This window comes from Mercurialis annua, linkage group LG6 (assembly GCF_937616625.2).
Source record: "Mercurialis annua linkage group LG6, ddMerAnnu1.2, whole genome shotgun sequence".
Lineage (NCBI taxonomy): Eukaryota > Viridiplantae > Streptophyta > Magnoliopsida > Malpighiales > Euphorbiaceae > Mercurialis > Mercurialis annua.
Window position 1 is genome coordinate 44,393,986 of NC_065575.1, and position 53,468 is coordinate 44,447,453.

At 32.2% G+C, this 53,468-nt stretch overlaps 4 protein-coding genes across 4 annotated transcripts; 3 read left to right on the forward strand and 1 right to left on the reverse strand.

Moving 5' to 3' along the window:
* Positions 1–9,646: 9,646 nt before the first annotated feature.
* Positions 9,647–14,765, forward strand: LOC126686249 (ferric reduction oxidase 2-like). The gene is made up of 8 exons (XM_050380292.2): positions 9,647–9,877; positions 10,501–10,606; positions 11,338–11,532; positions 11,654–11,888; positions 12,268–12,595; positions 12,684–12,927; positions 13,445–14,157; positions 14,495–14,765. The coding sequence occupies exons 1-8, from the start codon at positions 9,718–9,720 to the stop codon at positions 14,632–14,634; spliced, it is 2,121 nt and encodes a 706-aa protein (XP_050236249.1). The 5' UTR covers positions 9,647–9,717; the 3' UTR covers positions 14,635–14,765.
* A 934-nt stretch (positions 14,766–15,699) lies between these two features.
* LOC126653957 (ferric reduction oxidase 2-like) lies at positions 15,700–21,562 on the forward strand. The gene is made up of 8 exons (XM_050347962.2): positions 15,700–15,995; positions 16,085–16,187; positions 16,447–16,644; positions 16,825–17,059; positions 19,662–19,992; positions 20,078–20,321; positions 20,488–21,182; positions 21,269–21,562. The coding sequence occupies exons 1-8, from the start codon at positions 15,791–15,793 to the stop codon at positions 21,415–21,417; spliced, it is 2,160 nt and encodes a 719-aa protein (XP_050203919.1). The 5' UTR covers positions 15,700–15,790; the 3' UTR covers positions 21,418–21,562.
* Positions 21,563–21,652: 90 nt separating this feature from the next.
* On the reverse strand, positions 21,653–31,941 carry LOC126653956 (uncharacterized). Its single transcript, XM_050347961.2, has 23 exons — positions 31,585–31,941; positions 31,383–31,490; positions 30,616–30,764; positions 30,335–30,416; positions 29,828–30,243; positions 29,081–29,513; positions 28,764–28,987; positions 28,004–28,199; positions 27,700–27,845; positions 27,449–27,623; positions 27,251–27,304; positions 26,451–26,630; positions 25,583–25,695; positions 25,045–25,227; positions 24,562–24,619; positions 24,140–24,199; positions 24,020–24,061; positions 23,799–23,926; positions 23,568–23,703; positions 23,416–23,493; positions 22,866–22,982; positions 22,169–22,231; positions 21,653–22,074 (listed from the first exon to the last, which is right to left on the reverse strand). Exons 1-23 carry the CDS (start codon positions 31,729–31,731, stop codon positions 21,988–21,990), a joined length of 3,375 nt encoding a protein of 1,124 aa, XP_050203918.1. The 5' UTR covers positions 31,732–31,941; the 3' UTR covers positions 21,653–21,987.
* Positions 31,942–39,531: 7,590 nt separating this feature from the next.
* On the forward strand, positions 39,532–40,293 carry LOC126686035 (brassinosteroid-responsive RING protein 1). Its single transcript, XM_050380045.2, has one exon. The coding sequence runs from the start codon at positions 39,632–39,634 to the stop codon at positions 40,163–40,165; it is 534 nt and encodes a 177-aa protein (XP_050236002.1). The 5' UTR covers positions 39,532–39,631; the 3' UTR covers positions 40,166–40,293.
* Positions 40,294–53,468: the final 13,175 nt, after the last annotated feature.

The window sequence follows — 53,468 nt, forward strand, 5'->3', positions numbered from 1 at the left end:
TCAATTATTTTTTTCTTTCATTTTTTCCCCTAAAGCTTCTACAAACTATGTACGTTGAAAGCCAAGAAGTGGTTGGTTGAATCTCTTCTCAACTTTTGAACATAGATATAATTAAAGATTTTTTTATCATTTTTTTAAACTTTAAATTTTTAAAATCTTATTCTAATATTAAATATTAATAAATTAATTTAATTGATTAGATATGATAAATAAAAAAGAGTAGTTAAAAAGATGATATTTTTACGATTTTTAAATAATTCAATTTTGACCCACAATTATTTTAAGATTCTGCAATTAAATCTAATATTTTAAAAAATTGTAAATAGGCATTCAGAATTTTCATTTGTTCTAATAATATTTAAAAGACCAAAATAACTTTTAAAATTACAAATTGATTATAAATTTTTTTAAAAATTCAATTATGTCTAAATTAAATAATGTCTGGAGATTGTTCATTCTAAATCAGGTAATTTTTTTTTCTAGTTATCATAGCTAGACATTGGTACATTACTGAATTTTAAAGGGGTTAATTACTTTAACCTCCATGATAATATATCCCTTTTTCGTAATTTAATTTGTTCATGCAATTATTCTTGAAGAAAATAATTAAGTACTTTATGTTTTGCAAATGAAACTCAATCTTTGGTTCCTTTCCTTACTACGGTGACGACTATAGATCAAGAACTTTCTGCTTTTCCGTTCCTTACTTTGGGACTTAACGTGAATCAGAAAATTTATGCTGACATATTCTAATGTTTATAAGTTATAACTAATTGAATCCAACCAAACTTTAATGTTTTTATGTTCACCATGTTAAAAGAATAGGTATCTATATTCAGTTCAAATTCGGTTTGAATTTTTATTAAATTTGAGATTCAAATTTTGAATATTAAATTTCGAATTTGGCTTATTTAAAATTTTATGTTATTTATGTTCCGCTCGCGCTCTGTTCGTATTCGTTTGTTTATATGCTAAACGAGTCAAGATCAACTTGGTTAATTTTAGTGCTACATGAATCGAAGTCGAGCTCGAGCTCAGTTAACATGATCGAAGGTTGTTAAGCATCTGCACACGTGGTCCCTTTTTATATAAAATTTTTCCGTTTTTTGATTGGCATAAAACGACGACTGTTTTGGAATTTTGTCCACAAAAGAACCGTTTAAATGCAAAGTAAATAGTTAAAGGGCTATTTAATATAAAATATTTATTTGGGACCAAGTAAAAAAAATTAAAAATAAAAATTAATAGTACTATTTAGCCTTAAACTTTTAGTGAGACCAAAATTGATGCTACTTTGATCCAACCAACTACCATCAAAAGCAGGGCAAAGTGGTTAGTCCATTAAGCAGGTTTGGTAATATGACATGTTTATTAATTTGAGAAAATTAGGAAAAATACTCTCTTTTTAAAAATAATATGATTTTCTACCTCAACAAGGAAAAGATAGAAAAAATACCTCACTATTTTAATATATTTACTTTTTTACTCTAACACCTATTTATATTATAATTATACCTATTCATTATTATTATTTTACTCTAACTATATTATTAGGGATTTGTAAGTGACAACTGTCATTTCTTTTCCTTTTTTCTCTCTTTCCTCTCCATTGGCTTTCTTCTTCTCTGTTCTTTTTTTCCGCCATTTTTTTCTTCATTTTCTTCTTCTTCTTCTTCTTCTTCTTCTTCTTTATTTTTATTTTTTCTTCATTTTTATTCTCTTCTTCTTCATTGTTAATTCATCGCTCCGTCGTTGTTCCGCCATCATCCCGCCGTCGCTCCGCCGTTTTTCATATTTGATTTTAGCGATTTTTCTCAACTCGTGATTAATACGATTTCTTTTAACTTTCAGATCTACATAAATTACTCTTGAATTTTTCCAATTCTAAATCTAAAAATCTGTATTAAAAACGATTTTCTGCACAAAAAAACGATTTTTGCAAAAAAAAACAGCTTCTGATTATCATATGAGTATCATTACTGCATTATCATGTAATTATCATAACACTGCAGAGAAAATTGATTTTTTACTAAAAGAACAGTGTCTGATTATCATATGAATAACACTGTATTAATATATCGTTATCATAACATTATATGATTATGATAAGGTTATGATAATAGAAATGTACGATAATGATAATAGTACAATAATGTTTTTATGATAATATAATGATAAGCTTATATAGTATGATAATATGATACTTACATGGAATTTTTTTTACAGAAATAGTGTCATATGATAATGTTTTATCATATGATAACGAGATGATAATATTTATGGTACATATATGATAATATCTATGATAATGTATGATAAAATAGTTTCTGATTATCATGTCGTTATCATAACATTGGAGTATGATAATTAGATGATAATGAATTATGGTAAGCTTATGATAACTGGATGATAACGTACGTGAAAATAGAATTACAAAAAGATTCATGACACCAGTATGATAACCAGATGATAATAAAATAATAAAGTTATGATAATAGTATGATAATATGATACCTATATGTAAACAAATCACATAAAAATTATGATAATGTAAAGATAATGTAAAGATAATAGTATGATAATATGATATCTGTATGAAAAAAATAATTACAAAAAAATTATGATAACGAGATGATAATGTGAAGATAACAGTATGATAATATTATACATGTATGAAAAAAACAATTACAAAAAAATTATGATTATAAGATGATAAGGTGACGATAATAGTATGATAACATGACCTTATTATACTTCATTGTAATACTATTTTCTTCACATTATCATCTCGTTATCATATTTTTTATGTAATTTTTTTCTTATAGGTATCATATTATCATACTGTTATCATAATTTTATTATTATGTCGTTGTCGTAATATTATCATTTAGGTACAATAATACATTATCATCCCGGTATCATATGATTATATTATGATTACGAGATGATAATACAGTGATAACAACATGATAATCAATTTTTTTTGTAGAAAATTTTTCTTTATGCAGTGTTATGATAACATTATGATAATACAGTGATACTCATATGATAATCTGAGATTTTTTTTTATAAAAAATCATTTTTATGCAGTGTTATGATAATCATATGATAATCAGATGCTGTTTTTTTGCAGAAAATCGTTTTTTGTGCAGAAAATCGTTTTTTTCATCATTATATTGTTTTTTCATGCAGATTTTTAGATCTAAAATTGAAAAAAAATCAAGAGTAATTTATTTATATCTGAATGTTAAAAAATCGCAATAATCGCCATGAATTAAAGAAAAGTTCGCTAAAATAAAAAAAATAAAAGAACAGTGGAGCGACGGTGGAGCGATGAAGAAAGGGCGGCGGAGTGATGAAGGAACGATAGAGAAGAAAGAAAAAAATGGAGAAGAAAAGAAGAAATAAAAAAGAAGAAAAAATTGACGAAGAACAGAAGAAGAAGAAGAAGAAGAAGAAGAAGAAGAAGAAGAAGAAGAAGAAGAAGAAGAAGAAGAAGAAGAAGAAGAAGAAGAGAGAGGAGAGAGAAAGAAGAAAGAAAGAAATATAAAAATATGACAGTTGTCATATGGTTAGAGTAAAAATATATACTTAGAGTGAAAAATCAATAAAAAGTAGGTATAATCATAATATAAACATGCTTTAGAGTAAAAAAATAAAAGTATTAGAATGATAAGGTATTTTCTCTATCTTTTCCTTATTGAGGTAGGAAATCAAATTACTTTAAAAAATAGAGTATTATCCTAATCTTCTCTATTAATTTTAGTGAAAATAGTAGATAAATATTTACATTATTTTCAAAAGGTGATCGAATTGAATTTAATTATTTTAAGAGTTACAGAATGGAAAAAAAATCTCTGGTTTAAATTTTTCATTTGTAATTGTATTTGTATATCAATTTCTTATGATAATAAAATTGTCTTTCTTTTCTTTATAAAAATTGCCAGTTAAATTAGAACATTAAAGTTGAATTTAGTAACTTATGAATTTCGAATGGTGGATTATGTAATGTTGATGAAAAAGGCAATTAGGAGCTAAAAATTATTTTGCCAATTTAAATGTTGGTTTTGCTGAGGTTAGTGCGTGATTCATGCCCATGAAAATTGTTGTTAAAAAGGCAGTTGAATTGCTGCTTTTTGTAATAGTGATGTTATCGACCGACCAACTTGTTCATCATCAGAAATTTTAAGAATAACATGTGTAGCAGTATACTGCTTGCCTGCTTGGTATATTCAGTAAGATTTTAATCTATTTAAATCTCACATAATTTGGATCAAATTAATTTCATTATGGAATTATTGTCTAAATGACATAAGTTGGGGCAAAATTTTCTTAAAACCGCAGGTTCATTTTCTTTCAAAAATGTTTATCCTCCTTAATGATAAAAGAAACTTGGATTAAATTTCAAAAAACTATTTTTGACATTTTTTGATAATTAAACTCATTTTCTTTTAGTTCGTCAAAGTTTCATAAAATTAGATCTCGAACAGTCACATTTATAAAATAATACTCCCTCCGTCCCACTTTAGAAGTCCCATTTGACTTTACACACAGATTAAGAAAACATTAATTATTCTTGTCTTTTCATGTTTTTTCATGTTTTGCCCCTATTAATGATAGTAGAATTTTCCATAAAACTCTTTTAAGATAACTAAAATAAGGGTAAAATGGGGTATTCAATGGAAAAGTATTCTAAAAATAGTAATGAGACTTTTTAAATGGGACATCTCAAAATAGAATATGAGACTTCTTAAACGGGACGGAGGGAGTAGTAATAATAAAAACACTAGACCTAGTGACTTAACTGACATGAAATAAACATTTTACAAACGTATCTTACATGTTTCCCAAATCTCCTTACAGAAATTAAATATAAATTACAAAATTATTTTGCTACAAAATGCAATTTTCAATAAAAATATCTACACCCGTTTGATTTTTAAAATCTAAAGCTGCAATAATTTTATATAATTCAACCACCATCTTACAAATTAGGAATGACAATAAGACGGGATGGGGACGGAAAAGCCATCTCCATTCTCATCCCCGTATCTATGGGAAACTCCCATCCCAATCCCCATTTAATTAATGGAATAAAATTATCTCTGTCTCTATTCTCATGGGGACTTCCATTTCCTGTAAAATTTAATATAAATTAATAAATAATTTTATTATTTTTATAAAATATCTGAAAATTTTTTAATTATAAAAAATACTATTACTTTTTATGACATAATATATTTATAACTAATATATATACTAATAAAAAAATTATAGTAAATTAATTAAAATTACAAATAACATATTAAAAATTATAATATAACTTAAATATAAACTAGGTCCCCATGGGAACGAGGATGGGGATCCCTACGGGCGGGGATTATACTCCCCGTTCCTGTCCATTCCTGTGGATGGAAAATGATTTTCTCATTCTCAGTATTCATGGGGTTGATGGAAATTTCCCGCCCAAATAGTAGCGGGTCCCGATGGAGAACGGAAAATTCTCTCTCTGTTGTCATCCTTATTACAAACTCTTTATAAAAATAAATAAATAAATTGTTCATAAAAATCATACAAAATTTTCATAAAGAAAGACAGATTATAAAATAAATATTTTACAAAATAAAACTGTTATACCCTTGAACAATTCCACTGTATTATTAAGAGATTTTGATTTATTTTCACTTTTTGATTTGTAATTTATTAATGTAATTCGTTGATAAGTTTTAACCAGTGAAAAAAGATTTAACTATGTTTATATCTTATAACATTAAAGTTACATAAAAAAGGATGGTTACCATGCATGAACAATAAAAATAAATCATTAACGGCGGTACTCCAAAAAAAAAAACAAAAATAAAAGCTACGGATAGATATAGTTCTTTATTGGAGGACCTCCTATCACAAGATCTCTAAATTTTAAAAACGTTCACTAACCCTCTAAGTTTAATGTCGGCGCTCATTAAACCCCCTAAGCCCAAAAATGCCTAAAATACCTCTTAAAAATCTATAGTTAAAAAAAAAAATTCAACCAAATCTAAAACCACTCACCCAACCTCCTAACCGGCACCTACCCACCTGCCTCCGTACACTCACCAGCAACCGCCGCTGCCTAATTCGGCATTCACCGCCGCCACCGTCAAAGCAGCAGCAGCTCCTCCTCTTTTGAGGAGGAGTTGCTCCTTCTTCTTCGTTGAAGATCAGATCTAGAGGCGATTTTCAGTGGCGGAAGGTGGGTGGGTGATTTTGAATTTGATTGAATTTGTTTTTTTTTTATTTATAGATTTTTAAGGGATATTTTAGACATTTTTAGACTTAGAGGGTTTAGTGAGTGCCGACATTAAATTTAAGAAATTTAGTGAGCGTTTTTAAAACTTAAATTTTTTTATGATAGAAAGTCCTAAAGTGAGATGTCATGGTTGATTATTGATACACAAAATCGCAAGTGTACGATATCGATAAATCAAGTAATATAATGATAAGTAAAAGTCGAACCCACAAGGAATTGTATTTAGTACCAAAATAGTTAACTAATTATTATTTGAACTAATGAATTTGATTGATTTGATTTTTAATTAATTAAACTAAAACTGAAAGTAAAATAAGGAAATACGATGATAAAAAGTAAACCTAGAATATTGTTTTCATATGGGAAATCCTTCAAATCTTTATTCTAATCTCTATCAATCCTAACTTTAATTATTCTTTGCAATGGCGGATAGATCTAACCTCGTTAACCCCCTATTTCGTAGACGATGTTAACCTATCGTTTATAACCCGATTACCCCGAATCGTCCTTACTGTCACGGCTTAGAGGACAATAGAAAATAACCCGACAATCATAAACAAAGCATTAAGAAAAGTTATCCACACATGCCACGCAACGCAAACATAGTGGACGGACTCATGTTTTATAACTACGTTCTTATTATCTTTTCCAACCAACTTGCTTTAATGACGTTTACTCACAAATTGATTTTTAATCATGTAATTGGTGATCAAGTAATTACAAGCATTAATCCCAATAATAAGAATTGCAAGAATAAAGAAAGATAGAATATTAAATTTCAGATTTGAATTAAACCCATACTACTCACAATATCCTAGATTTAAAAGATTTAGCTAGACATAATTGAAGAAATTAATAACTCAAAAGTAATGAACATAATTAAATAATATGAAAGAAAATACTTGAATTAAAAACCTGGAATTATTCGGAACACAAGTCTTCGAATCAAAGTTTCGAAGAATTAAATCTTGAAAATAAACTAAGGACTAAAAGAAAATTAACCTAAGACAAATTGTTTGTAAAATAGAAAATAATGAAAAACTAGATAGAATACATGATCTTGAGATGTCTTTATATAGTGGAAGAGTCCTTGATGTGTTGCAAGAGTTGTAGTTGAAATCGGATCCAAATCCGCGTTGAAAAAGGATTTTCACGTTTTTAGGTTCGTAGGTAATCCGGGCCAGTTCCTCAATAGTGCCTGGTTCCTAGGAACTCGGCACTTTTGAGGAATTGGCCACAAAGGATTCGCAGAAAGTAATCCGGGCCAGTTCCTCAATAGTGCCTGGTTCCTAGGAACTAGACACTTTTGAGGAACTAGGCACTTTTTCCAGCTTTTTTCCAATTTGCTCCAAATTGCTACGTTTCACTCCATACGCATAAATCTACAAAATAAACACATTTCCAAGCATAATATCCTAAAAAATATGCAATAATACTATATCAAATACTTGGAAAAACCCTATATAAAATATGCGTATCAATTATTAGCCTTATTAAGAGAAAAGATGAAGAGAAAAAGTTTTATTGAGAGTTTATATTGCATGAGCATCGACAATTAAGCTCATAGTTTGTTCAATTTGGGTCATTTCAACCTCTTGCTCTTGATTTGATAAACACACACGCAGCTGAATCAATACTATAGTTGAGGGATTGAAATGATCCAAATGTACAAATTATGGGTTTAACTGCCAAAAGTATGAAAACCTATGTTTTTTGTAATTTTGATTAAAGTTGAAGAATCAAATATTCTTCTTTAAATGCTCGTTGAAGTATTTAAGAGAAGTGGCTACGTATATCAATCCATTTAGCTCGAATAAATAGTTATAAACTATAGTTGAGTCTCAATCTGGTAATAAATTTAAGATAGCTTAGCATATTAAAATAAAAATAAAAGAGAATTTATAGAGAATAATGGAATGAGATTATATCATCACATGGAGGGAGCATAAGAAATTGCATGAATCTTGCGATCATTAGAGTAAACGCATTGATATGAGGTTAGAATATTCTCAAACCAAGTGCACATCAGCTGAAAGTTAGGAATTATTCACTACAGAATTCTTCTTAATTTTTTTAAAAAAAATCATTAGAAATTCTTTAATTAATTCAAAGTCAAATTCCCCTCGTCCCACTTGATCTAATGCCACACAATAAATTTACGCATGCAATTAAAAAAACTCCATAATCCCAGTTTCTTCTCTATATCATATCAGAAGGTACTATTAATAAAAAAAAAACATGTCATAACATATATGGGTTCATGCACTTTTACACTATTAACGATTGAGTTTTTATACTAAAAAAATTATTCATATTGGATCCTTATTACACTATCAATTGCAAACACATCGAGTCTTTCTGTCCATTTCTATCAATTTTTGTTAGAAATGAACTCAATGTGTTTACATGAACCGCGATGGATAAAAAAATTTAATTTGAATAAAACATAGGAATTCAATACATACGGTTTTTAGTACAAAAAGTCAATCGTTAAAAATGTGATGTGCATGCGTTGAGCCAAAAAAAACAGTTAATTTATTAATAGATAACCTAAATTTTTCATTTTTCTTCATGCTACGAGATCTTGGATAATTAGTTTGTGAGTCACTAATTATTTGAGTTATTTTATTTGATAATGAAATTTTAATTAATTTAATTTTTAAGACTACATTTTTATTTTATATGTAAGAATTTTTTTTAATTCAAATAAAACTATATGCACATATGGCAATTAATGTTTGATTATTTATGCCAAATTATACATTATAGTTATATAAATACATAACCAACCAAGAATCAACTTGGTTTTTACTTGTTTAATGGCCAATAAATTTTTTTTTATTGAAATTAAAGTAATAAGCTATCCACTTTTAAAAAAAATTGTCCCAAAACTTTTGTTCATTTTTAAAAAATAATAATTTTTAAACTCAATCTTTCTACACTACCCCTATTTAAAATCCACAAATGAACTAGTATATATTGATATATAAGAATAAATTAAAAGTGGACTCTACATTAAATTAATAAGGATATGATAAAAAAAGTAAAAACAAATTATAAAATTCATAATAATATTTGTACTTTTTTAAATTTATGTGATAATAAAAATAAAGTGGACAACTCTATTAGAACTGATGTAATATTTAACAACTAAAATGAAATAAATTAAAATGATTTAAAAGTTTAATGACTCCCCCATAATCGATTATCCAAGAGATTTTCTTACCATGTATAGGAAATGACAAATGGGAGTACCACGTGGCGGTGGGACATGAAGCATGCTTCTTTTCTTTCTCAAATTCTATAACGGACCAATATTAATTTTTTAAACATCTTTAAATACAAGTTATAACTTGATATATACACATTAATTATATGCATATACAGATTCTCTCAGAGCTTTTAATTTGTGTGTATCAGTGAGAAAAATGGAATCAGTGATGAGGACAGGGATAAAGATGGCAGTGGTGACTGTGTTATTGGGTTCTGCAGTTTTGTGGGTTATACAGCCTACTGATAGATACAGATACATTTGGTTAACTAGTATTCAAATGCATGTTAACTCTACCTTCTTTGGAGGACAACAAGGTAATTTCCTCTCTTTTCTTACTAATATTTAATCAATCAAATCTTCATTTCACCCCTCCAATTTCACAAAAGATTCAAAGCATGCATCCAATTTGGTGATTTTGGACAAATAAACCCAGGTTTTGGCAATTTCTATCTAGCAATATCCAGCATACATTCAAGTCAAGATATTGATTTTTAGAAAATTCAGAGTAGCAGTTTTTGGATATTAAACGAACCTCCCTAAATAAAATGACTCCATTTTGCCAAATTGTGAGTTTATTTGTTTAAAATCATCTTTTACACTTCTAATCTTCAACCTTTATTTACTTCATGTCTTTTATATTTTTCTGTCAACAAAAGATCAGAAGAACAAGAAGTTTTCGAACTGTTAATGTGAGACTGATTTAGTAGTGCTGAAACATATTTTTGGAACATGCTGCAATAAATGAAGCTACATATATAATTTAATAATATGCTTTAATTAGTTAACATGTCAGTTTACTTTTATAAAAAAAAAGTAATAAGATAATTTTATTTATAATAAAATTTAAAGATAGTATGATACAAAAATATTTAAATTGAATTTTAGATATAATTTTTTAAAAAACATCACTGATGAGCTTTGTGCATGAACCTTTCAGGTGCAATTCTTTTAGTGTACTTCTTTCCGGTTCTCTTTGTTGCTGTCTTGGGCTGCGTCTATGTCCACCTTGGCAAGACTTCCAATCAAAACAATTTTGAAAAAAGGTAAAATTTAATCCGAATATATTTAACAATTTAAAAAAAATTAACCAGAACTATAAATTTTATTCAAGTTGATGAATATTTTTGTCGAACAATACGTCATTCGGCTAATTTTTAGACCACACGATTTGACTTATTTTTAGACTAAACGACAATGTCGTTTGACTCAATTTTTTGAAAATAATTATTCGATCATTTGGAAAATAATTATTTAGTAATCATCGGTTTTAGACATTTCAGAACTAGAGTGGGACAGCCGCTCACCCCGGTTATGCCTCTCGATTTAACTAATTACATACTCCCTCCGTCCTAATAGAGTTGTCCACTTTGAGAAATTTTTTTGTCCCAAAATACTTGTCCACTTTCAAAAAGTAACTAACTTTTACACTTAATTTTTCTATATTACCCCTATTTAAAATCCACTAATGAGTAAATTGAAAGTAAATTGCAAGTGGGCCCTATATTAAATAGGGGTATGACAAGAAAAGTAAGTAAAAATTCACAAAACCCACAAACAATAATTGCTTTTCTTAAACTGTGTGATAAAGGCAAAGTGGACAACTCTATTGGGACGGAGGGAGTATTTAAAATTAAAAATCAGAAATTTTCAACCGGATCCGTTCCATATTAAATTTTTTTGACCTTTTTTACATATTTTATTTTATTATTTTAAATCCGGTCCCACTAAATCTAAAAACCGGCTTCCCCACTGTCTAACAACTTTGTATGTACAGCAATGGCAAAAAGCATGTTTTAGCCACATTGAAGAAACCAATGATCGTAAAAGGCCCTCTAGGAATTGTTTCAGGCACAGAAGTGTTTTTCTTGCTGATGTTCGTTGCACTATTAAGTTGGTCTTTGTATACTTATTTGCACAAGCACTTTGTTACCATCACTCCTCAGTCAGCTGCAATGACTGGCCAAACAGTGTAAGAATATATTCTCAAATTATAAATTAATTATCATCAATTTAAAAATTAAGTACCTATTATAAATACATCAAAAATGTACGCAACTAATGATTATAAATTAATATATATGGTTTTGCAGATGGCAAGACAAATTTGGGATATCAGTCATTGTTCTAGCTTTGATGGGGAATATATGTTTGACGTTTCTGTTTTTTCCGGTGGCTCGCGGCTCATCGGTTCTGCCATTATTTGGGTTGACCTCTGAAGGTAGTATTAAGTATCATATATGGCTTGGTCACTTGGTTATGATATTCTTCACTACTCATGGAGTTGGTTATATCATCTATTGGGCTGTTATGCATCAGAGTTCTGAGGTAATTATACTGTATATACTTTAATGTTATCAACTCTATCCACAGATAAAATAATTATTAACAATCTTCATGTAAATTTTTATCTTTAAAACATACTTTATTTTTCAACTTTTTTCGTTTATGACCAAACTTTTAACATAGTCAATTTTAATCTAATTTTTAATTTTCAATTTCAATTGTAACTATTTATTTAAATTAAAGTAGAAAAAAAGTTTAAACATGTACTTCATATTTGAATTTCTTGATGATAAAATGGCAGATTGCAATAATATGAAGCAATATTAATTACTCGGACATTGATCCCAATACAATTTTGATCAATAGCTTCGGACATCTTGCGGTACCTAAAAAATTTAACAATTTTGATAAATGAATGCAGATGTTGAAATGGGCGAAAGCTGATTACTCAAATGTGGCCGGAGAAATATCATTACTGGCCGGACTATGCCTATGGATTGCAACAATCCCTCGCATTAGAAGAAAGATGTTTGAGCTCTTTTTTTACGCTCATCATCTCTACATCGTCTTCATTTTTTTCTTTTTACTCCATGTCCCCATTAATTTCACTTGTATTATGCTTCCCGGTTTTTATCTCTTCTTGATTGATCGCTACCTAAGGTTCCTTCAATCAAGAACCAATGTTCGCTTAGTTTCCGCTCGCATTTTGCCCTGCGAGACTTCCGAACTCAACTTCTCGAAAAACCCTAGTAAGCTTCCAATAAATTTCATATCTTGTTTATAGTAAGTGATGATTGTTTTAAAAAAAATTGATTTGGTGAAATTATGGTGCTGTAGGTTTGAGTTATAGTCCGACGAGCATTATGTTTGTGAATGTCCCGAGCATTTCGAAGCTGCAATGGCATCCTTTCACAATTACTTCAAGCAGTAACTTAGAACCTGAGAAATTGAGTGTTATGATTAGAGGTGAAGGAACTTGGTCCAAGAAACTACACCAATTGCTTTCATCACCTTCCTCAATCGACCGTCTTCAAGTTTCCGTTGAAGGACCTTATGGACCTGCTTCAACTCACTTTCTAAGGTTATTCACTTTCACCATACAAATAAAATTAGAGTTAAATATTATCGTTACATTTTGATAAGTCAACTATTATTAGTACAACAACAGAAGATTATCCAACCATTTTTTGCCTATCGTGGAAGATATAAAATAGTGTGATTAATTACAGTATTTGATTTAATATTTTTTATTTAACTATCGGTTGAGTAATCACATTATTTTTCGACATCCACACGGGTAAAAATTGGACTAAATGATACAGTAATTTCATATTGTTGTAAATATGATATGAGGTTACTAAAATATAACAAATTGAACATCAATAATCGTTATGGAAAAAAATTTACAGTTCTGTAACCGCAGGTGTTTTTAATCAACAAAATTATATATGCGCGTTATTAGCAAGTATATTTCCAAAATTGTGTCCCTAGTTTCAATTTGGTGCACAAACTTCAATTTGTATTAAAATGCTTCTATGTATGCATATTCTGAAAGTGGATTTCTGGACTAATTGACATTAAACTTTGAATTTATTCAGGCACGACACTCTTGTGATGGTGAGCGGAGGCAGCGGCATTACGCCTTTTGTTTCGATAACTCGAGATATCATCCACGCAAGCACACTGCAGAATTGCAAGACTCCAAAAATACACCTAATTTGCTCATTTAAGAACTCTTCAGATCTCACTATGCTAGACCTTTTACTTCCAATGTCAGGCATACCATCCTCATTTCCCAATCTGCAGCTTAAAATCGACGCTTACGTAACCAGAGAAAAAGAACCGGCCGCTATCGATAACTCGAAACTGATTCGAGCTGTATGGTTCAAACCCCACCAAACAGACGCACCCATTTCAGCTATATTAGGCCCCAATAGTTGGCTCTGGCTTGCTGCTATAATCTCATCATCTTTCATAATTTTCCTCATCATAATTGGCCTCATTACTCGCTACTACATTTATCCAATTGATCACAACACAAACAAAATTTTCTCGTACTCTTTTAGATCTTTTTTGAATATAATAGTAATTTGTGTATCTATAGTAGTAACGGCTAGTGCAGCTGTTTTATGGAATAAGAAACAAAATGCAAGAGGTGCAATTCAGGTTCAGAACATTGAAGGGCCAACACCAACTGGATCACCAGTACCATGGTCCTATAATGGTGGTGACAGAGAAATGGAAAGCCTCCCTCATCAATCTATTTTAGACAATACTGTTGTGCATTATGGTGAAAGACCTGATCTCAAGAGTAAGCAACTATATTCCTTCCAATTATACCTTCCAATTGGACCGGATTTGAACGGTTTCTTTTTGTCTAAAGTTCGGGTTGATAAAAAATCAACACGAGTCGTATAAATAAAATATGCAGACCAGACTTGGATATATAGTAAATATGAAGTTCTAGCCGGACTCTAATCGAACTTGAACTTGCATTAAAAATAGTAAAGCCGGACTCGAATCGAACTTGAACTTGCATTAAAAATAGTAAAGCCCGACTGGGCTCACCCCAAGTCCGTTCAAGTCTGGTCCATGAATATGTCTAGTTTTTATATTATGTAATTTATATGTTTTTGTTTTGGGTGCAGGAATGCTATTTGAGTGTAAGGGAGCAAGTGTGGGAGTACTTGTTTGTGGACCAAAAAAGATGAGGCATGAAGCTGCAGCAATATGTTCGGCAGGATTAGCAGATAATTTGCACTTTGAGTCCATCAGTTTTAGTTGGTGATGATTAAGTCTTCTGTTTTTTATGTTTTGGGTGTTGACCTTGTAAGAAAAGAGACTATTTTGAGTTGGTTTTGCATCTAAGTGTTATTATGTTTTTCACTAAAAAGTTATTACACTATTAGATTTCTGGTATTTCTGTTCTTAAAGATATATATGTTTTAACTTTAAACTTTGAAGCTAAAAGAAAAAAATTAATACAAAATCATCAAATTAAATTCCTCATTAATCAAGCTTCTATGTTTCCCCTTTTATTATTGGTTATTTGTTGTTATAGTTCAAACGATGAACAACATTCTGCTTACAATTTTTTCCATAAACACTTTTTTTTTTCAATTATCAAAAAAAACTTCATCTTTTACAAAAATAACAATTAAAATATGTTGGAGTGTGGCTCATATTGTCAAAACTATTTGTGTGATTTTTCATTTTTTTTTTGTTTATGATCTGCTGGGTTGATAAAGTACCATTTTTTAAATATGATAAAATATGACATATTTTTTAAATGCCAATCTTAGCTCCAAAATTATTCTCCCACACCTGATGGATAATATTCAATACACTGACCAATGAAATATAGCTCAAATAGTATAAGTACAAGGCAATAAATGCTAGGTCATGGATTCAATCCCGTCCACATACGCTCTTTCTCCCCAATTATTAAAAAAAATATTGAAATAAAAATGATTTTTCAAATTATATCGGTAAATCATTAAACACAATCATAAGTTATTGATGTATAAATGGGCGGGGTATTGAGTTCAAAACATTATTATATTATATGAAAAAATGATGTTTGAATTAATGGCACAATATTTAATTTCTTTAAATAAAAACTCTTTTATTAACTTTACTTAGATTATAAAAAAACATTTTTTTAAAACAACCCAAACTATGGATATTATAATTAAAAAAAATATGTAAAAAAAAAACTAAATTAATAAGAGAACAAAATTTGAATTCTCTCCATTATTAAATCTTAAAAAAAGAAAATTCAAATGTGGGCCATTATACTGACAAAAAATGACTTACAACTTACAAGTGTAGAAAAAAAATGGAGTAAGAACAAAAAACAGACCTACATTTCTTGACTAATATATACATATATCTGCTTTATTCCACTGCATTTCAAACCGCTGAATCTCTTCGTAAACCCAGATATGGATCCAGAAGCGGTGGATATAACACCGCCACCACCGCATAAACAAGCTGCTGAAACTCTCCGAGCAGCTATATGGATGCTATCGGTAGTAATATTACTTGGTTATTTCAGTCTGCTGATTATAATGCCTACTAATTTATACTGGCGCCACTGGTATGACAAAATTAACGACAACGTTAATTCTACTTATCTTGGAAAACAAGGTTTGAATTTGTTTTGTTATGTTTCTTTTTTGGTACAGTTTTTGAGGATTTTCTTTAAGCTTATATATTATGAACAATTTGTATTTCAGGTCAGCCATTTTTGCTCTACTTTTTTCCGCTTCTTTTTGTTGCTGTATTGGGTTGTGTTTATCTCTATCTGGGGAAGATTTTAAATGCTAATACATGGCAAAGGTAAATTAATCAATAATCCATTTCTGGGTATTTATTATCTTCTTACGAGGTAGCACGAACATTTCGTTCAATCAACGTGTCCTGTTATGAAAACGTGTCAAATACTTGACGTTTTAGACGTGAAATTTTATATTTACATAAAACGTCTTGAAATGATACCATTTCGCATATCCGAGTTCAAGTGTTCCGTCTGTGTCTGTGTCGTACTACCTAGTGCTTTTATTTTGTTGTGCTGATGTCTAATTACCATTATGAACAGCAAAAATGGCAGAAAATATCAGTTGGCGGCGGTGAAGAAGCCTATGGTAGTAAAAGGTCCACTAGGGATAGTTTCGGGAATTGAATTGGCTTTCTTGTTAATGTTCATTGCACTGCTGATTTGGACTTTATCAACTTATATGCATGATAGCTTCTCTACTATTACTCCAGAGTTTGCTGCAACTAAACATGAGAAAATGTAAGAATTTCAATTTATTATGATACTGTTGTTACACTTAAACTTACTTTATCGAGTTCTACATTTCGGCATTTCATTTTAGTCACGACAATGTTTTTAAAACTCCGAAACTCTATATTTATAACGTATTTTTGTAAAACCGTCATGTTTTTCGGTTTTAAGAAATTGATGAATTTGCAGATGGGAGGCTAAATTGGAGAGCACATCGTTTCTGTTGAGCTTGGCTGGGAATTTATGTTTGACATTTCTGTTTTTTCCGGTGGTTCGAGGGTCATCGGTGCTGCCATTGTTTGGGTTGACGGCGGAGGGCAGCATTAAGTACCATATATGGATAGGTCATTTGATGATGGTGTTTTTTACTGCTCATGGAGTTGGTTATATCATCTACTGGGCTATAACTAACCAGATTTCAGAGGTAATTAATTAGCACAATCTTAATCATTGAGTTAATTGGTAGTTTAAAGTAATCCAAGGATGTCAAAATGGATTGGCGGGTTGTATTTATTAGGGGTGGGCATGGACCGGTTAACCGGTCCACGAGGGTAATATGTAAATCGGTTTATAGTAGTTCGGTTTTTAAAATTAAAAACTTAAACCTAAAATTTTAAACGGTTAACCATTAAATCAGTTAACCATTTAAAACGGTTCGGTGTTTCGGTTTTGCGGTTTTTAGCCATGTAACCGTTAAAAAAATTAGATATAAAAAAAGATAAAATTTATAGATAAAATTATAAATATAGTCTAATAATTAAAATTTAATTTTCATTCTATTTAATTATTAAAATATAAATTTTATTTATTCCTATTTCAATTAGGTATATAAATATTTTATTAAGAAAAATAAAGTTCTTTCATTATATATATATATATATATATATATATATATATATATATATATATATATATATATATATACTCCTAAAATAAAAATATATTGATAGATAAAATATTTTTTGAATATTTTTTTTGTTTTAAATTTTTATATGTGTAGATTATAAAATATATTTTATTTGAATGATTAAAAACATAAATATATATATATATATATATATATATATATATATATATATATATATATATATATATATAATTTATAAAAATATATATTCTTTATAAATTGGTTAACCGGTTAACCGCGGTTTTTAAAAGTTCAAAAACCTAAACCTAAACCATTAACCGAAAAAATTAAAAATTAAAACCTAAACCTAAACTCTTGGACCGGTTAACCATATATTTCGGTTCGGTGTTACGGTTTCGGTTCGGTTTTACGGTTTGGCCGGTTTTTTTGCCCACCCCTAGTATTTATATCCATTCTTTTGATATAATTAGGGTCAACACAAATTTAAATAGGTAATTTTTTTTTAACGGAATTAAATAGGTAATGGTACATCCTTATTAGGACAAACATATATCATAATTAATACGACAACCAATTTAACCTATAGAGATATTTAAAACATTATAAAATTTCAAATTTATCAATTTCTATCATATTATAAAGTTATAATATAATTCCTTTACTTTTATATTAATATAATTAAATCTTATTTATTTAATAGCTTTATTTTTGTTTTACATCTGTGTTGCTAAATAAATAGCGACGCAGAAATCTTGTTTGTCGCTATTTTAGTGACGGACAAATCTCTCGCTAAAATACCATGTTTTGGCGATGATTTGGCGACCGTTTGCCCGGTTTTTAGGTTCGTTCCGTCACTAAATTTGCCTCCAAATATTTGGAGGGAACATTCCCGCCACATTAGCGACGGATTAGTCGCTAAAATCCATCGTTAATTTAAGACATAAATTTAGCGCCTTAAATTGCGCCGGCTTCCCCGCAATTTTCTTGGTGCTCCGTCGCTAATTGAGGATTTAGCGACAGATAAACCGTCCGTCGCTAAAATCTGTCGAAAACAATATCTTCTAATAGATATAATCCATTTATTTTGTGTTGTAAAGGTACATTTTTGACATAAACATGCTAAAGTTTAATATGAATTTATCAATTTTACGTGTTTGGCGAATTCACAAATCTACTGCTACATTATCACACAACTCAAAAGTAGAATCTTGATATGAACCACAATAATGCAAGAAAGAAGAAAACAAAGAGCAGAAAAGGAAGTTTGGACTACTCATGCATATAAGATAGAAAGCAGAAAAGACACAAGTTAGCCCCCATTGTCAACATTCATCAACCTTTAATAATTGATTCGCCTTTTTCTTTGTGGAGAATTGATCCCCCAAGGTCAATTTTCAAGATGAATTTGTTTGTATGTAACCAAATGTTTAGGGCTAGTTTGAATGGAAAAAATCTAGACTAGGTTGAGGATTATTTTTATATAAATAAATTAAAGTTTATATTTAAAGGGTTATTTATAAATAGAAGCCTAATTAGGCCTAAATAAAAATTGCAGTCTTTAAGATGAATTGCAATTTAACACAACTTTATAAAAATACATGATTAATTTTATTTTATATTCTACCATCTTTAAATTTTGGTGAATATATGCTGATATGGCAACCAGACTTGAAGGCTGTATAGGGAGCAATCTGGCAGCCACATCAGCTTATTTTCTACTGCTCCTTTCGTTTCAAATTGATATACCCTATTTGAAGTAATATTTTATTACAAATTAACTCATTTTATCTAGAGAAACAAAAAAAAATTAATTGTATTTGCTATAAAATACTTATCAATTTGGAGTGTGTTATATAGCTTATTATCTATTTTATGTGCATGGGTATGTAACTACTAAAATTAGCATCTTGATATAAAAGATTCTAATAGAAATTGTAGTTTATGTAAAATCAGTTAGGATTGCTTTATATTCAAATACCTAATTTAAATTAGTACATATTTTGACAACTGACATTGCCACGTAGATACGGGAATGTCAATTTTTTTTTTTTGAGAAAAAAAATTGACATTGCCATATCTACATGGCCGTTTTCTGAAAGCCAGTTTAGTCTCTTAGGCCCAAATTGTTACAATAACACAAAGCTCAAACCCAATGCAGGTGCTGAAATGGGAAAAAACACACGTATCAAATGTGGCCGGAGAGATATCATTAGTAGCTGGGCTGGGCCTTTGGGCCACAACCTTCCCTCGCATAAGGCAAAAAATGTTTGAGCTCTTCTTTTACACTCATCATCTCTATATACTCTTCATACTTTTCTTCATACTACATATTTCTGTTGGCTACTCCTGTATTATGATGCTCCCTGGATTTTACCTCTTCTTCATCGATCGGTACTTACGATTCCTGCAATCAAGAACCGGTGTTCGCATAGTTTCGGCCCGTATTTTGCCATGTGATACTTTGGAAATCAACTTCTCTAAAAGCCCTGGTAATAAGTTTTCTTGCAATGCAATCAACTCGTGATTTTTGATACATATGCTTTTTTATATTTATTTTTTCCTTTTCTACAACAGGTTTAAGTTATAATCCGACGAGCATTCTGTTCTTGAATGTGCCTAGTGTTTCTAAATTTCAGTGGCATCCTTTCACTATAAATTCAAATAGTAACTTGGAACCTGAAACATTGAGTGTTGTCATTAAAAGTGAAGGAAGTTGGTCCAAGAAACTATACCAAATGCTTTCTTCATCTTCTCCGATAGACCGTCTCGAAGTTTCAGTTGAAGGACCTTATGGACCTGCTTCAACTCATTTTCTCAGGTTTGCATTAAACCATTGAAACATCTCCAAGAAAAATATTCATGAGGGAAATTGTCTACTATTTGTTCCCTGTAGGTTTGTCCATGTGTACGTATCGGGGACTTGTGCATATTTAGTTATTTTTTTGATATATTCGGACTAACCGTGAAGTTTATGTAACATTTAGGCATGATACACTCGTGATGGTGAGTGGAGGCAGCGGCATTACGCCTTTCATATCTATAATACGAGAACTTATCTATGTGAGCAGAGAATACAAGTGCATGATTCCAAAAGTAATCCTAATTTGCTCATTCAAGAACTCTTCAGACCTCACCATGATAGACCTTCTCCTTCCAATATCTGGAACCCCATCCGAATTTTCCAATCTGCAGCTTAAGGTCGAGGCTTACGTTACTAGAGAGAAAGAGCCTGCACTTGATAATTCGAAGCTCATTCAAACTATATGGTTCAAGCCCCACCCAACAGATTTGCCAGTTTCTGCTATTTTAGGCCCTAACAGCTGGCTATGGCTTGCCGCAATTATATCATCTTCTGTCATCATTTTCCTCATCATAATTGGCCTAATCAACAGATATTACATTTATCCTATCGATCACAACACCGGGAAGGTTTTCTCACACTCTCTAAAGTCTGTTCTTGATATATTAGCGATAAGCATATGCATAGCTGCAACAGCAAGTGCAGCTGTTTTTTGGAACAAGAAACAGAATGAAAGGGAAGCAAAGAAGATTAAGATCGTTGAAGGGTCACCGGAGTCTCGGTTATATAATAATGGTGACAGGGAATTGGAAAGTCTACCTCACCAGTCTCTTGTCCAGAATACTAATGTGCAGTATGGTAAAAGACCTGATCTAAAGAGTAAGTTTCTCTAATTCCCTAAATCTGGGACGGACTTTTGTTGGTTTTCATACGAGGAGATTAATCTTTCTTATTCTGGGTTGCAGAATTGCTATTTGAATACAAAGGATCAAGCGGGTCAAGCGTGGGGGTTCTTGTTTGCGGACCAAAGAAGATGAGACATGATGTAGCAACTATATGTTCATCGGGATTGGCCGATAATTTGCACTTCGAATTCATCAGCTTCAGCTGGTGATACATCATCTTCGTTATAAGGTTTACAGTTGGCTCAACCACAACTGTCACATATTGTACTTCTACAAGCACTTTCAAGCAGGCATTAGATTTCTGTACATGTAAATTGTTACACAAAAAGAATACAAAAATAGCATTGCCTTAAATTCACCTCATTGAAGATCGATAACTAGGAATTCAAGATGATCAATAAAGAAATGCCAAAGTGGATCACATGAACCTAAAAAGTAATATAATTTAAGACAAAAAGGCTTTTATTTATGATCATACAACAAAGAAAAATGATATACACAGGTGAAAACTATAGAAATGAGAATAGCAACAATATAAAGAAAAAAATCAAAGGTGAAAAATAGTGCTCTATCTACAAGAATGATTTTTCTATATAACACCCCTACAGTTTTATGGGCTGTTCATTTTACACAATTAAGCAGCACACTCACCTTCAGGAACAAAAACTTGCTTGAACATGCTGCCTGCAAATTAGATCTCTCTCTCAGAGAAAATTACGTCGATTGGTCTCATTCTGTTGCAAAATTGTTCGGAGATTGCAAAACTTGCCGTAATGCCCTCATTTTTCCTCTAACTCAGAGACAGATGCTAGCCTATCTTCCAACGATTCAACTAGATCTTGATATTCAACAAACACAGGGTGTGACTGAACCACACATCAAGAGGTAGGCAGAGTGAGGCGTGAATTAAACCGATGCCACAATTATTATAATCAACTAGAACATTCACAGAAGCATTACCTGAAGGGTGATGCTATATGCCTTCCATAGCCGCGTGTCATGCCGAAAAAGATCAAACAGAACCTGCATGAAGCATTACAAGGAAAAATGACTTAAAAAGTATTCCATCCAAAGGCAGCATAACGCCCAACTCTATGATTTGAGATCTATGATTCATCTTCCTCATCTCTCCAATAAAATTCAATGTTTACTACAGCCTCTTATGGAGGAGGATAAGTCATAAAAGTTTCAATTCGAACAATTTAAGATGACAATCATCTACTGAAGGCCTAAGGAATGCCGTAAATAGTGTTCTTTCCTACCGATTACTCCTTTTTGTCCCACTCTAATTGACACACATTTTCTTTTTGAGAATATAACTTTCATTTTTAGACTATTTTTTACTTTAATTCCCCTTATTTACCCTCTTAAATTAATATCTTTTATTAGAAAGATTTATAGGGAGATATGATGTATTAATGTAAGTTGAGGATATAAATATAAAAGTATACATTATTTATTGTATTTTCATAAACAATGCGCAAAGAGAATTTAGTCAACTGGATTGGGACAGACAGAGTATACAGCAGCAAGAACACAGCTTAAATTTAAAACAAATGCAAGATAAGCTGAACAGCACTAAGCATGCCAAAAACGTTAAACAGAAAAATTAGGAATTTGGCATATCCCATAGTTTGAGACTCCATCCAATCATTACCTCAGATCGTCTTAAAAGAGTGGCTAGCACAACTATCCACTCCTTGAACTTTACAGAACACATATGGGCCAGCAGAAACTCTGCATCCAAACGGCTCTGCAATGTACCCATTTGAAGCTGGAAACACAAAATAAAGGTTCTATCAAGATGAAAAAATATGCTGACGTAAATGAAATATAACACTGACCAGAACTTGATAACGGTAGAATTTATATCCCAAGAACACATGGAATAAATGATGACATGGGTATTTGATGCAAAATTTATATACATGCTTCAAAACAAAATAAAACTATTGCAACAGTGAGAAAATTTTGATTCGGAATATTCTATTAAAATCCTGCAGAATTACTAAAGGTGGACTAGCAAATACCAACACATAGGCGCTCACAGTTTTCACATTGGTCTTGCAACAAACAATAACAGTTCATGTTTAGTGAAAATGTAACTTTGATGGTTATTTGTAAATCAGACACAATAAGCTGAAGACTTGCATCTTGAAACTAATAAAAAGTATGTTCAGCGCTAAAGAATACCATGGTGTTCATACCTTTTGCCCAATCAGTTCCAGCCCTGATGCAAAGTTTTCTAAGCGAGCTGAAGCGTATCTCTCTCGTTGAAGATATTCCTGAAATTAAAATATAATTTTAAACTACATACAAGAGACTATACCATCCTGCATACATGCAAAAAGTTTCTTACCACCAAATCAAACTGAGTGCCTTTTACAAATGCAACAAGCTTGGAGAGTTCTTTCCCTGACATCAGATAGCTAGCATGGCTTTCTAGAATGTTTTTCACAGAAGCAACATGGGCGTTTTGCTCTTTGAATGAGGTGCTGTTTCAAAGTAAACAGTACCTAGTTGGTATCATTCCTGGTGTTAAAGATATTAAGAAAATAAACCGAAAAAACTATGAGAAGTGCATTTAAACCTCTTATCCAATGATGTCTTCCTAGAACTAGAACGGAAAAGAAAGTAACCCAAGAATCTTGGAGACAATATATCAGAATCAGTGGATGTTTGCTCATATTCTTTACCAGATCTCAACAAGAATCGCACCTAAGAACCACAGCAGTGAAAAGGCAAACCATATATAATATTGTAGAATTAGATAAGATTCATGAAAGAAGCACAATCAGGTTCTAGTCATACCAGTTCTCCAGCAAGTTCGTACAAGGACTCGTCAAGTGTTGCCTGCATATGTGGTGGTCATTTATGGTCAAAGTTTACTCATATTCAAACCACAAAGATGAGACATTAGCAATTGTGTACCTGTAGTAAACGTAAAGCACAGTATTGACTGACAGCAGGTCCTTCAAGTTTAGCAATGACCTGTAATAATCATAAAAGGATCAAGTTATTCCAGTGACGTTTTATCCTCTATATGTTTCACTAACAAAATTATGTCTAGAGGAACAAGAAGAATTCAAATCTTGCACATCAGAGTATGTTTTTTTTAAATAAGGTTACAACCTTAGCCCACGGAAGTGCATCGCGTATCTTAACTGCTCAAGAGACAACCTTAAAAACATAACTATTCAAAAGAAAGAATAAAACATTGAAAATTGACTGAACTGCCTAAAATAGACAAAAAGGTGTAAAAATAAAAAACAACATTAGAGCAATCCGGGAAACAAGAAAGAACAACAGTCTCGTATTCAAAAGCTTTTAAACGAGAAACTCATAATCCTTACAAGTATATAGCAAGCCGCAGTGCGATACCATCTCCGCTGAAAACATTCCTCAAACAACCTAGACCCAACAGCAAGGAAAAAATGATCAGAAACAAGAAACACTTTTTTCGAAGTAGCATGATTGAAAAAATTAAGTGAGGAAATAAATGAATTACAATCCTTGCTATAGGAAATGCAACCAACACCAACAATGTTGTTAGCCTTCAAGTAATGAATCAGGAAAAAATATAAACATATCTCTATCAAAAACCGTAATTGCATTGACCAGCCAGTGCTACCTAGAGTAAACTATCATGAACCAAGAAACAGATAATTTCAGGCACTATCTTCCTTTGAATGTCGCTTGAAATATACCATATTTAACACCTTTTTATTCTTGTTAACTAGTTCATCATCTAAACATATTTAAAATTAACCTTGGCAAATAAGGCAAAACTTAGAGGTTCCCATTTTCTTTTCTTTTTTAAAGGTGCAAAATCTTACTCTGTTGATCTTCCAGCAGCAGTAAATAAATCTGCCCAGTGCCGTCCATCAGTTTTTCTTGCTACACTCACAACTACATCAAGATACTCTGGGAAATTTCTAATAAAATCACAGGTCTTCTCCAAAAAAGAGTAATTTCCAACATGTTTCAGAACTGAATTTTGGTTCTTGTTTGCACTCTGCCTGCAAATGATATTCAACAAAATTAGAGTGAATGAAGAGATTAAACTTCTTTTTAATTCGAGGGCTTCAATATCTGAAGTAAACAATTTTCAATTACTAATCCCAGGACAAGAGTCAAAGAAGCATCGGATTTTATCCATAAGCATATAGCCCAATGCTGCTTTCAGCTAGGGTCACTTAGATCAAAAGATACATATATACAAAAAAGACACTTCACTGTAGAAACAACTTCAAAGTGCTTTTCCAGTATTTTTTTTTTCTTAACATTTAGCCCTAAGGAGCAATTCAGATCACATATGTATCAATCATCGTGTTTGATATTATGTTGCAACTTTTCTTTGTTGGTGGTATGTACCTGGAAATCTCTGCATCAAATACAGTGAAGAGAAGCCACTCCAGACAATGAGAAAAATGAGGCTTTTGTGCCGATAATTGTGCCAACCTTAAAGCCTCCTCACTTTTGTCCCTCTGGTAGATACAGATAATCAAAATCAGTATAAGCACATGGGCCTTAAAGCTATAAAAAAGCATAATCATACACAGCCAAACAAATGAGAACTAATTGCTCAGTGACTAAACACCAGAACCAGTAAATAGGCAAGCACCTCTTGAAGATAATGGCAAAATGAAGTACAGGCACAGTTGAATTTGTTTCATTCGACGCTTACTAAGGGAAGATGATGGCTTTTTACAGTTCATGTCATATCTTGGAGGTTATAATTTATCTTCAGTTCAGATTATAAGCTTGAAGTTTAAAAGTTTTAGAGTTGCAATAGCCTCTCTTCATAGAGCCAGTTAGTTTTTACTCCCGTAATTTCTCTTGTTGACCAAAAAAAGTAACAACTGATATCCAAGAGAGTAATAAGGAGAAACAGGAGCTTTGATTTCGCTTCAAGCTTCCTGCTTAAGGCAATAAAAAAAAAAGGCTGCTCTCTGGGAAAGGTTTCCAGAATTCCTTTTGACTGATTTAGCATCCTTAATGTTAATCCCAAAGCCATTTAATTCAAGTCAGGGAATTGATCAGATTTTATTCAAGTAAATCACTAAAGCACTAAACTGAATAATCATCGAGTTCCTTCCCCAACATCACGAATTCACAGACATTTTGCAATTCACATAAATGGACCAATAGCTCAACCCCAAGAACCATTCACTACTAGCTCATAAGAATAACACTACTTAAGTTTAAATAGCCATAATGAAAGACATGCACAAAACAATACCTGAAGAAGGTGCCTAAGTAGGCAATGCAATATAGTTTGAGCTTGAGGAGATGGCTCAAAACATGGAAACTCGGTGCACGCTGAAAATGACATTCTCTGAGATACACCAACAACAACGCCAGCATTTGGAAGAAGCCCAAGAGGATATATTTCACGATCAAACTCGAGCTCTGGGTCCAGCTAAAATATCAATCTCAAGTTAGTAGGCAGAATCCAGAAACAATGAGTCAAATAAATTGTCAAAAAACTTCAATCCCAAAGATTTCCTATCAAAACATTCAAAACTGCCATTGCACAAAATGCAGCTAAATCAAGTACATGTAATGTATGTCCAGCATTTGGGCTAATATGCTTTTCTGAAATAGAAAAAATTTCAACGCTGCATAAAGGCATTTCAGACTGTTGTTTACCTAATTTAGAGTCTCTATCTCCAAAATATGTCAAAAACATACCTTGAAAATCTACTTTATTTGCTTTAATCAATACGTTACCAAGGTTTTTTTTCCCAACTATAATGCCAAAAAGCATCATAGACTTGCAGGAGAATTGATAGGATAAATGGTAACAATTTTTCATTACATGAACACAGGTTACAGCCACTTTGTTGATGCAAACCAGTCATACCAGAACAGGGAGCTCACAAAACTCATAAAACAGACGAACACTCTTATGACTTGAACTTAGATATCTAAACATACAATAGACAACTGACATTTTTCTGATTAACATACAGAAGATAAGTGTACACAGACAGTTTAGTATCATCAGCTAGACACCCAAAATTAATAATAAACAAATACCTGCAAAAAATCCTCCTGCTTAAAAGAATCAACACCAGGAGATGGATACCAAACCTGTAAAGAAACGCTTCCAACAAGAACAGTTATCAGACGAGTACACATAACAGGAACTATAGTTGACAGCTTTTAAGAATTAGTAAATCAACCACTAACTGAAACGTCAAAGAAACTACACTACCCAGATTAAATCTTGGTTACCTGCATCCCTCGGTGCCCATAATCCAACCAAGAAACATCCTCAATTAAATTTGTCTTCTCCTGTGATTGACCGCAAGTGACCCAGAATAATTCAACAGAGTCAGTGAGCTCTCTTTCACGTCCATCGTCCAAATCCAATAGTGAAAGCTCCCCATTGGTTCTTAGTATCAAACATCTACCAAAATGGGCAAGCACTCAGAGGCATAATGATTGATGCAAAAGATCCTACAAGTCATTGCAAAGATACATACCTAGCAGGCTCTCTAACTGATAAATCCAAAGATGGTGAAATGTGATTCTTAAAGGCATCCTCTCTTAGAATCTGATCAGGGATAAATCGCATTGCAGCAGGATGGCTCTTTGCAGTCATGATTGAGAGTTCTCGTACTGTAGAAAGCTGTTTGTCATTTTATCACTTAAAATGTATGAAGAATAAAGCTTCATTCAAGCACTCAAACTAAGAGTGAAACTCAAACTTGAGGAGCAAAAAGAAAAAATATTTACAAATAATTCCATTCAATGTTTTGCTTAATGAACCGGATTACATTCATTTACCTGCAGATTTGGAGTTTGGTGAGGTGTCAAGTCACCATTTAATTTTACATGGAATATGTGAACATCAAATGGGCGATACGTGACAAGTATGTGATCTTCATAGACATCCATCACCATTGGCTTGGCAAGTAATGGCTTCCGGCAAAGCAAGGAACTCTGATCGAGATGATATCTTGGATAGAAGAGCAATTCATACCTGCATTCAACAGCAAAATTCCAAGTTGAACACAAGAAGATGCAAACAATATAACTGGTGCATATGAAAGCTTGCTTGGCTTTATTCCAACTATCTCGCAGTTGTTTCTGCATCAAGCATAATCACAGGTCTACAAGATGGCCCCAGAGACAGTTCAGAACATCAAGTATTATTTTAAGCCAGCTCCAATCTCATTCAAAAGAATCAGAACATCAAATTACTAATTTTAAAGGACAGATCAGAAAGAGCATCTCATGAATGTATTAGTATAATTCTATAAATCCTAATGCCATACATTTCTCAATATCATCAATATCAAATTTGGCGCTGGAATGGAAGATATATATCTGAAACATAAGTACCATATTCCAACCATGAAACATAATTGTTCAGTTGTTAAATTGCAACAAAAGTATAATATCCAGAACACGTTTGCAACCATTGGAACCATATATAGCTCAGCAGATTTGTATTATTTGTCACCTAGATTACAGATTCAAAACATGCTCAAATAATCGGGGATGACCAATTAAAATATGTAAATGGAGGCTGATGACAACTCACGTGTTTGAAGAATCAATATAGTTGCAGACAACGACAATCTTGCCCAACCATAACAAACCTTTGCAATGAATTTTTTGTTCCTGGGTAATATCTCCAAACACTCGCCATTTTTTCAGCCGCATATCATATAGGATTAAGCCATGAAGACCAGCAGCTGCTAAGTACATTCCATCCTTGCTAGCTGCCACATGTTGAACAGGCCAGTTTTGAGAGATATAAGAAACCTGGACAAAAGAAGAGATAATATAAGGCTCGCAAAACTGCAAAAACAAAATTAGGTGAGGAAAGTATATTTAAATTAACCTTTGAATACATACTGGAAGATTCAGATGTAAAATTTTGAGTTCATCAGTGTCTTCAGACTGTACAACAAGCAATCGATCTTCACCGTAAATCACCTGGCGCACGTAAGTCATTCCAGACACTCCTCTGCTAAGACAACATTTCCCAAATGAAAATGCAAGAATTCTCTCCAAAGATCCTTCTTCAATAGCAAAAAGCTTATATCCATATTCATCCCACTGCATCAGTGAGGTTCCACCCACCAATGGCTCATAATTACAATCTTGGTTTGGCTTAATTACAGGTGAAGACACTGAACTCAGACCAATTTGCCGGATTGTTGACATCAAGCGACAGCCAGAAACGGACCAAACTGTTAGTCCTCTCAACTTCCACCCAACAGCAAAAGCAGAATTATCAGGTGCCCATGCAATACAACTAACTGAGCCAGTGGAATCCACTGAATACCTGCAAATCAAATAAACGAAGACGCCAGACCTCTCAAAATTTATGAATGAATTCTGAATACAAAAGTGTATTGTAGACTGACATTGCAAATTACAATCAGGTAAACAGAAGGAACCCAGCCGATTATTCCAGAACCTTAGATGGTGCAATGCCTTAAGCACTTTAGAAAACCTTTTCATTTCTAATGGATGGAAGTAGCTGTTCTCAAGTTCTATGAAAGGAGAAAACCTTGGCAATGGTCTGAAGACTAAAACTGAGAGCCATTTAATTATCCCACAATTGAAGTAACCTATTTAATAATCTGCAAAACTTACCCCCAGTCTTTCAATGACACTGTACGAATGAGTGACGCAGATTCTGCTAGGTCATATAACTCAACAACCCCTCCTTTAGTACCAACAGCAAGGATTTGTTGATCTGATGCAACTGAAGTACATACAGCATCACCACAACCCAACTTCTTTTCGGCTTTGATAGATTCAGGTTGCTTTAACCCTTTCTTGCTTACAGAGCATGATACCAGCTGTCCATCAGAGTATAAAACAAATAGCAGCCTCAAGGAAAAACAATACTCTAATTGTGTAATAGCAGACCTCCTGCCTATGTTATGATTAGATACAAAATCTCCTGCGCTCTGCCCAGAAGATGGACCGTTAACTAAAGAGTGCGGTAACACACCCATTTCACTGCTCTCATGTGGATAGTGATCAGGCTCAAAAGATCCACAAAACTACATAGAAAAATCAAAAAAAAAATCAGATAGGAAATTTAAATGGGAAAAAAAGAATTAGAAGCAGAAAGGGTGAATTTTTTTTTATTACCTCCCCCTTCCATGAGATGCTATATAAGGATCCAGTGGAAAGACCAAGTAGCATATATTTGTTATCACTCACAATATTGCTCCTAGAAAGAAAGACATTGTGATACTATCAAGAGCTCAGACAAAAACTAAAAGATAATAAAATCAATCTATCATGTAAAGAAAAGGTAAAAAAAACAACCAATTGAGTTGCCAATAAATTAACACAAATATGTAAACATCACAAATTTCAATAGATGCATAGAAGTCAGTGAGAGCTCAGTAAGCAACAAAGTAACTCACACTGTCAAGCCTTTTTTTGCAAAAGGCACCTGCTCACTAAGAAGAAGAGATATATTTGCAAAAAATAAACTGGATGGTTGCTTCCCTCCTATTTGTGTTCTCTTTTCAGAGAATTGGACCTTGAAAATGTGAAGAAAGAAGGATGATGTCTGCAAACATGAAGACAAATACAACAATTTCATTACATTGAGCTATACTATCAGAGAACAAAAATTAAAATAAATAAATTCAGAATCAAGAAACTAAATGTGAAAGACAACGGCATCGCCACCAATTACTTTCCATGTTTTTCTCTAGAAAGTAGTTATACCTGAAAATCTAAACTAAATGCTAAAGAGTAGAGACAAAATTTTAAGGATGCAAAAAGTTGTGGCAACTGGCAAGTCTTAGCTTCAGGCGGTCATGTGTAAACGTTAAGCTCACAGCCATTTACAATTGATCTTAACAATGCTGAAGCATGCATATTATAAGCAATGATAAGTTATAACAGTCAAAGTAACTGACTGATGATTCTATTCTAACACAGCACAAGTATCGGAATTCGTAATTTAGAGATGGAAAAACAAAATCAAATAGAAAACGACGACTTACAATTATCGGAATTGGCTAAACATTAACTCACTGTCATTTACAATTGATCTCAACAATGCTGAACCATACACATTATAACCAATTGATAGATTACAACAGTCAAAGTAACCGACTCGACAATTCTATTCTAACACAACACAATTAAAAACAAAATCAAACACAAAACAACAACTTACAAGAATAGCAATCAGTTTAGCATCAGGACTCCACACAGCTTGCAAATTCTCTCCTTCGCGTTCAACAGACGCCGCATCTCTCTTATACTTGCCTAACCTCACTTTATGCTGCATTAAACCGCAATTCAAAAATCCGAACCCTAAATTCAAATAATAAACGGTAATGTGATCCAAAAAAATCAGTAAATGAATGAGAATTAACCTGAGAGCAGCTCCAGAGCTCGAAGTGAGAAGGAGAAACAACGAGCAAGAGATGATTATTGACTCTGAGATATATAATTTGCTGAGACGAAGCACAGAGACCTGGTTCTAAGGGAATCACCTGCGGCCATCCGTATGCCATATACATCTTCGGAAATTAAATAATAAATTTGGTTTTAGAGTTAATGTATTGGTTTTAGAGATCTGGAAATGAAGAGATTAGGGTTAGGGTTTGAGATCGTTAGCATTTATGGATGCATAGAGAGTGAGTGATGGAACCAGAAAGATACCAGTCCGCCATTTCTCAGGTTCTGGCGTAGTATAGATCTCGGTTTTTTTTTTTTGTTGATGTAAAACAACGACGTTGTAACAATGAACAAAGGGTCAACGCGCCCCCTAAACTTGTAACACGGAGTCATCTAATCCAATTTATACTTGTTTGAGCAACTAACCCCAAAACTCTTCATTTTTGGGTCAAATAACCCATAATTATATTTTTAAAACGCGTAAAATACAAATCGAAGAGTTTCGGGGTTATTTGAAGATGAGTTAATACGCAGCGTTCTGGCGGACTGGTATCTTTCTCAGGTTCTGGCGTAGTATAGATACTTCCCTAATTGTTGCGATATAATTATTCTAAATTTATTTTTTGAAATAAAAATAAAAATTATGGGGTTATTTGACCCAAAAATGAAGAGTTTCGGGGCTAGTTGCTCAAACAAGTATAAATTGGGTTAGATGACCTTGTGTTACAAGTTCAGGGGGCGCGTTGACCCTTTGTTCTTGTAACAATAGCGTGAAGATGAGTTAATACGCAGCGTTTTCGGAATTTATTTAATTTGGCCAGCATGACTCGCGTGGACTTTGATTATTTTTGGAAAAAGGTTTACAGATATCCTTAGTAGTTATCCTGAGTTTCACATATGACCCTCGTAATTTTTTTCTCTCCAAAATAACCTAGACGTATTTAAAAAAATTAATTTTGAGCCTTCCCTTAACATTGAAAAATTATCTAACGCGCGGCTGATGCGTTACGATATTTTACAACATACCTCTTACATGTATAAATATGTGTCATGTTTTAAATATTCGTTGATTTTTTAAATAAAAATAAAAATTGTCGAAGTTGGAAAATGATATGATATTGTCGGTTATACGAAAAAAATTATCTTTTAACAGAAGAATAACACCCGTTTGTAAAAAATGAGCTAGCGTTTAGGTCTTTGAATTTATAGGTGATAAAGTAAATATTAATAGTTGCATTAGTGTATTCGCGTCGATCCATTTTATTGACGTGAACGTGACGAACACGAATACAACTTATTTAATTAATAGCGGATTTTTTTTAACTTTAACACGCTACAACTAACATGTTAAAATAAACGAATAACGATTAATCCTTACAACCTACTATTAGTAGTATTATTAACTGTAAATTTTACTAAAAACTGCTCCCTGGTACCTTGATGCTGCCGATGCAGCATTCCAGTGACAATACTCAGAGTTACGCAAGATTTTGATTTTGAGCAATAACATGAAATTGATGGGCCCGACTCTAAAGTTTGAATTGATGAACTAATTGTCATCTCAATATGTAGAGCCCCAAAGAACAGAAATATACATGGGCCAGTAAAAAGAGGAGAAGGGATAGGCCAATAGCTTAGAAACATGTATCAGGAGCCTCTATGTGCATATCTATCGAATTTTTATAAAATAATTATAATTGATTTGACAAAAAAAAATTAAAAAAGCAATTAAAATAAAATAAAATTGTATTGTATTATTAAATCAGATAGTACTAATTTTATAATTAAAATTTAGAAAATACTATAAACTCAAATAGATTAGTTTGTGTACACTATATTCAAACTGTTTTGACGAAATTTATCGGATGAGACGAAAATATTTTAATACAAAAAATAAACTTTTTTTAGTTCAATAATTTGATCAGCTCCTGATCTTTATTCCTTCGCAGTATGGCTCAATATGGTACATATAATTGAACGGTTATATAGAAAATCCAAATGAAGAGTCAAAGAAAAAGAAGCCCACATTTGATTGAAGATAAGATTATGATTGAAGCCTTCAATGGGTTTCACCAGACACAGATCGGACATCTTGGCTTATGCTTTTTGGGTCCCTTCACATGTTGCCTATTTCACCATTACTACATTTATTGTCAACCTTTTCTCAATGACATATCCTTTGAAGCTGAACATTCAGTCGGTTCGGATTAAAAACTAAACTAAAAATCAACAAATCAAATTAACTAATCGGCTCAAATGTTCGCAACCAAACTAATCAAATATAAACACTATTTGAAACCGAATCGATCGGAAGAACATTTATTCAAAACCAAATTGAATTGAGTATGTATGTAATTCGATTGATTCGGTTAAAATCCATGAAATACAAGAAAAAGTTAACTCTTACTGAATTAAATTCTCAGTTTATTTGATTGATTTGGTTAACTTTGATAATCTAAAAATTAAACTGAACCGATAACAAAAATTAAATTTGTTATTAAAATCAAACCAACCAAACTCAGCTTTATAATTAAACCGACCCGACCGAAAATGACCATTCAGTCAGTTAATTTGGTCGGTCCGGATTTTTTCATCATCCCTAGATATTTCCCATTTTCTTTCACTTCTATAGTACAGTTATGTCAGTAGGTACTGTTGGTTGGTAACCTAATTTCTTCTAATTTTAAAAAATTAAAACTAAAATTAACTCTTAATGTATTTAATGCTTTATGTTTGATCATTATGATCTATTCATATACCGACTTGAAGTATTAACTATACATGTAACATATTGAATTTTAAAAAAGGCAAAAATAAGAGGCTTTTTATGTGATTGGTCCATACATAAAACTCTTAAACTTTAAATGGTGTATCAAAAATTAAAATGGCTTTTAAGAGCAATTTAATTTATTTATTTTCCTGATTATGATGATTCACAGTGACTGATTGAAAGTTGAAACAGACCCATGCTATAATATAGGCAAAAGGGTCTGATGAACTCTCAAACTTTTATCCAATGACACCTAAGTCCCTAAATTTGAACTTAGTGCATTCTGTCCTTTAAGGTACCAAATAATGAATATAAATCCTTTAATTTTAAAGAAGGCTATTTAAACCCTTCAATGGACCCACTAGGGCCTAAATATTATTTTTTTTATTTAAAGACTTACTTGCATCCCTTTAATAATAGTAAGGGTTGGATCACACAAAAGTTAAGATTAGGGACTTAACTATTGCTTGGATAAACAATTGAAATTATGTCTAATAGGGGTGGGCATGGACCGGTTAACCGGTCCATGAGGGCAATTTATAAACCGGTCCATTGTAATACGGTTTTTAAAATTAAAAACCTAAACCTAAAATTTTAAACGGTTAACCGGTAAATCGGTTAACCATAAAAAACGGTTCGGTTTTTTGGTTTTACGGTTTTTAACCATATAACCATTAGAAAAATTAAAGACAAAAAAGATAAAATTTTAATTCTATTTGATTTTTTAGCAAGCAAAAAAAACTATAAAAATTCAAATTATATTAAAAATATAAATCTAAACTATCTTATGAATAGTTAAGTCAATGCAAATATTTAAAACTATTATTATTTATAAATAATTTATGAGTAATATTAAAGTTAGGTTTGTATTTTTTGAATTGTTTGTGGTGTTGTTCACGTCCACTTTCTACTATTTATATACTTAAATATTCCTATTTCTGTTAAGTAAATATTTTAATAAGGAAAACAAATTTCTTTTAAAATATTTTCATATATAAATTCTCCTAAAATATATAAATATTCCTAAATAAAATATATGTCAATATATTTTTATAATTAGATTTTATTGTGTATATTATAAAATCCATATTATTTCACATATCATAAAATATATCTTATTAATTATTAAAAATATATGAATATATATATAAACCGGTTAACCGATTAACCACGGTTTTTAGAAATCCAAAATCTAAACCTAAACCATTAACCATGAAAACTAAAAATCAAAACCTAAACCTAAACCGTTGGACCGGTTAACCACATTTTCCGGTTCGGATTTCCGGTTTCGGTTCGGTTAATCGGTTTGACCGGTTTTTTGGCCCACCCCTAATGTCTAATACCTTTTGCCTAAATTTAGGGAGTTAAATATTTAAAGAGTGATGAATTTGAATATATTTACATGTTATACTGAATATATTATTTTTCAACAAAAGTTCATTTTCCATTTTTTCTGGTACAACATATTAAATAATTTCAAATTGCATAATTATAAATAAAAAAACTAGAACAAGTATTTTGCCTCGTTTAATCGTTTTATCCTTTTATATGGTGATGAAATCGCATAATTTTTAAAATAATTTGTAATTGACAGAATAAAATGAATTAAAATGCTTATTTCAAAGTGTATTTATTCAAAATTACGCGGTTAACTTTATTTTATATTTTATGCAAATTTAAGGAGGTGAAATAGACATTTGTCTATTATTTTTAGGGGTAGAAAAGGAGTGTAAAATTAGGGCAGTAATGGAATTTGATAATGAATGCATTAGGGGCCAGGAGTGTCTGAACATGGGCAGGCATGAATATGAAAATTTGGCGATGAAAACAAAGTGATGAGAAGTGTTAAAATTTGATTAGTTAAACCAAAAAAAAATTTGCAAAAATTGAGCACCAACTTAATATATATTGAAGCAGTGGAAGATTGGCGCCTAATCGAGGCATGATGATGTGCTGGTTGGCCAGGATTCTCACCACCGACGCTATTTGTCCTGTCCCTTATCTTTCTCCATCTCATCAATTCTTGTAGATTTTTAAGTGCCCATACCCCACTCTATACCATTCATTAATTTATTTGGAATAAATGAACTATAATGATGTAGATTACATTGATTTGAAAGATATAAAATTTATAACAAAATAAAATAATGTAACTATGGTGCAATGATATTTTTCACATCATTTATAGTATGAAAAATAATATCAAATTATTTTAATATGCAAAAAATATTAAATTATAAATATTTTTTTACCTCAAAAGAATGGATTGTGGTGCATCTCCAACCGTATTTTGGTGTAATATAGTTGGAGATGCATCAGAAAATATTATCATTATAGTGTTACACGGTTGGAATATATCAACATATATTTTTATGGTGAAAACTATCCCTAGGCTAACATTTGCACCCAAAAATAATGTAACTATATTTTCCACACCACACAGATGAGAAAATGGCTTTATACATAGTTTGACTCTTGAACTTGTATCCTTTTACCCATCTAACCCCCAAACTTAATGTCTCACTTATCGAACCCTTGAACTTGTTAAATAACCCGATTTGACCCCCGAACTTGATAAATACGTAAACATTGAACCCCTCCGTACACAATTTCTTCTAGAATGTTTCAAGTGACAGGTGGACACGAAGGGTTTAATATTTACATATTTATCAAGTTCAGAGGTCAAATCGGATTATTTAACAAGTTCAGAGGTCCGATAGGTGAGACGTTAAAGTTAGAGGTTAGATGGGTAAAAGGGTACAAGTTCAAGGGCCGAACTATGTATTAAGCCATGAGAAAATAGTGTTAAAATGTTTCACTTTTATTTTTCTATTTTATTACAAATTTTACTATTAAAAATTTGTTATATTTTATGTCAATATAGTTTAATAATTATGTTTAATTTAATCCAAATTTAAATATATAATATTAAATAAATATAAATTGGCATTAATTTAAATATAAACTTCAAAAGATCCAATAACAACATAAAAACCAATAATCTTCGAAAGTGTAAATAATGATACATGTAATTTAATATTTTAATTTTATTTTTTGAATGAAAAATAATTTACTTTTTTTAATATAATTATCGATTGTAATTGATTGTTTTAATTTTGATATATAATAATTTTATATTTTTAAAAAAATTATTTTAATATCTTAAAATGTTTTTTTATTAATTTTAAAAATACATGAATATGTTTATATATTTATATTATTCATTATGAAAATTTATTATTTATTTTATTATAAATAAATATGTAAATATATCATGTATGTATTGAATAATTATAAATATAATGTATATAAAATATTTAAATAATATAATATTAATATTTGGTAGAAATATGTTAATGAGTATTCGTTTAGTGTTAAAAATGGTATAGATTATTGGAATAAAACAATTATAGCAGATGAATTTTAATATAAAATTATAATTTTTTTAATATAAATAGTTGGAGATAGCAAAAAAAATGATATATATCAAAATCAAACTTCTAGGCAAGCTCTTATAAATTATGACAGCTTTAGTTATAATATAGAGAAATTAAAGAAATTAATTATAATTTATATAAGGTTAAGAAAAAAAGATAAAATCATTTTCTGTGGGAGCAAATAATGATTAAACGCCGCATGGACAGATCTAATTTATAGTGTAACCAACCTTTCCATATTCGAATTAATTAAATAATATCTTAGCAAAAGGGGTAGCTGGTTTTGCTTGTTCTACCTATAAATGATTTCAACAACATTTCCTTCATCACATTCAACAGGTTTCACGATCAACAACATTATATTTTTAACATCAACTAAGAAAACATAGCCAACGCCTATCTTAGATGATTAAAACATCTTTAAATATATTGAGAAGTTGTAGGTTCGAATTATGTCTTTATAATTAATAATTAACAATTGAGACTCTGAAAAATCAGTTAACATCTTTGACAAATTAAAAAAAAACTAAGAAAACATATGGATAAAATTAAAATACATTTAATTTGTATATTTGTATGGATTATGATTCCCTCAATTTGAATCTGAGGAATCATTGTTGACGAATTTATATCATTTTACTACAAAATGAATAAACAAAAGAATCAATTCATCCTTTCAACTTGCATGCAAGATCAAAATGGTCCAAACTCATAAAATAAAATCGAAAAAGCCCACGACTTGGCCAAATGGACTAAAACATCCAAACAAAGTGAGATATCATCCCATCTAATATGCAAAACCGTATAAATTCACCCCTCCATTTCGATTGTCGTCTCCGCTCGAATTCAACTTTCCGACTGCCACACACCTACCGAAAACCGTTGTCGTCGCCGACTCCGATAACCACCAAAAACCCGCTCCGTCAAGAAGGAGCGGTGCTCCTCCTCGTAACGTAATTCGTCATTTAAAATTTTTTGTTCACATTACGAGATTTTCATTAATTATACCAATACTAAATAAATACTAGAGCAAATTACTCTAAGACTCCTCACACTTGTCATAATTAACAGTTTGGTGAGCAAATTACTCTGAAGCCCCTCACGCTTGTCATAATTCATAGTTTGATACCCCTTATTTGAAAATCAAACGATTTGGTACCTCAGCTTTGATTTTGTAAATTATAAGACTCTTCTGTTAATATAGATATCAAATCGTTAACGGAATGAAATATGAGGTACCAAATCGTTTGAAAGTAAATATCAAATTATTAACGAAACAAACAGAACGCCTTTATAGTTTAAAAAGTCAAAACTGAGTTATCAAATCGTTTGATTTTTAAATAAGATATATCAAACTGTGAATTATAATAAACGTGAGGAGTTTTAAAGTAATTTGCACTGATATGAATAAGAAAAAATGGAAACAATTTCCTATCTCCTTCCTCAAAATCAGCACGTGCCACGTGCCTTTTCATATCCCCAATTCCTCTTCTAACTACCGCCAGTAAAAGAAATAGGCTACGCGGCATTCAACCTACTCACTCTACGGAATTACCCCATCCCCCCTCATCTCACAGACCAATCAAACCCCTCATAACCACTCTGTTCCCACCAAAAGACCCCACTTTTCTCACCCTCTATCTCACAGCCGGTAACTCTAGCAGTTTCACTTCACTCACCAGTCACTACTAATTCAGCCCAAAGCTGAAGCAAGCAACAGAAACTTCCCCAAAAATCTCTATAAAAACCTTAAAGCCGCCATTCTCTCTCTACAATTTTCATCAACTCACTACCACTTTCTCTCTCTAGAAAAAAATGGGTTTCCCAGTCGGGTACACCGAAGTCTTCTTACCCAAATTGTTCGTTCACACACTTTCCTTTCTAGGGTTTATCAGGAATTTAATTCTCTCCCTTTTTACCTTTCTGGGCCTCTCAGATTTTCTAGATACGGACGTTTCTTGGCCCGATAACCACACCCGAATCCACACTCGCCCGCCCGTTTCCGCTACCCTAATCCGCGAAATCTTACCCGTTATCAAGTTCGAGGATTTACCCGCCTGCTCCGACGACGGAGAATTGCCGGAGAGCTGTGCTGTATGTTTGTACGATTTTGAAGGTGGAGCTGAGATCAGGTGGTTGAAGAATTGTAAGCACATTTTTCATAGAGCGTGTTTGGACCGTTGGATGGATCAGGATAGGAACACGTGTCCGCTTTGTAGGACGTCTTTTATTCCTGATGAAATGCAGGAGGAGTTTAATCAACGGTTATTGGCTGTTGCAGAAGCTGCCAGTGACCCTGATGATGGTGAGTTTTTTTACAGCGAGTACAGTTCAGTGCCTGTTTTGTAAAGTTATATGACAGGCCGTCGGTGCTGTTTTTTTGTAATGGACAAAAATGTAAATATACAATTTAGTTTTGGTAATTTTATAAGCCAAATAAAAGAAGAGAAAAAATAATAAGAAAATGTTTATGGTAATATGTTTTTCACATTTATATGAATTGCCAATTTTCATTTAGATTATAGAAGTAATTTTGTTGCATCTATAAATCTATATTGATGATTGATCCTCAAAATACAATTCTTTTAGCATTTAATTTGAATCTGATTGAAAATTCGAATAATTAGTTATGATGTAGATGTTGAAATTCATAATTATTGTTACGGAAATTGGTCAACAATGAACATTCAACCGACAATAAATTGCGTAATTTAGTCAAGAAGGATGTTGAAATGAAAAAGATTAAACTTTTTGGGGCCTATGGTCAACATTATTCTATTTTTAGAAGAATTAACTAGATTTACTACATTGGTTTAGGTATTAATTACTGTTCTCTACATAAAATTTTGCACAAATTACTATTTCAGGAACATTTTAATTTTTTTAGCTAATAACTCATCTGCAAGAGGCTTTAATATATAAAATATAAATAGTAAAGGTAAAATAGTATTCAAACCTAAATTCAAAATGATTCTCTCAAAGAATTAACAAGTGTAAACAATAATTGTCCCACCTAAACTAAAAAAATTAAAATAATTTGTAGACGTGTTAAATTAAAATAAAGCATACGCGTTGCTATGAAATGAATTGACTACATTGCATGTGCGGTATGAGTCAAGGAAAGTGTTGGTGGTGTGTTTCTGATTAGAAAATCATGGACATGATTATCTGTACTAAAAATAATCTACTCTATTAATTAAGTGGGTGAGTCATTTGCCATCCTAGGATTATCTTCTTAAGCTTATCTGTAATGATAGTTTAATATTTCTGCTATTTAGTGTAAAATTGAGTCTTCTTAGGAGCAAATTCATGGGTTAATGACAATTGTGTGTCTCATTTGCTAATTATTTCTCAAATTACCTCCAAAAATTAATAAATTCTCATTTAGTGTCTTTCAGACCGCGAAACTGTTCAACGGTTTGTGTAAAACGCGGAACAGTTCCGCGGTCTAGCTTACGTGGCTTCTCGCTGACCAGTCAGGGAGGAGCCACATAGGCAAAGCAAATCGCGAAACACTTCCGCGGTTTGCTTTGTCCAACGTGGCAACCCGAGAAAATTCTCCCAATCAGGTGGAGCCACGTGTAAACCGCGGAACACTTCCGCGGTTTACTGCAATACGCGAAAATATTTCGCGGTCTATAAAGCACATTTTAGGAAAAAATGTTAAGCAGGGGCTAATGTGGAAAATTTTATTAATTTTATAGACAAACATGTCATTAACCCCAAATTCATATAGGGTCTTCATTAATCAGAAGGAATTCAATTTTTGATGTTAAAGTCGGTACGGTTAGTAATAAGGGTAAAGTAAATAATTTTGTGTTTTGAAATACATGACTGTAATGGTCTATTTATTAATAATCCATATTCAATGTGATTATCTTTGCTACTGGTGAACTAAATCACAGAGAGTGAAGAACGTTAAATTAACTTCCTCAATAATATCGAGTGAATTAAATAAAGAGTTAGATAGATTGATAATATAAGATTGCTCAGCTCGCTTGGGAGTACGATTATAGAAGATCGGTAATAAATCTTCTAGTTGAAGACTTACTAATACATACTAGGTCGATGCCCGCGCGTTGCGCGGGTGATTTTAATAGTTTTAAAAAATATTCTCTATATCATAATTTATAAACATGATAAATTTCATAAGTTTTAAATATAATAAAAATTCTTCAAATTTCATATATTTAATACATTAATAAAAATTCGTCATATTTCATACCTTTTAAACGTAAATTAGAACTACTCATAAACTTTAAGGAAATTTCATTAAATTTTAACTAAAATTCATTAAATTTCATAACCAAAACAATAAAAAAAATTAAATAAGATTAAATTTTAATTACTTTTATTTAATTTCAAAAATACTTCATATTTCATAACATATTGTTTCCCTGTTTTTTAAGAAAACGGTTGGTGCCTTTGAAGTGTGTGCGGGCGTGCCAGAGGTTGGACCTCAAATTGAAAATTAAAAATTGATCAAGCGACTGTGATTGATTTTCAAAGGACGTAAAAAATCTAAATGGTTCGTAAAGAAAAACTCCTGAAGAACTTTAAAAATAAGAACAAACTTCTGCAATTAAAATCTAAAATTCAACACTGTAAATGAAACTACTGCTGAAATAATGTTTAAAAACAAAAGATTGAAATTGCGAAGCGTTTACAGAGGATTGCATAAAATAAAAGCTTTTGGTTGTGATAGTCTCCTGAGAGTATTGAGTTTTTGTTGAATTTGGCTGGGGCTCAAATCGTTGTCTTCTTCTCCCTTTTATAGCGTCTGCAGAAACTGCCTGATGATAACTGCCTCTTTAACTGCCCACGTCTTCACATTGCTTCCCACTTCTAAAAACTGAAACATTGCTTTACAAAAAGCACGTGACTTCCTGGACCTTGGCCAATTGAACTTCTGGGCTTCTTCCTTTTCAGCTTCTAATGGGTTTCTGGCCTTTTGATTCTAAAATTCTCTTTTCCTCCAAAGTGTCAAAAGCAAACCTCTGAGATTAACTTCTCAATATCAAATCTCTTGAAAATCTCTTGGAAAAGTCAAATATCTTTGAAATCTCTTGGAAAAGTCAAATATCTTTGAAATCTCTTGGAAAAGTCAAATCCCTTTGAAGTCTCTTGGAAAAGTCAAATCCCTTTGAAGTCTCTTGAAAAAGTCAAATCCCTTTGAAATCTCTTGAAAAAGTCAAATCCCTTTTGAAAAAGTCAAATCCTTTTGAAATCTCTTGGAAAAGTCAAATCCCTTTGAAATCTCTTGGAAAAGTCAAATCCCTTTGAAATCTCTTGGAAAAGTCAAATCCCTTTGAAGTCTCTTGGAAAAGTCATCTTTAAAATCTCTTGGAATTAAATTCTCCACGTAGCTTTTTCTATCTTTTTAATAGAATATGGGATTTATGGCCTTCGGGCCATATTTTTAATTTTGGCGTAAACAATGCCCCCCATGTATGAATGACTTTAGAAATAAAGTCATTTATACATAATCTTTCTTAACCAAAATTAACTCAACTTATACATACTTGTTTTATATGTTGCATCCGCTTCAACTGGCAATTTCAAATGCTTTAACCGCTTCAGCAATTCCCATCGCTCCAGACGCTTCTCTAGACGCTTCATGTGCTCTATCATTTTCAAACGCTCTAGTGGTTCCAAGCGCTCTACGATTTCCAAGTTCTCTAACAGTTTCAGACGCTTTAACGATTTCAAGCGCTCTAGCAGAGCTCTAGTTGTTCTAACAGTTCTAGCCGCTCCAATAGTTTCAAGCGCTCTAGCAGCCGCTCTAGCAGTTCTAGACGCTTTATGAGTTTGAAGCGCTCAGCTACAAAAACTCCAACAACAATTAAAAAAAAGGTGGCCAACATGCCTACCATAGTTTGGCCGTATTATAGAGAATCTGAAATTTTCTCCCATTTTTCAAATCTATATTTTTCAGACTTTTTCACGTTTTAATTTCTTTAACTGTGGTTTCGGCCCTTTTTTTTATGGCCGTGGTTTCGGCCTTTCTTTTTATTTTTTATATTTCAACATTCTCCTTTGCAGTAACAAGTCCTACTGCATTTATCTCCTCTTTTTCCTTTTGAACTTGAAATTTCACATCTCCACTTTTATTCTTCTGTATTTTGCTCAGAACCTTTGGAATCCATTTCTTTTGAAATTTGAAAATTTTCTCCTTTTGTTCAGGAGCACCTTCCATTTCTCTGATTCTCTTAAGATCTAGGAGTTTCCTAAGATCAAAAGAAGTGGTATTCACAGACGCCATAGGTGGAAATGGATCATCATCAATCAACATTGCCTCTTTCTTTTCAGGAAACTTCAAAATTCCCTTGTTAATCCTGTCCTGGACGACATTTCTGAAACTCCAACAAACATTAGTAGCATGATTCCATGAATCATGATACTTACAGTATTCTTTCCCTTTGAGTTCCTCCTTTGAAGGCGCCTTGTAAGCTTTTGGGAAAGAGATGAATTTTTCTTTCACCAGAAAATCAAAAATCTCTCCAGTCTTTGAAACATCAAAAGTATATTGCGACTGTGCACTTGAGGCATTTGGCTTTTTCCACATGTCATGTACTTTTTTCACTAACATTGGGCAGATGCAAGATCCTGAGGAGTTCAAATCTGCAACAGCAATATCATGGCTCATCTCCTGGAAATATGTACCCATGGAAGTTTTCCTCCTGTGGTTCTCCTCTTTCAAGAGATCTTCATATTCTGTGACTTTTGCAGCAAGTTCGAAAAAATCACGAAACTCCATCCCTTGGAACTTCTTTCTCAACTCTATGTCCAGACCCCTCTGTGCCAGCTTCACAAACTCGGTCTCCGGCAAGTACACTTTGCAGCGACTCCTCAGCTTCTTAAACCTAGATATGAACAAATCTGCAGGTTCTCCGGCCCTCTGAGTTATTCTTGAAATTTCAGCAATTGAGATCTCAGGTTCTGCCCGGAAGAATTGAGTGTGAAACTGCCTTTCCATCTCCTGCCAAGCAAAAATGGAATTTCTAGGAAGGGTGGCATACCAAGTGAATGCCGCTCCAGTCAGTGAATTAGGAAATAATCTCAGTTTAAGATTTGCAAAATTAAAAACATTTGCTAACTCTCCGCATTGTATGGTAAACCTTGCCACATGTTCCAAAGTTGATTGGCCTTCATCTCCTGAGAACAAAGAAAAGTCAGGAATTCTATAACCTCTGGGATATGGGTTATCTCTGTCAATTGCTTCAGGGTATGGCTTGTGAAACTCTGGCCTTCCCACTTGCCTTAAGCCGGGGCCATAGAGTTCTTGAACCATTTCTCTCACAGCATCAATATCCACCTGGTTTTGAATCACAGGAGGTTGAAACACAGGCACTGGAGTAGCATTTCCTCTTGGGATTCCACCACAGTTATTTCCCATATGGTTAAAACCTTCATCATACACATTAGGTTGTGTATTAACATTAGTATGCCCGAAATATTGTGGTTTCGTTCCTTGATGGCAAGCTCCCTTGAGAGGGGTGCCTATCACCTCATTTTTACGATGAGGAGGAACGTACCTTTCCTCAGAAAAAAGGTTAGCAATAGGAGAAGGTTGAGATGCCTTACTTGATTCTGCTACCTCCTGAACATGATTTCCAGATACATGCCCCCCTTCGACTTGTTTTAAACTCTTCTTTTCAGATTCCTCCTTCTGAGCCCAACTCTTCTGCATTTTTTCCACAGTATCAATCATGATCCTGTATTGTGCCTTGCTTTCTGTGGAGTACTCATCAATTCTCCTGGCTTGTTTCCTAGATTCTTCTTCAAATTTCTCCTGTCTTACTTCCATTCTTTTGAAATAATCCATCATGTGAGCCATGATGCTTTCAGGAGAATCCTCAACCATTTTCTCCTTTCCTTTTTCTTCTGCAGTAACAGGTCCTACTACAGGAATGACATTTTGTGGCGCCTCTTGATTTTCATTATTTGGAGGCGCAAGTGACTTCTCAAACTGTTCAACCACTGTGTGAACTTTTCCTCCTGGCCCTGCTGTTGCAGGCGCGCTTTCCTCCTCCTGAGAGTCGGATACATCTTTCCCTAAAATACTGCGAGTCCTTGGAGCCATCTTTTGATAGTCCCACTGGGCGTGCCAAATTGTTTCCCTGTTTTTTAAGAAAACGGTTGGTGCCTTTGAAGTGTGTGCGGGCGTGCCAGAGGTTGGACCTCAAATTGAAAATAAAAATTAATCAAGCGATTGTGACAGATTTTCAAAGGACGTAAAAAATCTAAACGTTCATAAAGAAAAACTCCTAGAGAAACTTTGAAAACAAGAATAAACTTCTGCAATTAAAATCTAAAATTCAACACTGTAAATGAACTACTGCTGAAATAATGTTTAAAAACAAAAGATTGAAATTGCGAAAGCTGTAAAGCGTTTACAAAGGATTGCATAAAATAAAAGCTTTTGTGTTGATAATCTCCTGAGAGTATTGAGTTTTTGTTGAATTTGGCTGGGGCTCAAATCGTTGTCTTCTTCTCCCTTTTATAGCGTCTGCAGAAACTGCCTGATGATAACTGCCTCTTTAACTGCCCACGTCTTCACATTGCTTCCCACTTCTAAAAACTGAAACATTGCTTTACAAAAAGCACGTGACTTCCTGGACCTTGGCCAATTGAACTTCTGGGCTTCTTCCTTTTCAGCTTCTAATGGGTTTCTGGCCTTTTGATTCTAAAATTCTCTTTTCCTCCAAAGTGTCAAAAGCAAACCTCTGAGATTAACTTCTCAATATCAAATCTCTTGAAAATCTCTTGGAAAAGTCAAATCTCTTGGAAAAGTCAAATATCTTTGAAATCTCTTGGAAAAGTCAAATATCTTTGAAATCTCTTGGAAAAGTCAAATCCCTTTGAAGTCTCTTGGAAAAGTCAAATCCCTTTGAAGTCTCTTGAAAAAGTCAAATCCCTTTGAAATCTCTTGAAAAAGTCAAATCCCTTTTGAAAAAGTCAAATCCTTTTGAAATCTCTTGGAAAAGTCAAATCCCTTTGAAATCTCTTGGAAAAGTCAAATCCCTTTGAAATCTCTTGGAAAAGTCAAATCCCTTTGAAGTCTCTTGGAAAAGTCATCTTTAAAATCTCTTGGAATTAAATTCTCCACGTAGCTTTTTCTATCTTTTTAATAGAATATGGGATTTATGGCCTTCGGGCCATATTTTTAATTTTGGCGTAAACAATGCCCCCCATGTATGAATGACTTTAGAAATAAAGTCATTTATACATAATCTTTCTTAACCAAAATTAACTCAACTTATACATACTTGTTTTATATGTTGCATCCGCTTCAACTGGCAATTTCAAATGCTTTAACCGCTTCAGCAATTCCCATCGCTCCAGACGCTTCTCTAGACGCTTCATGTGCTCTATCATTTTCAAACGCTCTAGTGGTTCCAAGCGCTCTACGATTTCCAAGTTCTCTAACAGTTTCAGACGCTTTAACGATTTCAAGCGCTCTAGCAGAGCTCTAGTTGTTCTAACAGTTCTAGCCGCTCCAATAGTTTCAAGCGCTCTAGCAGCCGCTCTAGCAGTTCTAGACGCTTTATGAGTTTGAAGCGCTCAGCTACAAAAACTCCAACAACAATTAAAAAAAAAAGGTGGCCAACATGCCTACCATAGTTTGGCCGTATTATAGAGAATCTGAAATTTTCTCCCATTTTTCAAATCTATATTTTTCAGACTTTTTCACGTTTTAATTTCTTTAACTGTGGTTTCGGCCCTTTTTTTTATGGCCGTGGTTTCGGCCTTTCTTTTTATTTTTTATATTTCAACATTCTCCTTTGCAGTAACAAGTCCTACTGCATTTATCTCCTCTTTTTCCTTTTGAACTTGAAATTTCACATCTCCACTTTTATTCTTCTGTATTTTGCTCAGAACCTTTGGAATCCATTTCTTTTGAAATTTGAAAATTTTCTCCTTTTGTTCAGGAGCACCTTCCATTTCTCTGATTCTCTTAAGATCTAGGAGTTTCCTAAGATCAAAAGAAGTGGTATTCACAGACGCCATAGGTGGAAATGGATCATCATCAATCAACATTGCCTCTTTCTTTTCAGGAAACTTCAAAATTCCCTTGTTAATCCTGTCCTGGACGACATTTCTGAAACTCCAACAAACATTAGTAGCATGATTCCATGAATCATGATACTTACAGTATTCTTTCCCTTTGAGTTCCTCCTTTGAAGGCGCCTTGTAAGCTTTTGGGAAAGAGATGAATTTTTCTTTCACCAGAAAATCAAAAATCTCTCCAGTCTTTGAAACATCAAAAGTATATTGCGACTGTGCACTTGAGGCATTTGGCTTTTTCCACATGTCATGTACTTTTTTCACTAACATTGGGCAGATGCAAGATCCTGAGGAGTTCAAATCTGCAACAGCAATATCATGGCTCATCTCCTGGAAATATGTACCCATGGAAGTTTTCCTCCTGTGGTTCTCCTCTTTCAAGAGATCTTCATATTCTGTGACTTTTGCAGCAAGTTCGAAAAAATCACGAAACTCCATCCCTTGGAACTTCTTTCTCAACTCTATGTCCAGACCCCTCTGTGCCAGCTTCACAAACTCGGTCTCCGGCAAGTACACTTTGCAGCGACTCCTCAGCTTCTTAAACCTAGATATGAACAAATCTGCAGGTTCTCCGGCCCTCTGAGTTATTCTTGAAATTTCAGCAATTGAGATCTCAGGTTCTGCCCGGAAGAATTGAGTGTGAAACTGCCTTTCCATCTCCTGCCAAGCAAAAATGGAATTTCTAGGAAGGGTGGCATACCAAGTGAATGCCGCTCCAGTCAGTGAATTAGGAAATAATCTCAGTTTAAGATTTGCAAAATTAAAAACATTTGCTAACTCTCCGCATTGTATGGTAAACCTTGCCACATGTTCCAAAGTTGATTGGCCTTCATCTCCTGAGAACAAAGAAAAGTCAGGAACTCTATAACCTCTGGGATATGGGTTATCTCTGTCAATTGCTTCAGGGTATGGCTTGTGAAACTCTGGCCTTCCCACTTGCCTTAAGCCGGGGCCATAGAGTTCTTGAACCATTTCTCTCACAGCATCAATATCCACCTGGTTTTGAATCACAGGAGGTTGAAACACAGGCACTGGAGTAGCATTTCCTCTTGGGATTCCACCACAGTTATTTCCCATATGGTTAAAACCTTCATCATACACATTAGGTTGTGTATTAACATTAGTATGCCCGAAATATTGTGGTTTCGTTCCTTGATGGCAAGCTCCCTTGAGAGGGGTGCCTATCACCTCATTTTTACGATGAGGAGGAACGTACCTTTCCTCAGAAAAAAGGTTAGCAATAGGAGAAGGTTGAGATGCCTTACTTGATTCTGCTACCTCCTGAACATGATTTCCAGATACATGCCCCCCTTCGACTTGTTTTAAACTCTTCTTTTCAGATTCCTCCTTCTGAGCCCAACTCTTCTGCATTTTTTCCACAGTATCAATCATGATCCTGTATTGTGCCTTGCTTTCTGTGGAGTACTCATCAATTCTCCTGGCTTGTTTCCTAGATTCTTCTTCAAATTTCTCCTGTCTTACTTCCATTCTTTTGAAATAATCCATCATGTGAGCCATGATGCTTTCAGGAGAATCCTCAACCATTTTCTCCTTTCCTTTTTCTTCTGCAGTAACAGGTCCTACTACAGGAATGACATTTTGTGGCGCCTCTTGATTTTCATTATTTGGAGGCGCAAGTGACTTCTCAAACTGTTCAACCACTGTGTGAACTTTTCCTCCTGGCCCTGCTGTTGCAGGCGCGCTTTCCTCCTCCTGAGAGTCGGATACATCTTTCCCTAAAATACTGCGAGTCCTTGGAGCCATCTTTTGATAGTCCCACTGGGCGTGCCAAATTGTTTCCCTGTTTTTTAAGAAAACGGTTGGTGCCTTTGAAGTGTGTGCGGGCGTGCCAGAGGTTGGACCTCAAATTGAAAATTAAAAATTGATCAAGCGACTGTGATTGATTTTCAAAGGACGTAAAAAATCTAAATGGTTCGTAAAGAAAAACTCCTGAAGAACTTTAAAAATAAGAACAAACTTCTGCAATTAAAATCTAAAATTCAACACTGTAAATGAAACTACTGCTGAAATAATGTTTAAAAACAAAAGATTGAAATTGCGAAGCGTTTACAGAGGATTGCATAAAATAAAAGCTTTTGGTTGTGATAGTCTCCTGAGAGTATTGAGTTTTTGTTGAATTTGGCTGGGGCTCAAATCGTTGTCTTCTTCTCCCTTTTATAGCGTCTGCAGAAACTGCCTGATGATAACTGCCTCTTTAACTGCCCACGTCTTCACATTGCTTCCCACTTCTAAAAACTGAAACATTGCTTTACAAAAAGCACGTGACTTCCTGGACCTTGGCCAATTGAACTTCTGGGCTTCTTCCTTTTCAGCTTCTAATGGGTTTCTGGCCTTTTGATTCTAAAATTCTCTTTTCCTCCAAAGTGTCAAAAGCAAACCTCTGAGATTAACTTCTCAATATCAAATCTCTTGAAAATCTCTTGGAAAAGTCAAATCTCTTGGAAAAGTCAAATATCTTTGAAATCTCTTGGAAAAGTCAAATATCTTTGAAATCTCTTGGAAAAGTCAAATCCCTTTGAAGTCTCTTGGAAAAGTCAAATCCCTTTGAAGTCTCTTGAAAAAGTCAAATCCCTTTGAAATCTCTTGAAAAAGTCAAATCCCTTTTGAAAAAGTCAAATCCTTTTGAAATCTCTTGGAAAAGTCAAATCCCTTTGAAATCTCTTGGAAAAGTCAAATCCCTTTGAAATCTCTTGGAAAAGTCAAATCCCTTTGAAGTCTCTTGGAAAAGTCATCTTTAAAATCTCTTGGAATTAAATTCTCCACGTAGCTTTTTCTATCTTTTTAATAGAATATGGGATTTATGGCCTTCGGGCCATATTTTTAATTTTGGCGTAAACACATATAAATAATGATATTATAATTAAACATTTAAAATTCATAATCAATTTTTTTATTAACGTACTGTTTTTTTTAATATAATTAAAAAAAAAAGAGATATGTCATATAAATGAATAAAAAAGACATTTGATGGAAAATAATTGTCAACTTTAAATCAATTCAATGCAAAACATAAAATCTTTTATGTTAAATTGTTTTGATGAACCTCATAAAATCAACATTATCAATGAAATCATATAATTACGATTATATGGTTCATGTCTAAAATATATATATATATTCCAATGGCATTCAATCCTCGTTTCTTTGAATTCTTTAGCAAGTTAGGTCACATGTCACTAAAATAAATTAAAATACAACAACAACAACAACCATACATATAAACTAAACAATTTCAAAAAAATATACGATACGTACTCCAAGCGTACTTTATTATGAATGATTAAAAACTCTTTTATTGCGGGAAAAAGTTGCATAAGACAATATCAAGTATGAGAAAATAGAAAGAAATAGATATAAAAAACTCTAAAAAACCATGTTTGTATATAATTAAATATGTGTGCATGGATTTATATATATATATATATATATATACACACACTTATATATTTCATGATAAAGAAGTTGTAATTAATTGAAAAATATGAAAAGTTAGATGTTATACAAAATTTATTTTTAAAAATATGAAAAGTTAAAAAAATTAATACATTTAGTTTCATAACCTATAAATGTTAATAGTATTTAAAAATTCTTCATATTTTATAACTTATAAACATAAATAGGAACTCTTCAAATTTTATAACCATCACATTTATAAAATTCTATAACTTTAAATTTTAATTAACTAAATTTTTAGTTTTAAAATTATTCATATTTTTAGCATATAATGAAATAGAAGTATTTTTAGTTCTCATAATTTAATTTTTTAATTCTTATAATATTATTTAAAAATATGTAATATTCAATAGGATGTATTTTTAAATTATGAGAAATAAAATATTTTTTATATTACTATATATTAAAAATAAAAAAATTAATTTAATTTAATTTAAATTTAGACTCATAGAATTTTATAAATTTGATGGCAATGAAATTTGAAGAGTTTCTTTTTTCATGTTTATAAGTTATAAAATCTTAAGAGTTTTTTTATACTATAAATATTTATAAGTTATGAAACAAATTTAATTACTGCAAGTTTTAACTTTTCATATTTTAAAATTTAAAAAATATTAATTATTAGATTTTTTAATAAAATAATAAATTAATTTTAAATGAGTAATTGCCACATGGTAATTTGTAGTCGATCCACTTGTCAAAATTAATTTGGAGTTCAAGATTATATTATAGTATAATAATATAATTTTTTACTTCTTATAATATTATTTTAAGATATGTAATATTCAATAGGATGTATTTTTAAATTATGAGAAATAAAATATTTTTTATATTACTATATATTAAAAATAAAAAAATTAATTTAATTTAATTTAAATTTAGACTCATAGAATTTTGTAAATTTGATGGCGATGAAATTTGAAGAGTTTCTTTTTTCATGTTTATAAGTTATAAAATCTTAAGAGTTTTTCTATACTATAAATATTTATAAGTTATGAAACAAATTTAATTATTGCAAGTTTTAACTTTTCATATTTTATAACTTAACAAATATTAATTATTAGATTTTTTTAATAAAATAAATAATTAATTTTAAATGAGTAATTGCCACATGGCAATTTGTAGTCGATCCATTTGTCAAAATTAATTTGGAGTTCAAGATTATATTATAGTATAGATTTCTAATTTGAGGGTTTGCAAAAGACGATCAGAGTTTCGAGTGTCTTGTGCCTAAAAATTAGGTTTGAAAATGGATAAAAGGGCAAATATGCCCTTAATGTTTTTAGTGAGGCTAAAACATGCTTTAAAATTCAAAACAGGTGCTAAAAGACGTCAAACCTTTTCAAAGACGTCAAGCCTTTTATTGCACCTTTTTAAAGTTTAAGGGCATATCTCAGCTTCACTATAGACATTAGGGGCATATTTGTCCCTTTTTCCAATAAAAATTAAAGAAGCCATCTTTATCAAAGGATGTGTTGGTGTGAGTGGAGAAGGCTTTTTTACTGGTTAATTTTTTTGCATAATTGAATTAGCATATCACATGGAAATAGAGCCTGTTTTGTCACAGCATAATGAATCACTCCACGTTTATGTCTCTTCAATAGAGGCTTGCACATGACATGATCATCCATTTTTAACTAAATTCTAGTAAATCCCCACATAAATTGGTCTTAAAAATGAGACAAATTTGGGTTAAAAAGGCAAATTGGTCTTTGTTTTAGGAGGAAAAAATAAATGCATGAAATCAATTAGGATCCGGTTAAATATCCTAAAATTAAAAGCAATAACTTTCTGTCTCTATCTAACATTCTACTACTGTTTTAGCTTTATGCTTTATATCCAACTTTGCACATGAATCTCCTTGATTTATGCTCATCCTCTATCGTTTTGATACAAATAGACAATCCATATTCGAGAATCATGCTTTCAATCATTAGCTAAATGGAATTACAATTTTTAAACCTAACTGAAATAGTGGGTTTGGTCGATTATTTTGGTTTGGTTCGATCATTTCAGCAGAATAAAATTTAACTGACTTTTATATCCAAAATCAAACCAAACCCGCAAACCGAGCTGAAAAGTTGATTGTTTTCATAATATTAAACCAAAA

Bases quoted from the DNA above. Each gene is read 5' to 3' on its own strand.
- LOC126686249 (XM_050380292.2), top strand. From the start codon at position 9,718: ATGGAATCAGTGATGAGGACAGGGATAAAGATGGCAGTGGTGACTGTG. The intron at 11,533-11,653 runs GTAAGAATATAT...ATGGTTTTGCAG, and splicing joins GCAATGACTGGCCAAACAGT to ATGGCAAGACAAATTTGGGA. The intron at 11,889-12,267 runs GTAATTATACTG...AAATGAATGCAG, and splicing joins TTATGCATCAGAGTTCTGAG to ATGTTGAAATGGGCGAAAGC.
- LOC126653957 (XM_050347962.2), top strand. From the start codon at position 15,791: ATGGATCCAGAAGCGGTGGATATAACACCGCCACCACCGCATAAACAA. The intron at 17,060-19,661 runs GTAATTAATTAG...AACCCAATGCAG, and splicing joins TAACTAACCAGATTTCAGAG to GTGCTGAAATGGGAAAAAAC. The intron at 21,183-21,268 runs GTAAGTTTCTCT...TCTGGGTTGCAG, and splicing joins TAAAAGACCTGATCTAAAGA to AATTGCTATTTGAATACAAA.
- LOC126653956 (XM_050347961.2), bottom strand. From the start codon at position 31,731: ATGTATATGGCATACGGATGGCCGCAGGTGATTCCCTTAGAACCAGGT. The intron at 24,062-24,139 runs GTACACAATTGC...CCACATATGCAG, and splicing joins GTGCTTTACGTTTACTACAG to GCAACACTTGACGAGTCCTT. The intron at 22,075-22,168 runs GTAATGCTTCTG...TGTGTGGTTCAG, and splicing joins CATATAGCATCACCCTTCAG to TCACACCCTGTGTTTGTTGA.
- LOC126686035 (XM_050380045.2), top strand. From the start codon at position 39,632: ATGGGTTTCCCAGTCGGGTACACCGAAGTCTTCTTACCCAAATTGTTC.